Below are 72,089 nucleotides of genomic sequence, written 5' to 3'. Positions count from 1 at the left end.
AATGGTTAAAGGGTTTATGAGGAATAGGGATTAACTTTCTTCTTATTGGCACTAGTGGAGTAATAGATTTAGTTACAGGGACACTGATTTACCATTAACACAGAGACCTACAAAATGGAATGGGCTGCTTTGAGAGATAATGAATTCTTTCTCATGTACAAAAAGTTGGTTGCACACTTGTTAGGCTTGCTGATAAAGGGATTTTTTTGGGGGGGGAATAAGTCAGACTTGATGATCTATGAGGTATCTCTGAGGCTCCTACATGTTAAGTGACTTACCTAAAGTCACACAGATTATGTCTATCAGAGTCAAGATTCTTAACCAGGTCTTCTGACTTCAAATTAATTGTTCATCATAATGCTATTTGTTATTATCCTTGTGTTCCAGTTTCATTAGCTCTATAATCCTAAGTATATATTTCTGACATTATTTTGGAGATTTTACTGATACTGGAAGTTTTCCTACATAATTTCTTATTTATGAAGAAAAACAGGAGAATAGATCTGTATGGATATAATTTAAGTCACTTTCAAAATATTTTGGGTATATAAATGAGAATATAGTTAGCTTACTTCTAGCAATCTGAGATTTTTAATAACCAGAAAGCCTGTTCTTATGAAGTATTTTACTTGAGAAAAACTATCAGAAAGCCAAAAAAAATGAAGCAAAATTAAACAAAAACAGACAACCCCCCCCCAATTTGCTCTTGAAATTTTTACTGGTCTTGATTACAATTACCAGTGGTTTATATTATGTTCCATCTCTCCTTATCAGGCAAGAAAATATTCACCTGTGGTAGAATCTATATATCTTAAACCCTTGGTCAATATGAAATTAGGTCTACATCTACATTTGTAATAATGTGATGAACTAGATGATTTCTTAAGACAATTCATTTGATTGAATCTGTCTTCCTAGAGCAATAGCAGAGTTGTCTCCTGCCTTCTTTCACAGGTCCAGATTACCTTGAAAGTAGGATAGCACATTATGAGGGAATGGGAGATGGGTTTGGAATCAGTAAATTGATTTGGAGTCCTAACTCTTCCAGTTTTTAAAGAGCTAATATGTTTTGGGCCTCAATTTTCCCACCTTTGAAATTAAAAGATTAAACTATATGATTTCTATGGCTTTTTTGCACTCTAAATTCATGATCTAATGAAATAAAAAGGCAGGCTATTGAAATGCCTTTTATCTATGCAGTTTGATTTCTTTCAGTTTTTCTTTGATTTCTTTTGGACCCTGGAGCATTTAGGAATGGCATATTCACAGATGGAAAAACTCATAGGGACATTTACAAAAATGTCTGTGTCCTATTGTTTTTGTTTTTTATTCTTTTCACTTCTTCCAGTCTGTGTTGGGTTCTTTATGTTTAAAAAATCCTGAATGGTCAGAAAGGGGCCTCTTACTGCCAGGACAAGAAGAAGATTTCATGATTCAATATGTTATCTCTAAATCAACACAATTTAGCTTGGGAAGAGAGCAATCTGGAAAGCTTTTCTTTTCAATTCTCTCATATGTTTTGTTTTAGCTTAATGTGTTTGTCTGGCTGCTTAGACACCATGGTGATGGGCGTCATAGAAATAAATAGAAATAAATGGAGAAAAAAGATTAAAAATTAAAATCTTGAGAAAAGAGAAATATTTTCAAAGTCAACTTTTTCTTGTCTTTTTAGATTGGTGAGAGGAAAGGTTAATGAAAAAGGGAGATCTTTTTTAGATGATAGATCAGCAGATATTTCTTCTTCTATTAACATTATCATGTTTACTCTAGTATAGGAGAGAGTTCATTAGCTTGCCCAAGTTATTTGACATGTGTTAACTAGAGAATATTTCTATATGTTATACTTTACTGGATTGTGTTTTCTCTTTCCCATCTCAGAGTGAATCAGTCCCATTGGATATATGTAATATCCATACTGTGGGGAAAATAAAATGATCTCAAATTTCAGTTTATTTCAATTATTCCTATTTATCAGCATGGCATAAGTCTCCTTTCCTTGAAGCAAAGAAGGCCTGGGTTCAAATCTTCCCTTCCTTCCCCCTAAGCACGCATACTGACTGTATGACACTAGATAAATCACTTATCCTTTCAGTTCTTTAGGCAGCTCTCTAAGATTATAAATTGCAGAAAAATAATTCTTCACGCAGGACTTTTTCATACCAATGAAAACAAAGTTCTAATCTCTATCTTTCTTTTTTTGAAGGGGGAGGGGGTACCTACTTATTACTGTCACTACTAGTTGACTCAGTAGATAGAGCAAGAGTCTTGCTTGTAGTCAAGAAGACCTGAATTCAAATATAGACATTTAATAGCTGTGTGTCTCTGGAGAAGTCATTTAATTCTTTTTGTCATTTTCTTTAGGTGCAAAATGAGCTGGAGGAGATGTTAAAATCATTTTAATATCTTTGCCAAGAAAACATCAAATAGTGTTACAAAGGTTGATCATTACTGAAACAATTGAAAATCTGGTCAAAAGGAAAGAAAAATTGAATGAATTAGATTTTCCACTTCATATTGAGCATGACAAAGCACCTTTGGGGCTAAAACATGAATGCTATTGTTCAGATCAGGGAATGAGAGGATGTGAAAGATACCTTAGCCAAGGCAAGAGCACCAGATTTAGAATCAAAAGACCTTGAATAAAAATCCTGTATGACTTCAGGCACAGATTCATTATGTCTGGGGTTCAGTTTTATTTTTTAATTTTTAATTGAGGATGGAAGAATTAATGATCCTTATGAAACCTTCCAGTTCTACATACTATGCATGATTCCATCATTTTTTAATCATCTAACCTAATTTATTTCATCTAGGGAAGAAGGAACCAAAGATTATGTTAAAAATCATTGCAATATGAAATCCACCTTTTCTTGTTGTTATTCATCCTTCCTTTTCAAAGAGGACCAATGACATCATGAGGATGATATCTTGACTTGTACATGCATTGGATTTAAGTGAGGCAGAACTGTGCAAGGTTATTAGCCTTACTGTCTCCTACAGAGCCATCTAAGTTCAGTGGCAAGACAAAAGTGAAGGATAGAGAGGGTGACCTAGGTCTTTCTAAAATAAGATCTTAACCAATAACAAGAACCCTTTCAGTGCTATGAGACCCAGGCTAGGAAATACAAGGGCAGTAGGCATTTATTAAGCCCTTATTATATACTTTGCTATTAAGCAACTTTCTATGTCCTGAGGATATAAAAACAAATAAAAAGAAAGGCAGGGGGTTTACATTTTAATAGGGAAGCAAAACACAAAAATGGAAGCTGAAAAGTATGTGGAAAGTAAGATTCATCTTTTACAGCCCTAATTTCCTCAAAAACCTAGGATCTGATATTATTCTGTGAATATTTAGGTCTTTTCTTAGGAGAAAATAGCAACACAGAACATGGAAATTATGTACAGTCCTTACCTTGAGCTCTCCTTGAAAGTGTGGGGATTTTATTCCAGAGAGGTTACATTCCATTCAAAATCCATCACTCTGTGTAAGCAGCTTGGATTGCACTTTTCTTTGTACATCTTCACGTACCTCTTGAATTTCATGTCACCATATTTCCTAATTGTTTTTTTTTTGTTGTTGTTGAAAAAGCAAACTACTTTGCTTGTTCTGCTTTAGTTTTACACACAAACTTGAATTCCCAAATAGCATTATTGCTAATCAAAATAGAGTCTTGGGCATGGGAGCTGAAAACAACATAATGGAATGTTAGAAAAGGTTATTTTTTAAAGTTTGGGCTGATGCCTTTAGCCCTGGGGTAGAAACAGTTTTTCTTCCCCCTTAGAGTAAGAGAACATTCAGTCATACAGATGCCTGGTACTAATGTCCAAAACATATTAAATGCACAATAGCAATATTTTGTATCTTCTAATGAGCATAAACTGCTTTCTAAACTTAGGAAATCATCTTTAAGATGAGAAGAAAGAAATTCACTTTGACTAGCTCAATAAATCAACCAATCAACAAGGATTTAATGAGTACTTATGATATGTTCATCCTCTTGCTAGCTGACAAGGCCCTCTGGGAAATGCAAAAAATACCAGACAGAATTTCTGTCCCCAAGGATCTTATAGACTAGTCAGGGAGACAAAACTAAAATATATGAAAAAGTAGTGGATTATTAAATACTAACCTATATTGTGACAGGCAGCTGAGCTATGTAGTAAATGGAGCTATATATGACTTTAGAATCCAAAAGACCTGGGTTTAAGTCCCAACTCTGTGGTATAGCTATATATGGGCAATCACTTAACTTTTCCAGGCATTTGGAAACTCTTTAAGAATATAAATCACAGAAAAGTTGCTGATCTGCATCAATGGAGAGAGTTTCCACACGGAGAGTTTTCCATACTGATAAAATCATTAGTCTGGACTGTTCTCACCCCCTCCTCACATATACACATATATGTATATATGTGTGTATGCATATGCATGTATATGATATAAACATGTGTGTATTTACATATATGTATATATGTACATTTATGACATATGACTGAATAAAATTAAAATAGGAATTCAGAGAAAAGGGAAAATCGCTTTTGTAGGAGACAATCCAGGTATGATGTGATGAGGGCTTGCTCTAGAGAACTGGCAATGTCAAAAGAGAAGGGTGTGAGTACAAAGTATGTTGCAAAGGTAAAACTGACAGTTTAGGACAATAGACTGAATATGGGGAAATGAGAGATAGTCAAGGGTAGATTATGAATCCTAGGTCATGACCAGAAAAATGTTGTTGTCCTCAACAGTAAGAAATTAGGAAGTTAGGGAGTAGTTTCTAGGAGGAAAGATAATGACATTCAATTTGGACATGCTTAGTATGAGATGTCCATTGGGCATTCAGTTCAACAAGTCTGAAAGGCAGTTGAAGATATAAAATTGGAGGCAGCAAAGAAGTTTGGGAAGCAGAAGTAGACTGTCTGCTTCAGTTTCCTTAAGCATGAAGTGAGGATTATAGTAGCACCTACCTTCTGGAGTTATTGCAAGCAGCAAAGAAAATAATATTTTTAAAATCTTAAGCACAATGTCAGTCATATGAGAGATGTTATATAAATGTTAGCTATCATCGTTATCATCATTAGTATTATTAGTCTCACTTCTAAGACACAAATAAGTATTTAGATTTTGTCACTATATGATAAGAATAAGAATCACGTTTTTAAAATAAGTTTAAAGTCTTCCAACTTAGATAAATTCCAACTGATATTACTGAATTTATAAATATGAATAAACATTAGCAATTTTGTGATACCCTTATAGAATCATAGATTTGAAGACAGGATAAAGGAAAAAGTATTCATAATTTTTAAGAATATTAATGAGATAGATTTTGGAAATTTGTAAAATCGAGAGATGGATCTTGATCACCCTAAAACCAGAATAGTTTTGGCACAACTGATTTTGCCATTATCCAAATCTCTTTACTTCCCTTTTACTCAACCTATGTAGGAACATGGTTAATTCAGTGGGTCAGTATCCTATTCCCTATCATGTGCATCAATTATTGTGTGTGTCACTCTACACCAATCTCCTTATGTTTTTCTGTGGTTCTCAGAGAAGATGACTGTTAACGACCATTAATCTCTGCTTAAGCATTGTAAAGATGCTTGGTATTCTAGAGAGTTTCCATTCAAGAAAGACCTCAGAGGCAGTTTAATACAATTCTTTTATTTTTCCAGATTATGAAACTGAGATCCATAAAAGTCAAGTTACTTACCCAAGGTCACACAAGTTCTGACACTTGTCAGAGGTGAAATAGGTTCAGTTCCCATCTTACTTTTCTTCCCTTTGTCCCTTGACCCTGCAGTGTTTGGTTTTTTTTTTTTTTGTTGAGATTCTTAAAAGGTTCTTAAAATAATTCTTGAATCAGAATAAGATAAATTTATTACATCTGCATGGAATAAATAAATCAAGTCAAGGTATTTTCTGTGAAGCCAATCTATGCATTCCCACATCCTGAAATCTCCCTTCTGGTTTGCTGGGGCAAGCAACTCATAGGATTGGAAGTTCAGTTATTCCTGTTATTCCCAGCAGGGGACTGACAACTATTGTCCAAGGACTTTCTGTTCATGACAAAAGTAGCAAGGTAAACGAGCCATCAATAAGACTCAGGAATTCCAAAGTCTCTGTTCTTTCCTCTCCCAATTGATTTTTGCTATGGAAATAGGATAGTATTTGACATGGCTTTCAGGCAACTTTGTCTCCACTTCATAATCTCTAGAATTAACTAATGCTTACCTCCTTGTAATACTAGGTAGGTCCAACTGAGTTTCATCATTCCCAACTGCAGGCCTTCCCATAGGTCCTAAACCATTTGGCTATCAGTTCCCACCAAGAAAAAATATTGGTTTCTCCAGATTGGTCCCATTTTATCAATTTTAACTCCCCATACTTTCCAATCCCTTTAAGCCTCCCCATCCTGGGCTTCCTCTGTCAATCTTAGAGCCATAAACACTCTTCAATCCTGCTCCCATTGCTTTGTGTGAGTAAGATGTGACTGCTACACATATCCATTTAATTATCAAACCTTGTTGATTCTACCTCGGAAGCATCTCTTCTCTCTAGCTGTTTCTATCTCTCACTTCCCTCTGTCATCAGCCTAGTACAGGCCCTTCTTATGACTCACTTAGCTTATTACTACTGTCATAATGCGTCTTCCTCCTTTCTGATCCATCATACTGTTCCAGATTAATTTTCATTATGTATAGATCTAGTCAAATCCCTGCTCAAATCGTTTGTACAATAATTCAGTTCACACTTATGAAGTGCATTGCTCATAACAACCCTATGTGATAGAGACTACAAGTATTATATAAGGAACCAGATTAAGTAACAGATAGAGAGTGAAGTACCTGCAGTCAGGAAGATATGAATTCATATCCTGCCTCAGACCCTTTCTAGCTCTATGTCTGGACAAATCTCTTCACTTCTCTTATCCTCAGCTCATTCATCCACAAAATGAAATATAATTATAGCTCCTAACAGACAATAGTGTTGTAAAGATCAAATAATATAACATATGTAAATCAATTTGTGAATCTTTAGGCATTATGTCCACAGTCACATAGTTTATTTTATGTGAAGGCCAAATCTCATGAATTCTTTTTCACAAACCAGAAGCTAATATCCTTTGCCCTATAATGTTATTTCTGTAATGGTAGATAGATTATTACCTAGTAAGTATAATTTGAACCCTTTTACCTAATGTTCAGTGTCCTCCATAATTCAAACATTATCTTGTACTACTCATCTTCATGTCTCCTATGGTTCAGTCAACTTTGGTCACACAGCTGAATGTCACCCTGGCTATGTCACCACACTTTCCTAAAGATATTCATTTGACCATGCCAGTCCCTATGCCTTAAAAGTCCTCCACTTTTCTTTGCTTGCCAAGTCATAAAGAATGAACTCATAATTTCGATCACTTAGGGAACTTCCAGGTGAGGAACTTTCTTCTAACCAATGCAGTTTGTAACTTTTCTGTAATTTATAGCCTTAGAAAGTTCTCTAAGCATTGACAGGTTAAGTGACCTGCTCAGATCCTATTGTGTATCACCAGTGGGAATTAAATTCAGATCTTCCTTGCTTCATTGCAGGCTCTTTAATCACTATTCCAAGCTGCTTCTTTTAAACATTTGTTAAAGGTCAGAACTAAAAATAATATACAATGGAAACAGAAAACATTTCTTAAGCACCTACTGTGTAGCAAATCTTGCATTAAAAATTTAGAAAAACCAAAAAAATAAAAATAAACAAAAAAGCTTTCAGTGACTTCACATTCTAATTAACAGAGATAAAGCATATAGGCTCAGTTAAAAAAGTAGACAGAAATTCCCAGTGGTCCTTAGGGTGGAGCAACAAGGTAGAGGACAAAACCCAAGAGAACTTAGAGTACTTAGGAAGTCAGATGTCAAGGCTCAAGGGTCCCTAAGAATAGCAGCAGGGCAGATGGTAACACATCAAATTGTTTGGTAGGAGTCAAGGGCTATACTTCAAGTACTTTTCCCTAGTTAGAAACTTAGATTGCATTTTGTTGTACCTTTCCAATGCCCTTATCCTATATATTTTTATAATTATGGTTTTTTTTTAATGTTTCATTATCATCTATTAAATTGTAATTGTCCTGGGTAAAGAGGCTTGGCATTTCCTTTAGTGTTTACTATAGTGGTTTTCGCAAAGTAAAGGTCTTTAAAAATGTTTATTGAATTGAAATAGCAAGAGAACTACCCTCAAACATGTGGATAATTGGAGAATTACAATGTGAAGGAGTGGACTGCTTTTATTCTTTGCTCACAGATATTAGTAGTAGATGGAAATTACAGAGATATATATAGCCTTGTTGACAGCAAAAATTCTCACAACTAGGGCTGTCCCTAAATTGAATTACTTCCTTTGAGAAGTGTTGGATCCATCATAGAGATAGAGTCCAATAAGGGGGTCTTTATGACCTCTTAGATCCCTCATGTTTCTGAGATTTTGTAATTCTTATTCAGATGATATTCCCTTATGTATAAAATTGTTATACAATAAAGTCCTTACATAACAGCAACTTTGAAAAATGTTAACCCTTTCCTTTAGCACTAGGATTATTGAAGAAATCTACTTCATTTTATAAAGTAATATACATTGTTATCCTTTGTATTGTTATTGTTGCTTAGTTGTTTTTTAGGCAAGTCTGACTCTTTGTGACCCCATTTAGGGCTTTCTTGGTAAAGCTAACCAGAGTGGTAACTTTCCTTTTACCAACTCATTTTAAAAAATGAGAAACTGAGGCAAATGAAGTCACATAGGTAGTAAATGTTTAAGATCAGATTTGAACTCAGAAAGATGAGTTTCCCTGACATCCGTCCAACACTTTTTCTACTGTGTAAACTAATTGCCCAGCCTTTGTAGATTAATTAATTATAAATTATATTTGTGTGGTATAATAAGGAAAACCCAAGTGACTAATAATTAACATTTATATAATGCATTAATGTTACTAAGTATTTTACAGTCATCTCATTTGATCAGTGTAATTGAAAGAGTTTTTATTGTACCCATTTTACAGAGAGGAGAATAGTAGCCAAATGAGTTTTAGGAACTTGAAAAATGTTAGCCAACTAGTATGTAATTGAGGTGAAATTCTAACCCACATCTTCTAGACTCCAATTCTAACACTATCCATTATATTACATTGCTTCTAAATAGAGTGCACAGTACATTTAATATTCTTAATATAGTTAAACATGGAGCTATTATTTCTAATAATGTGGTTATATCAAGCACATTAGAAGAAAGTACAATGACTGTTAAGGTATATGATCATTCTTATTTCATGGAATCATAGGACTGAGTGGGACCTTAAAGATTATCTTTCCAATCTGTTTTTAAAGTCAGAGGATCAGTGTTGAAATCTATTTATTACAATGTAGCCATCATAAATCACTTCAACTTTCTGTTCCTCAGTTTTCCTATTTTTAAATGGGGTTGGACTATATTGTATCTAAACTTTCTTAAAACTATATATTTAAAATCTTATGATTGCATGGTCACTTCATTTTATGGGTTAGAGAAATATAGATTCAGAGAGGTGATAGGCCTTATGAAGCGTCATCCAAGCTGAGTTTGTCCAAGGATGTAGCCAGGTCACCCTAGGCTTCAATCTTGTGTTTTTCCCCTCTGCAACAGGCTGGTTTTCATTGTTTTAATTCCAATACTCAACATACTTATACTGTTGGTTCTATTTTTAATGCTGGTTCTGAGAGGCAGAACTAATAACTTCATAGACCTACAGTAGTTTTTAATGTATGTAACAGTTATCCATGAGATGGGCAAAATTTTACTGAGGTCTAGTCCCTTTCTTCAGCCCCTTCCCCCACACTCCTACCACTTGAAGGACACAGTGAAAGAAATAAAACCAATATCTCTTATCACTAGACCCACCCAAATCATCTCAGGCTCTAGTTATTAGCTTTAGCAACTTCCTCTCACATGGTATGTTTTAAACTTCTTAGGAAAAGCATGTATTCTTCCTTTCTTCTGAATAAATCATTCTCCATTTAGAAGCGATATAAGTGGTGATAATACTCAGTATGCAGAAGCAATGTTTGGCCTGCCGGTTTTATGAGAGCCCAGAATTCTCTCTGTCTCTCTGAGGAACCCCATGTGTGAGCCCTGGGAACCAAATGGAATGTTTAGATACGCCTGTATAGGCACTGAATTATTATTATTATTTTTTACTGTTTAACATATAAAAGCAATTCCATTAAATTGAAATTAAATGCATTGTTATAGGGAGTTTATGATATCTCATTTAAAGTATTGCTGTGAAGCCTTTAGAGAGCACTGAGTTGCAACCACTAGCTTGTGTCGGGAAAGCCACCTCGAGGATGACACTTGCTTAGCAACTAATTAAACTAAAAAGATAGATGAGCGGTTTTTAAATTTTTCATTGAAAAACTTCTCAATGTAATCGTCACTGCTCTAACAGAATACACCACACATACATTGCCTTTTTCATTTTTTAAAAAGAAAACTTATTGGAGAACGTAATTTTGAAATTACATTGGTCAGTTATAGACAGGGTGGAGGGAATATACTATTTGTTGTTTTTTTTTTTTACAATTGTAGTCCTGGTTGTTATAGTGATTAAATAATATTTGATGTGATTATTATGTTTCATGAATTATTAATTTATTCTTGTCAGTCATTTAACCCTAATATGATTTAGCATTTTTAAAAGGTTTAATTTATGATGCACTTGCCAGATATAATTAAGAGCCCCCCTTTCTCTCTAACTTAACATTTTAAGTTAGATAGAATTAACATTGGAGAGATTCTAAATTTTGGTGAGTTATGTTCTGGTGTTCTGTTTTTCATCAGTGTGGCTTAGGATTTCACTCAAGCCATTGTTTCTTTTCAGAAAGAACGTAATCTAAAGGCTACAGCTTGTCTACTTCCTCATAATGTGACCTTGAACTAGTCTCTTGACCTTTGGGAGATTTGGTTTCATCAGCACTAACATGGGGATAATAATTCTACACTGCCTATCAGAATTGCTAGGGGGTAATAACTAATTTATGATCCCGCATTCAGGATGTCTCAGACTCTATCTGTGCAGCATCAAAACATCTGGATGAAAAGTGGAAAACCTTGTCAATCATTGGGGACTTTTGTTGATTTGATGCCAAGAAATCTAGCAATGCTGAAACACAGAGGTGATTGCCTGAAGTTTTGCTGCTTATGAATATACTACTATACCACTTATGAATATACACATACACACACATAGACAAACACATAGTAAATGCCCCAAACCATTCATCTATTAAAATCATACAAGTTTTATCTCCTGAAATTTAATCTCCTAAAACTAAATTAATTTCTTAATACTCAGATTGTATTCAGTGGAAAAATAAAGTCTCTGGGGCTTCTCACAACCACATATTGAAAATATCTTGCTAGATTGATCCAGAGTTGACGAGTTAACTTGCCCCAGATTCTGGGACAGCCTGAACTTCTCTGAGAGCTGAAAGCTTCATTTCCTCTGTATTTGAAGCACATGAGCCGCTCCGTGCTGTGAGGAAAGAACTTCTTTCAAAGCTGAGAATGTACAACAGCAAGTTAAATATTAAATGATATTTAAATTAGAACATAAATATAGTTATGCATAATTCAGCACCAAGATGAAGGCTGATATTCAGATCAGACAGAAGGTCATTGCCCCTTGGTTATAGTCCTCTCAAGTTCTGGCAATATCAATTCTTTGGAATGAAGACAGCCCTTGTGAAGAGGCAATTTGCATCCTGGATGGGGAAAAGGGAGACAGCCTCAATTTTTGGCTTAAGTACATTGCCATGAGTTTGACTCCTTCCTACAAGCTAGGTGATGATTAACCTTCCTGGATGGCCACATGCATATTCAGAGGCTGATATTTACGGGAATTTCCCTCAGCAAAGAGTTGAGAAAAGTCTATCCCAGTTGGCTACAATAGCATGAACCCCCTTCCCCACTGTGCTGCCAAATGGAAATAGATCAGGAGGTTGACTTGCTCTTATCTGACCTATCAGCATTTCATTATGCCCTCTTCTACTAGGGAGCAGAGCCCTGGAGTTGGGCATGTTGACACTGGGGGAGGGAGCCAACATATGCAGGTTTCTTGCTGCTTTTCCAACATATCCCAAGTGTACAATCATTTTTGCTCTACTCCTGACTATTTATTATGTGCCAGAGACTGTGTTAAGCAATTTATAAATATTATTTCATTTAATTTTCACAACAACCCTGGGAGGTAGGTGCTATTATTATCTCTATTTTACAGTTGAGGAAACTGAGGAAACCAAAGGTTAATTGACTTATTCAGTTGTAACCTGGCTAGAAAGTGTCTGAAGATATATTGGACACAAGTCTTCCTGACCCTAAGTTCAGAATTTAGAGAACTTTCAAGTTTACAAATTGCTTTATCTGGTTACCTCATAGTGGGTCAGAAAAGTCTTGGTCAATTCTTGTCTCTCAGTCACTAACCACTGGCAAGTAAGTCTTAAAATCTCAGGACCTAAAGTAATTCACAGAAGTTCCTACCTGTATTATCCATCAGAAGCTCCTGGTGCCTGGTATGCTAGTGAGTGATGCAATCACAGGTATGTACCAAAGCAACATGACAAAGAAAGCACTACATTGACAAAGAATCTAATTTCATGTCCTAAAAGTGAATCTGTAAAAGTAACAAAGATCTTGGTAATGCCCTTCTCAATTATTCTAGACAACATTGTGTTTAAAAATGTTTTCAGACACTTTCTGTGTCTATCTAGCTTTGTTTGCCTCAGTTTTCTCAACTACAGAATGGAGATAATTTTAGCCCTACCTCCCAGGGTGAGAATTAAATGAAATAATATTTATAAATTTGCTTAGCCCAGTCCCTGGAACATAATAAGCATTTAATAAATGATTGGTTCTTTCCCTTCCCCTTCCCCATACCACAGCCAGTTGAAGTGTGCAATCTAAAACAAAAACAAAAACAAAAACATTTATATGCATATTGTTAAAAAGAAGTTCTTAGTGGACTTATTTTGCTCTTTCTGGCAGTGGTTCAAATTGTCAAGAGGATGAGTATTAAGGGAATAATAAGCATGGTTTTTATTTATTTGATACTTTAAAATCAGTGAAGTTATATATGTATATTATATATATTAAAACTTAAACCCCATAACTATTCTGTCAGATATCATTATTATTCACATTTTATTTTTATTCTCTTATTCCCCTTATTGATTTCCTATTTTGTAGATGGAAACCTGAGACCCAGAGTGGTTGATTCACACATCTAGTAGAATCAGATACAGGTTTTCAACCTAATTCTTTCTGATACTACATTCAACACTCTCTCTGCTATGCGGCTACAAGTATCTGAATTGCTGAAGTCAGAATACCAAAAATGAAGCAATATACCATTATTGATCCTAAAAGAATCCTCACTGTCTTCACCAACATCATCTATCACCAGCAGCACTATCATCACTACTATTTTTTATAGCTATACAAAAAGTCTTAGTATAGTTTTAAGCTTTTTAGTAGCTTAGAACTACACTAAACTAAGACTTTGGGAACACCCTATGTAGGACTTTAAATTTTACTCTCATAACAATTGGTTGAACTAGGTAGTCTCATTATCCTCATTTTATGTATGAGACATCTGGGACTGAGAAAGGTTAAGTAACTTGCCCAGAATCTAAGACAGATTCAAATTCAAGTCTTCCTGTTTTAAAGGTCAGTGTCTAAACCCTAGCTCTATCTCTTGACTTGTCCAACCATCTCTAAGTGTTTAGAATTTCTCTCTCTCTCTCTCTCTCTCTCTCTCTCTCTCTCTCTCTCTCTCTCTCTCTCTGTCTCTCTCCCACTGCAGTAGCCACTGTGAATCAGTTATTCCTGTATGGTAAAGATGGGAGATGAGTCATTCCTTCCCTCCTCCTTTTCCCTTAGAGATGTGAGATATTTGCTAACTGCCAACTACAAAGAGGCTTGAAATTTTGGAGATCCTTTCAAACTGACAGTATATTCTCAAGAGCAAATGTGTGCCCACTGATTTGCTGTCACTCTCCCTAATTGGAGAATTGATTAAAGAGGCAGGGCCAATTAAATCACTTGCTTCCCATCACAGCTTATCCAAACTTTCCAACAGTGAAGTACAGGCCAAATTCCATTACAGTGGATACCATCACAATGGGGAAAAAAGTATCTATAATGAAAAAATATTTTCAAGCCCCAACAAATGGCCTATTTATTTGATTAAATATAACTGTGATTTGAGAAAGACAGACAGAGAGACAGACAGATAGACATAAAGACAAACAGAGACAGAGGCAGAAACAGAAAAATAAGAGAATGCCTGTTTATATTTGTTTGTAATTTGATTTGTAAAGTTATCTCAGAAATCAGAGCTAAAACTCCTATATTTCAGTAAAGAACAATTAAGCACTTGATCCAGTGGGGTAATCTGTCTTTTTCTTTTGGGGAGAGGAAACAGTGGTGACATGGAAAACAACCCTAACCTGCCTAATGACCCAACTTTATGAGAACTGCCAGACTTTTACCTTTTGTTTATTTGCTTAATCAATGCCATTTCTTTATAATATGAATTTTGGTATAGGGATATACCATAATTGTCTTTCAGGTGAATGTTTAATAATATAAAATTTTAAATATGATGATGGTCTATAGAGACAAGTGTAAATTTATAAAAAAAAGGCCTGGCTATCTTCCAGATCATGAATATCAAAAATAATTAGATATAGAAACTCCCTTCCAAAAAAAAATTTACTCATACTGACACCAATACCACATTGTGGATTTCTTTAATATCTCCTAATAGATTTAAGAATTGTTCTTTTTAAAGCTTATCTTAGTCTTGTACTTAAAAAGTTTCAGTGACTCTCACATCTAAACCTTAGGAAAAGCCTTCCATAATCTAGCTTCAAACTATGTGTTTGAGTCTTATTACCAATATTTCCCTCTCATTCACACTCTATTCCATGTAAGCTGTCCTATTTTTTGCTCCCTCTACACAGCATTTCAACTCCAATTTCTGTCATTTTTACCTTAGTACAAACTTTATAATATATACATACATCTCTCTACTCACCTCCACTTCTTGAAATCACTAGCTTTCTCTAAGACTTGCGACATGATTATCTCCAAATAACTTTAAACTGTTTCTAAAAAAATCAAATTGCTATTCACTTATATTTCATGCCGTGCCAGCTACTTTAAAATGCTCTAACCTCCCAAGGTCATGATTTTTGAAGGAACAAGATTCATTTACATACATGTGCTATGATATGTTTAAGAAGATTGGTCCCATTGTTTTATGAATACACCTTGTCTAACAATTTCTTAATAAAGTAATAAAGTAACACACATACACACACACACACATATATATGCATATATATATGTGTGTATGTATATGGTCAGTCAACTGTCTGTTTTGTCCAGATAATGTTAAATGACCAACTTGGCTGGTTGTTTCCCTTTTCCTCCTCCCTACTGTACCACTGAAGGGAACAGTTAATTTTTAAATGACCTAACAAATACCTCACTGAAGCAAAATGGTTGCTCTGGAAAAGTTCAATTTAAATTGTATATCCATCCTACACATGAAATGAAAATTTGGAAAAATGGCCTAGAACCCCAACCTAAAACCATATAAACAATAATGTTCCTATTTTCATAGATATATTTCTATGACAAATCAGTGGACTCACATTTTCCTTCTGAAAAATGTTTGTAAGATGGCTGGTTCATCATTGTTGACATATCACTTTACTTCAGTGACAAAGATGTGGCAAATTCTGACTAAACCAAAATATTAACTCATGTCTTTATGTTGGGCATATCCTAGGAGACCTCCTCAGATGACACATTTGCTTCCACCGTCGATATGATATTGGCATATCTCCTGGTCTCTATAAATGGAGTCTTTGTCATCCTAGGGTCATTACCCACCAACAGTACAAGCCAAGGTTAATTGGGCTACCCTGACATTTAATATTTACCATTGTGGGAAATGCTGACTCCATCTGACCTGTGGTCTTTGCTGAAAACTGCCTGGGAGAAACCCCAACATAACAAGTCTGTCTGGTGCTGAGTATAATGGTAGCAGTGTGTTTAGTATCTAGAGCAAAGAGAAAGGTACCTTTTTTTCTCCTTCTGTTTTTTAAGAGATTGTAATGTTTGTGTTCTCTGGCATTGTATCCCCAGGGACTGAGGGTTACTTGGTTATCAACAAACTAGGTCTTATAGAAGCAAAAGCAGTTCAGTTTTCCTCTATTTGACTGATGAAAGCAACTTATCTCTGACATGGGCAGGCAGCCTCCCAGGGGTAAAAGGATATCTCCATCTGTGTTATAGATTATATTGACTTAGAGACTATGACTTTGCTTTCCTGATGTCATGAACTCATTATGATGCCTAATATCAGAGGCAACTTGGTAAAGCTCATCAGATGGTGGACTAAGTATAGGTAAAACATAGATTTGATACTGATACCTTTTCACTGTATGATCATGGATGCATCGAGCCAGTTTCATCTTTTTTTTATCATCAAATGGGGATAAACACAACAGCAATAGTAATGATAATGATAATAATTTGCATTGCTTATCATAGAACTGGTATGGGGCTTTAATGAGGTAAGTGAATAATTAAGCTAAAGTAATTTTTCTCAGAAGTCCTGAGCCAGCTCTATTACTGTCTGCCTATCTGTCCTTGGACAAGTTACTTCTCTCTGGTCCTCAGTTTTTTCTTGTGAAAAACAAAACGAAATATGAGAATTGTCTAGAGGACCTTTGAGGTTCCCTTCAGAACTAAAAGAATACATGAACTACAATGTACACCAAGTGGTTTGCACACATTCAAGTATTTACGTGGCAACTATTATTGCTATGTCACAATATATGGCAGTGATAATAGTTTTTACTTTTTTCAACCAGATGTTTAGGTACCATCTGGACAGAGCCTATAGTTTCCATCAGTGCATTCAGTTAGAATTTTTGCGTGATAGAGATGGAGGTAGGGGATAGGGGTGGGGAGACTGTTTCTATTTTCTCAATTGAGTGACCAGGACAGAGAGTACTTTTAGAAGAGGGAGGAGGTATGGAATGCAGATTATCAGGGACCAATGCCAGATGAATTTCTAGCTGTCCTCAAAATATTTTGTGGTCCCCCTGTAGCTTAATCCAACAAAATTGCTTTCCCTGACTGTTTATGGAAATGGCTGGCATCTGCCCCCTCCTCAATTTGGCAACAACTTCAATAAGTTTCCCTGTGCTAACTTTATCAACAACTTGATGCTGATTCATGCAAAGATTATAAATAGGCTAGAAGGACAACAGCTTTTTCTTAGACTTCCCAATGCAGGTATGAAGGCATTTATAAATAGATTGCCTCTAAGCATATCCCTAAGATCAAGCTGGTCTCCTAAAAGACCAACATCATGAGATATCTTTGTAATGTCCCATGTTGATCCAAGGCTTTGAATATACAATCCAGTGCTGAAAACACAGAAACATTTCATCACCTTGAGTAGCTGTTTCTTCCCCCCCCCCCATTCTGGGATGCTTCAGGATTGAGAATCTTTTTATAAGTCATATTTGGACACTATGTGAACCCTCAGGCCACAGAATATTGGCAAATGACTGATTCTACTCTTTTCCCTATTGGCAGAGATACCATTCACAGCAGCACCTCACTCCTTTTCTTTTGTTTGAATTGGCTAGTGTTGCTTTTTGCTTAAGGGATTTACCAGAATGCAACCATACCTGGGATTGATCTAAAATCAGGATAAAGAACTAGAAACAGGAAGCCTAGAAACTGACCACTCTTTGGGAAAACATTGTCTTCATCATTCAGAGTTAGGAAAATGAGTTGCACATCTATTATAAAAAGTATAATTAATATTTATAAATGGAAACATTACTTTACCAACAGAAACTCATTTTCACAGTTATCCTCTACTGGCAAAATTCCATGCTCTCATCAATCTATTTAACATTGACACTGCCATGGAGATTAGAAGAGCCTTCACTATAAATGATAAAATGTAAATTATTGCACATCAAGAACTGAGATCAGTCAATCTTTTTCTAAGGGATGTTTTCCCTTTGTTCAAAGACTTTAAATATAGATGTGACCTTAGAGATTATCTAGTCCAGCTCCTTCATTTTATAGAAAAAGAAATTGAGAACCAGTGAAGTTAAATGGCCAAGTCAGGCCTCACTTGTCCCTGACATTCCAGGTCCTCTTACTCCAAATTCATTTGTTTTGACTGTTCCATATTACATTTTAACCATGGTAAATTTACTGCATTGGAGTACCTATTTTGAAGATAAGGATTTGAAAAGTCTAAGATATCCTATAATTATGCTATAGTCTTAATCATTAGGCAAACATTGGTTAAATATTCTCATATGCTCAGTACTGTGCTAAATGTTGGAGATAAAAATTAAAAATCGAAAGTCTTTGCCTTCAATTTACTGCATTAATGCAGTTTTTAAATGTAAATTATCTTAAAATTTCATGAAAAGAATTTGGATTTTCATAGATCTTTATTTTTTTTACATTAGTTAATGCACAACATAAAGAAAAATCTTCCTTAGAATTTGAGCTACATACCAGTGGACTACCAATCAAAAAGAAGCAAAAAAAAAATTGAATCAATTGTTCAATCACAAGATATTCAATTTCAGCCATGACTAAATTCATTAACCACTCTTCCTCCCTAGTAAAAACAGAAGAGTAAGACAAACAGACTAAACTGTGTTCATTAATTTTCCCCTCTGGCTTAGGAACTGAAACTGAGAGATATAGTGATGCTAATCCAAATGCCATCAGGATAGGTCTATGGAGATGAAATTGATTGCTATGCAAATGAAATATTTACACTAGAAGAGGTTAGCCATAGCCTGGTGGGAACCAGATGTACTTAAAGTCATGAACAATATCTCTAGTTCTTATATTACTCAGGCTTTCATCATATCTTCTAACCTCTCTGAACCTCAATTTCTACTTCTATTAAGTGAGAAGAGCAGTATTTGGAATGCCTACCTTACAGGGCTATTGTGAAAAAAAAATGTTTTATAAAATTTAGGTCCATAAATGAATATGATTTTTTAAATTAGAGGTTCAATTAAACTTCAAATTAGCTTTGCCTTAATCATCATATTCTCTTCCTTATCTTTCTTCCTCCTTTCCGTCTTTCTTTCTCCTTCTTTGTAGATATTTGATATTTTATATTTAATTATCAGTGTACATGTTGTATTCCTCATCTCCCACCCTAAACCAATTAAGGATTCTTGATGACAGGAACTATTTTATTCCATTTATTAAATATTTATTAAATTGAATTTTCCATGTAGATGAAATCCTCAAATACTGAAACAGTGTATACCCTAGAGTAGTTAAAAAATTGTTATTTCCTATTAAAAATAAATTTCTACTATGTTTGATAATAGCACTTTGGTGGCCACTTGGGAACACCAAATGTCCCCTTTAACTAAGTTATCAATCACATCTTTTGAATACAGAAGCTTTTCAGACAGAAAAATCAAAGAAAAATATAGATTTTTATCTTTTGTCTATGTGATATTATCCAACTGTAGGAAAATTTTAAACTGCAAGTTTATGATCCCTAAACCAAAATGAAATGATTTTTTTAAAAATCAGGATCTTTTTGGCAGGTGTTTTGGTGAATCATTTTTTTTTTGTCACGGTCAATCTAGGATTTTTATGGATATGTATGTGAGATAAATCTTAAATCATATTTATTTATGTGTTGTAACTGGTTAGTTTTCTTGGCCATCCTGGGTTCTAGCCTAATACAGATCAGTTAGTTTTTTTGTTCTTGATCAGAGGCATGTATCCTTAACCCTGTTTAGTCATCTAGAAAATAAGTGGAATTGGTTACAAGAAAGCCTGGGTGAGAGAAGGAGTAGGAATCAGTGAAAATCCATTACCTCTACTCGGAAATCACTAAAAGCATTTACCAAAATGGTGATAGGTCAATAGCATTATCATTGCTTATAAAGAGCAGAATCATATTTGTTTCACGTCTCAAGCCTGAAGGCACTTTGAGGTTGAAAAAAAAAGTACATCAGAAGCTATATTTAAAACAAACAAAAAAACCCTTACCTAGATTGGATTTAAGTTCACTGAAATATTTGTTTTTCAAATTTAAACCCGGATATTGGCAGATATCTTTATCTGTACCACATACCTGATGGCTCCATTCCCACAGAAGGGAATATACGAAGTGAAACAAAAGTGCTTTGAGTGTTATGTGAAGTCCATGCAAATGGGACATTGGCAACGATTTCTCTAAGGGAGGATTTCTCAAGAAAGCTGCCCAGATTCCCCTTTGCTTCTTCCTTCCTTACTGGTTTAGCTAAATAAAATATTTATGATTTAGTAATAAAATTTCCCAAATACTAAGCCCTTTCATATGTCCACAAGGTGTGGGAAGCTTCAAAGTAACTGGGGAAACCTTGACTTGGCAGTCCCTTGTATGGGACTGAACCACTCTTTAGTCCCTCCTGATATTGTTCCCAGAGTTCAATAAACCAAGACAGTTGGTGGGTGGTTATTAGCGCTGTCAATAGTACATGCAGTCCTTTATTGAATTTCCCTACTGGTTTGGTGCTTGGACTGAATCTGCATGATACTATGTTAAAAAAAAAATCTGCTGATAGAATATTTGAGGGTATCATTAATTAAAATGTATTGATAACCTTGTCAATTTGGTCAATTGTGCAGGGATTAGTCATTAATTTTTTAAAAATTGATTAAGATATATGATGAATGAACTTTGTGAAGATTTGGTTTTTAGTTTCATCTCAAAGTTAACTAGTCAAATCCCCATATTATCAAGGTCCTAAGCAGCATTTCTAGAATTGCTAGACTATTGTCATTCTTTCTTTATTTCTTCTGCTCACTGTACAAATGACTGGTTATCTAATTGGGTAGTTTGATCCTAATCTTGACCCATAGACCTTGAGATTTCAAAATACTGAGAATCAACAATATATTGTAGCAACCAAAAAAAGTGAATATGTTCAGACTCCATTAATTAAGATACAGAGTCCAAAATAAGAATCTTTTGATACTGAACATTTCTGGACATGATATTTTAAAGAAGATATGCTAAACTATAGTGAATTCAGAAGAATTGGATCAATACTGTTAGGAGATACTTTTAATCAGTGCTTGGATGATCCACGGGTAGGAAAGTTTTATCTGGGACCCATATTTTAGGTAAGGGCTGGGACATATGACTTTTGAAATTCCTGAATTAAAATAGCTGTAGCAGAATGTATTTAGTTGAATCATGGAAATGGAAATTCCTTGATCTTCCTCTGAAACTTATGCAGTCTTCTTTACTACATGAAGTTATGAAGACAGACAAATTTGAAATATTTAATTGACCATTGTGGATAATTCATTAGCCAGAAGTGACAACTTTTTTTACAATGTAAGGAAATGAGTATCAAATGAATTTTTTCTTTGGAGGGGGTGATTTAGGATTCAGTGGCAGAATATTTTCAAATTATCTGCCATATTTCTAGTTCAAATGTGATCCTGGCTTGTTGGGTTTTTTTTGACTGAAATATTCCATTTGATACAAAAATGGTGTTTTATGGTCTGTGGAAGACTTGATGATCTCATATGTTTGTGCACCTTCTGTAATTTCCATGGGTATTTTGTTTATTCTAACTTTCCTAAGGATCAAGTTCAATTATGAATATCTACCAAATCAGGAAAACAAATGTACATAATGACTGCTTTACTCAAGAAAATTGTAAACTTTTAGCATAAGCTAAATTGTAAATAAGGAAGGTTTATTTTAATGAGATAGCATGTGGTGTGTCAAACTCAGGGAGGAGCTGGTAGGCCAGTTTTTTTTTTTTTCAGAAAAGCACAGTAAATGAAACAGATTTATACGAAACATTATTGCCCTACTCTGTAGGATTTTGTCAGGGTGGTGATTTTGTATTATATTCTTGAGGTAAGAGAGAGTCACACATCAGGGTGCTAACTTTAACCTTTAATGCTTTAACCTCAGTCCTATAATGATAACAGTAAAAATTGCTCAAAATATATTATGAAATTCTCATGATGTAAGTACTAGCTTTGTGTGTTTGCATAATAGTTCAGTTAAATGAAATGCAGTGGAATTTCAGACCCCCATTTATGCAATTCTTTTGAATAGATGTAAAAAGATTTTGTATTTTCCTTTTCTATTGACAATTATTATCTCTTAAGAAACTTTAAGTAAAGTAAATGCTATAATATTTGATTCATTTGACCTTGAGGTCAGCTGTATGTAGCAATAAACAAATGAATGTGAAGACAGAAAAGAGATTAAGCAGGATTAATCTAGAGGCTTTTAATCCAACAATCGTAAAAAACATTGAAAGGGACAGTAATTCATCTTCTCATCCAATGTCAGACTCCCCTTCCCAAAATGACCAAAGAAAATCCTTCATTTGATTTTGATCAAAATAATGATAGACAGCATAACTGAGCATAGAGGACAAAGGTAGGTCTCTTAGATTAGGTCTCTTAGATTCAGTCTTATCCTTGCTATAAATGACCTTACTTACATTGCCTTATCTTGAATAAGAAGACCTGAGTTCAAATAAGAAGACCTGACTCTCATATTTACTAGCTCTGTGACCACACAATTTAATCTCTGAATCTTTATTTCTTTATCTGTAAGTTGGGGATAAAAAGATCTTTAAGATACATCTCAGTTATTTTGCAGAGAATATTTCATAAAACTTGAAATTTAAATAAATTAGAATTATTATGATGATTATCATTTGACTAATCAATGTCTCTAGTTTATATAACTTATGAAAGAAGTTCTCTTATGACTTAACCTGGGTACATTTGGGGGAATTTTTCAAGTATATGGATCATTGCCTTGACCCAGAAATTCTGGGAAATTCATATTTGACATCATTTACTTATGTGACTTATGTGAGCATACAAGTCATTGAACTTCATTTAAACTTCATTTCCTCATCTATAAAACAGAGATAACAATAGTTGCATCGCCTTCCTTAATTTTTATGAAGTTTGAATGAGATATGTAAAACACTTGCAAAATTTGGTGGTAGTACACACAAATACTGGATATTATAACTATTACTTTTGACTCCTTTTAAAAGTACTTTCTTCACAGAACTCAGAGAAGGATGTTAATGACAATTCATAAAGGATAACATGAAAATCACCATGGAAAAGAGGGGAATTCTTTCCCCAGAAAACTTTGGTCACTTGCATTTCCTTGATAGCCATGTCTTCCCATTGTTCTGTGAACATCAAGGCTATATCCATCACTGCTTGTCATGGTTCCTGTATAATTCTGCATAATGAAATATTATAAAAATAATTAGGCCTCTTGTTAGAAAAATTCTTCTTTCAATGTGAATTCCATTCCATTAAAGGAGAAAAATATGCCAGAAATTCATATTCTTGGCAAGAGGCACAGTTCTCTCTGGGTCAGAGTTCTTAGGCAGAGCCAGATAATCAATCTCTATGCAGAAATTTCTCCATTGCAATATGGTGCACTATCTGCAGGGTGGTACATAGATTTGACTTTGGACAAATCTCTACCTCAGTTTCCTCTTCTGTAAGATGAGAAAGATAATAGTACCTACTTCAAAGGGTTGTGAGGATCAAATATATGCAGAGTCCTTAGTAAATCTTACTAGAAATGGAAGACATCACTAGATTACATCCAAGTGGTTTTCAATCTTCAAATTCAAACATGGGAACCCCAAGGACTGATATTTCCTAAGACATCCAACCTATGCCATTCTCTCCAGAGTAAGTTTTCATCTATCTAGGAGGTTGATCTAACATCTCATTTTCATCCTAATTATCTCTCAAATCTCCCTTGGTTTAGCCATTTAAATTCTGCTTTTTGCATTTACTATCTCTAAGTTAGGGGAAAAGTGTTGGTTGTGGATTCTGTAAGCTTGGCTTTTTTATCTTGGCTCTTCTATCTCTCACATATATAGTGTTAGATTTTACTTAAACTTTTGGAACCTCAGTTTCCTTAGCCCATGAAATGAAGGGTTAGATAAGATGATTCCCTAAGATTTATTTCGAATCTATATCTATAATTCAACAAAGTGATGACTTATATTATTTCTTCCAGTTGTACAATTCTAGGAGTATCACTTGTAGCCACAAAAAACCTAAAACTCTACATTCCCCACCTTTAATTTAATTCAGTTTAATTTGCAAGTATTTTCTGAGTTTGTTTTAGTTCAAAACTATAGTGGATGCCTCTGTGAATAAGCGACCATCAGACATGGCATCCCCCTTTAAGACATTTAAAGTCTTTTGTGAGAGATGACCCACACATGAAAATAGTTAACAGAAGGTTGGACTTAAAGACTTGTGTTTTATTTTTTATTGATATTTTATTTTTGCAAATACATGTTATGAAAGTTTTTTTTAACATTCATCCACATGCATATGTACATTTTTAAGTTACTAAATTTCCTTCCACCCTCCCTTCCCACCTATCCCCACCCCCAGGGGAGAGCAGACAGGTTAACATTGGGCATACATATTTCTGATAAATATGTTTATAGATTAATCATTTTCAGGGTGAGGAATTAGGATTGAGGGGGAAAAGATACATAAGAGATTTTTTATAAAGTGTTCATCAGATTCTGAAAGGGTTTTTAATTTTTCTTTCAATTTTTTAATTTTATTTTGTTTTGTTTCATTTTGTTATTTTTCTTCTGCTTGGGGATAACATTCTCCATAGCCAGACTAATCAGCTTGTCCTAGTTCTCTGAACTGCTGAGAGCAGCTGCATTCATCAAGGTTGATCGTTTCTTCTAAAATTATGTTTTATATTCTAAAGCATCAGTCATCAAAATTATCTGGTATTGGCTAAGAAATAGAGTCATGGATCAGTGGAATAGACTAGATGCAATAGCAGGAAATGATTATAGTAATCTGCTGTTTGATAAACCCAAAGAGTCCAGCTATTGGGATAAAAACTCTCTCTTGGATAAAAAACTGTTGCGAAAATTGAAAGTTAGTGTGGAAGAAACTTAGATTAGATCAACACCTCACACTCTATACTAAGAAAAGATCCAAATGGATACAGGATTTAGACATAAAAAACAATATTATAAGCAAGCTAAAAGATCAAGGAGTAGTTTACCTGTCAGTTCTATGGAAAGCGAAACAGTTTATGACCAAGGAAGAGATAGAAAAACATCATTCAAAACAAACTAGATGATTTTGATTACATTAAATTAAAGGCTTTTGCACAGACAAAAACCACTGTAACCAAGATCAAAAGAAATGTAGTAAATTGGGAAACAATTTTTGCAACTAGTATTTCTGACAAAGGACTCATTTCTAAAATATACAGAGAACTGAGTCAAATTTTCAGAAGAACAAGCTGTTCATACCCCATTTCACAAATGGTCAAAGGATATGCAAAGGCAATTTAAGCTGAGGAAATCAAAGCAATCCATAGTCACATGAAAAATTGTTCCAAATCATTACTACTTAGTAGAGAAATGCAAATTAAAGCATCTCTGAGGTACCACCTCACACCTTGAAGACTGGCCAATATGACCAGAAAGGACAATGATCAATGTTGGAAGAGATTTGGGAAATCTGGGACACTAATACATTGTTGGTGGAGCTGTGAACTCATCCATCCTTTCTGGAGATCAATTTGGGATTATGCCCAAAGGGCTACAAAAATGTGCATACCCTTTGACCCAGCAATACCACTACTGGGTCTATACCCTGAAGAGATTATGAGAAAGGGTGAAAACATCACTTGTACAAAAATATTTATAGCAGCCCTGTTTGTGTTGGCAAAAAATTGAAAATTAAGTGAATGTCCTTCAATTGGGGAATGGCTTAATAAAATGTAGTGTATATATATATATAGCAACATGTGGGTGATGTTCAACCTTGATGGACTTGCTCATTCCATCAGTGCAACAACCAGGGACAATTTTGGGCTGTCTGCAATGGAGAATATCATCTGTACCCAGAGAAAGAATTATGAACTTTGAACAAAGACCAAAGACTATTACTGTCAAATTAGAAAAAAATTTATATTATTATGTAGTTTTACTGATACTTTAGTTTTCTTCCTTAAGGATATGATTTCTCTGTCATCACATTCAACTGAGATCAATGTTTAACATGGAACCAATGTAAAGACTAACAAAATGCCTTCTGTGGGGCGGGGGGGAATTGTAAAACTCTAAATAAAATCGTTCTTAAAACAGTAAAAAAAAGAAAAATAAAAAGGTTGATCATTTCACAATGTACATTTCATAATGTACACATTAACAACAACATGATCAATCTTTTTTATTTATGCTTCCTTATAGAACAATATTATTCCATAGTATTCATGTACCATAACTTGTTTAGCCATTCCCCAACTGATGGGCATTACCTCAATTTCCAATTCTTTGCTACAACAAAAAGAACCTCTCTGAATATTATGGAACATGTGGGACTTTTCCCATTATTTCATGATTTCTTTTGGATATAGGCCTAGGATTGGAATTGCTGGGTTGAAGAGAATGAACAATTTTATTGTTCTTTGAGCATAGTTCCATATTGCTCACCAGAATGGTTTTATAATTTCACAACTCCGCCAGCAATGCATTAATGACCCAATCCTCCAATATGATCATTTTCCCTTTTTCTCATCTTGGCCAATCTGATAGGTGTGAGGTGATACCTCAGAATTGTGTTAAGTTGCATTTCTTTAATCAATAACAATTTGTAGCATTTTTATATGATTGTATGCAACTTTAATTTCTTCATTTGAAAAACTGTCTATTCATTTCATTTCACCATTTCTCAGCTGGAGAATGATGTGCAAGCTTATAAATTTGATGCAATTCTCTCTATATTTTTATCAGAACTCCTAGTTGTGAAGATTGTTTCCCAGTTTTCTGCTTTCCTTCTGATTTTTGGCAGCACTGATTTTATTAGTGCAAACCCTTTTTAATTTAATATAGTAAAAATCATTCATTTTCCAGTTCTATTTCTTGTTTGGTTATAAATTTGTCCCCTTTTCATAGATTGATAGATAATTTCTTGGTCTATTAATTTAACTATGGAATAACCCTTTATGTCTAAAATCTGTAGCCATTTTGACCTTATTTTGGTATAGGGCATGAAATGTGGGTCTATGCCTAGTTTTTGCCAAACTATTTTCCAGTTTTCCCAACAATTCTTGTCAAATAGTGAGTTCTTATCCCAGAAGTTGATGTATTTGTGTTTTTCAAACAGTAGATTACTGTAATCATTTGCTACTGTTTCTTCTGAACCTATCCTAATTCACTAATCCATTACTCTATTCTTAACTAGTACCAGGCAGTTTTGATGATTGCCATTTTATAGCATAGTTTTAGATCTGGTAGAACTAGGCCAGCTTCTTTTACATTTTTTTTTCACCATTTCCTTTGCTATGTTTTTTAAGAATGGTTTTGTTTATTTTGAATTTTACAGTTTTCCCTTATTTTGCCCCCCCACCACAGAAGGCAGTCTTTACATTTTCCATGGTATGCATTGGTCCAAGTTGGATGTGATGAGAGAGAACTCACATCCTTAAGGAAGAAACATAGATTATAAGAGATAGCAAAATTACATAAGATACCTTTTTTGCTCTAGATGAATTTTGTTTCTTTAATTCTGATTCCTTTGATTTCTTTTTCTTCTCTTATTGCTAAAACTAATATTTCCAATACTGTATTGAATAGTAATGGTGAGAATGTACATCCTTGTTTCACCCCTGGTTTTATTGGAAATGTTCCAAGTTTATTCCCATGGCATATCATATTTGTTAAAGATTTTAGATGGATACTATTTATTATTTTAAAGAAAACTTCATCTATACCTACACTTTATAGTGGTTTTAATAAGGATGTATGTTTTATTTTATCAAAGGCTTTTTTTAGTATCTATTTGAGATAATCATATACTATTGATATGTTCAATTATGATGACAGTTTTTCTAATATTGAACCATCCCTGACTACCTGGTATAAATCCTACCTAATCATTATGTATTATCTTAGTAATAACTTGCTGTAGTCTCATTGTTAAAATTTTATTTAAGATTTTTGCATCAATATTCATTAGGGAGATTGGGCTATAATTTTCTTTGTTTTATTTCTTCCTAGTTTAGGTATTACCATCATGTTGTTGTCATAAAAGCACTTTGTTAGAACTCCTTATTTCCTATTTTTTAAAAATAGTTTATGTAGAATAGGAATTAATTGTTCCTTAAATGTTCGGTAGAATTCACTTATAAATCCATCTGGACCTGGAAACTTTTTCTTAGAGCTTATTAATGGTTTCTTCAATTTCTTTTTCTGAAATGGGGTTATTTAAGTATTTTTTTTTTTACTTCAGCTGAAACATAATATATTTTGCTCCTTCTTTTCCCCTTTACCCTGCATGTATCTCTCTGCTTCAACTGTATTTCTTGTAAACAACATATTGTAGAATTCTGGTTTTTAATCTATTCTGCTATTAGCTTCTATTTTATGGGATAGTTCATTCTATTCACATTTACAGTTAAGATTACTAATTTCCCTTAAATGCTATCTTTCCCCTTTAAATTTTTTTTTAAGGTTTTTGCAAGGCAATGGGGTTAAGTGGCTTGCCCAAGGCCACACAGCTAGGTAATTATTAAGTGTCTGAGGCACTCCTGTCGGGTACTCCTGAGTCCAGGGCCGACACTCTATCCACTGTGCCACCTAGCCACCCCACTCCCCTTTTAATTTTTGTCTTTCCTTTCCTCTTATTCCTCCTCACCAAAGTTTAAAACCCTTTCCCCTTTAACTTTTCTTTTTAAATTTAAATTTCAGTTTATTTCCACTTATACCTTAGCCTTCCCTTTCAGTTCCTTCTTCCCTTATCTTTCCCTTCCCCCATTCCCTCTTCCCTGTAGAGTAGGATAAGTTTTTAAACCCATGTGGGAATGTATCTTATTCCCTCTATGAGCCAAATCTATTAAATAGAATTTACTTGGTGTTCACACCCTCCTTTCTTTCCCTCTAAAATTATAAATCTTTGTGCCTCTTCACCCAATGTTATTTATCACTCAAGCACTATTAATCAGTTATCATAAATCAGGGCTTGATTAATTGATCACTTGATAAGCTCCAAGTGTTATCAAAGTACTATCACAGATTGATTGCTTGATTGTTTGATTGTTTGATAAGCAGCATTGTCTCAGAGTCAAGTACTCTCCCCTCTTCTGTCTCATTAGTATACTTTTTATGAGTCTTGAATTACAACAAATTATAATCATTTTTTTTTTTTGCCTTACCCCCTTTTCAGGACATATAATCCTCATGAACCAAAGTACTATCATTTCATGAACTATTTGCTCCCCTCCCCCAACCCTATTTTCTCCCCCTCCCCCATCCAGGGTACTTAACTCTTTGTTAAATAAAGTAAGGATTAAGTCTATTCCTATTTAATTAACTATAAGAATCTCAAAGGTCTGGTAGGCTAGGTGGTACAGTGGATAGAGCACTAGCCCTGGAGTCAGGAATACCTGAGTTCAAATCCAGCCTTAGATACTTAACAATTACCTAGCTGTGTGGCCTTGGGCAAACCACCTAACCCCATTTGCCTTGCAAAACAAAAAAAAAACTAAAAAAATTTAAAATAAAAGAATCTCAAACGTCCCAGTACTGGGAGACTATGAAGACCTCACTTGGGAACTTTTCAAATGATTGTGAGTTGAGAGACAATGACTCAGGACCACCCAATTTATGATGCCCTCATCAGAGAAAGTCTAAGCTTTGTCAGCACAGCAGAATTAAAATGGGTCAAAGGATACTGAGACACTTAAGTTTATCGTTAAAACCCTTGCTTTCTACCAGGGCTTTCTGTCTCAAACATAGTGATGTCATCTTGGGCCACTTCAAAGGAGAGGCAAGACCCAAATATACCCATATCCTCCAAATCCAATCTCTTCAATTGCATTCAACCCTTTAATTATTCTAAGAGAAGTAAAATTCTCAAGAGTTAGAAGTATTATATCTTCCCATTTTGGATTATATACAATTTGATGGTCTTGTCTAACATTTGCTTTGTTTTGTTTTTTTTTTTTCTTCCCATTTTCATGTACCTTTTTATCCATTTCTGGAGTCATGTATTTGATATTTGAATTATCTGTTCAGTTCTGATCTTCATGTCAGAAAATTCTGGAAGTCCTCTATTTTGTTGAATATACATCTTTAGTATATGCTGAATTCTTCAGGGTAGTAAATCCTTGGTTAAAGATTTGAATTTTAAAGGAATCTATTAAAAACTCTCATGTCAAATACCCACAGTAGTGTTTTCAGATCTGGGAACTAATAGGAAGCACACTGTTTAGTTGAAGAGGCAATGTGACAATTAAGGAGCTGATCATTGAAGATTAGAGAGTTCCAATTCCACCTTGGCCATTTTACTACCAGTGAAACCCTTGGTAATTCATTTCATTTCTCTGTGCTTCAGGCAACTTGGTGTAACTGAGAGTTTCTTATCCAAAACAATTGTATTTGTTTCCTTACTAGTTGGTCATGCAAGGCACTGCTTAGCCAAGTATCAGAATATGTAATATGAACAATAAATGAACAATGAGGTCAGATAAGGGGGAGATCAATTTTAGGTTAACCGGTAAAAGATTCATGAAGTTGGATTTTAAGTTGGACTATTCAATTTCTTCATTTGAACTTTGGTAACTGGTGACCTAAGTTTCCACTTAACCATTCATAAAGAGTCTTGGGGGATTACATGAGTATGGACACTTAATTGATTAGCACTAAAAGATATTAAGAGAACAGAATTTTTCCATGAAGGGTTCCTTCCTCTGCAAGGGCATTTAATTTTTAATCCTCAAATCTACATCTAATCCTATTTTTTCTGGTTTGCTTTTCCTTCATGCTATTCTCTAGATTTTATTTGTTAGAGAGGATTGTTGACTTCTGGGTTTTGTTTAAATATTGGATTTGTGTTTGGTACATACTTCCAGAAGGCCCAGGGCAATGGGTGTTTTGAATAAATAAAATTAATTAACTTAGTTTTTACATTTCCTAAAATTTGTGCATTTTTTTAGCCTTAAGGGGGGAAAAAAGGATTTTTAACAGAAAAAAGAGAAAATATGCCAGATATGCAAGGTTTACCAAGTCCAACATTGTCCATGACTAGGACACTAAGTTATATTCTCTGAGAGAACGGAACTTTCCAATGAAATTACAAATCCAGTATCTATATTGATAAACTAATAGTATAAAGAGGAGCATGAACAGTCTGTTGAAATATGTATATATAAATAAACATGTCATATGTATATTGATTTAAAGAAGTAGGAGTGTAAAACTGTGAAGAAGGAAGACAATGGGGAAAATATGATAGCTATCTCTCTGTATCTGAAGGGTTTTAGGTGGCTAGATTTGGTGTTAAACAGACTTGACTTCAAATTTCTTTATTATGTTACTTTGGGCAAGTGACAACCCCCTCCAACCTTGGTTTCTTCACAGAGACAATAATAGTACTTACTTCCTAGGGTTGTAATGAAGTTAAGAAGAGATAATTTATATAAATCCCTTCACAAACCTTAAAGTAGTCTATAAATTCTATGTATTTGTTATTTATATTGTTATTAGTAGTATTACTATTGAGGAAGAATTCAGTTTAATGTGTTTGACCCCAGGGGATAGAACTAATTCCAATAAGGCAGATTTGGACTTAGGGGAAGGGAAAAAAAACTTGAAATCAATATTTAATAGGTCCCACCAAGTAGAAAAGTTTCAAGTCCAATCCTGGAAATTCTGTCATTGGAGAATGAGCTTAGGGAGATTCATTACCAGCATTTTGGCTAAGCGGTGATGCATTTTACCAGCCTTGAGAACCCATTAAGAGCATCACCTAGAGTAGAGAAGTTTCTATCTGCTTTGGTAGAAATAGTCTTAGTTAAAAACTCAGATCACTGAAGCACCAAAAATAAATACAAGCATTGCTTGGATATAAAGCAGGTTTGCTTCATAATCACAACAATAGTGAGTCACATGATTTTTTTGATTTCCTAGTGCACAAAATAATTATGTTTACATTATATTTTAATCTATTAAGGGGGCAATAGTATGATATCTTAAAAAACATGGGTATACCTTAATTTTAAAAAGCACTCTATTGATCAAAATGCTATTTAACATATATCTGAGCCTTTAATTTTGACAATGAGGATCTTGCTTCAGTGTTGTTGACTGCTGACTGATCAGGGTGATGATTACTAAGTTTGGGGTGACTGTGGCAATTTCTTAAATAAGATATGAGTGGAATTTGACATATTGATTGTCTTCCTTTCAGTAGAGGTCATTGTAGGATGGTATTGTAGAAATTGGCCTAATTTCAATTTTATTGTGACCCAAGGAAAAGAGAGCTATGAGTAAGGTAGAGAGAAGGAGGTCAGTGGAGCAATCAGAAGACATACCACATTGACTGATCAAGCTCACCGTCTTTATGGGCATGGCTTGTGGTTTCCTAAAACAATAATATCATCAAAGGTAACAGATAATCATAACTATAACATAATGAAAATTTGAAAAAAATCACATGAATTACCAAAATATAACAGAGTCATGATATAAGCATAAGCTATTGGAAAAAATGGAATCTAAAGACTTGTTCAAACAAAGGATTGCCATAAGCCTTCAATTTATAAAAAAAAATTTTTGCAGTAAAGCATAATAAAGCAAAGCATAATAAACTGAAGTATACCTGTATATAAGAAAAGTAGAAAATAGGCCCAAATAAGGGAAAAATTTCCTCTTAGGAATTGTTTTCTTGTCCAATTCATTATGATTGCATTGGTACCTAATACTTTTTTTCTTTTAGTACAACTTTTACCAGGTAGACAATATGACACAGAAAACAGAATTCTAGGTCTGAAGTCAAGAAGACCTAACTTCAAATCCATTTACTATTTATGTAAACATGAACAAGGTACTTAACATTTCTTTGCCTCAGTTTCCCCAAAAATAAAATAAAGCTTAAAATAGCACCTCTCTCCCAGGATTATGGTGAGGACAAAATGAGATAATAATTATAAAGTGCCTAGTATATTAAAAGTGCTTTATAATTGTTAGACAATGATGAGGATGATGATGACGATGATGATGATGATGATGATGATGATGATGATGACTGCTATATTAGTTGGTAGAGAGGAAGACTCACTGGCTAATAATACCTACAGTTCCTTCTAGAAAACTTATTGTAAAAAAAAGTCATGCTATGTTATGATATTTGGACCCTTTTCTTTGAAATTATATTGTTTATATCTTGTATCTATGGACTTGTTTGCAGCCATTCTTCCTCATTAGAAAATGAGTTTCTTGAGGGGAGGAACTGTGCTTTTTTTTGTCTTTCTTTTTATCCCCAATTTAGGCCAGTGCCTGTCTCCTAGAAATGAATTTTGATTGATTGATTTCTCTGGTAAAGATTATATCAACAATATTAAAATATCAATTTGGGAGGAGTACCTTTTCTATGTATATCTGGAGCAGAGAGTACTCATGAACAAGGAGTTAGACTCAGAATTAAACAGCATGAGCATATGAGGCAAAACTCCTTCAGAGTTCTCAAGCTTCTGAAAACAAAGGTCTGTATCAATATTCAGCTTGTGATTTAGTGTGACTGTGACATATGGAGTGCAATAGGTTCTGGAGAATTGAAAATGTACAGCATGTGGAAGGTGGTTAAAAAGGTACATAGTGGATGTAAGCAGGCTACAATTTATATCAAAAATATTCCATTACATTTATATACTATAATATTTTGATAGCCACTCCATTAGTCTTAGGTACTCCCTCTTCCTTCTCTTCCCCTCCCCTGCTCTCTCTCCTTTCTCCTCCCCTACTTTCTCTTCCCCCTTTCCTTCCCTCCCCTCCCCACCTCTCCCTTCTTTTCCCCTATTCTCTCACCCTTTTTCTCTCCTCTTTTCCCCCCTCTCCTCTCATTTCCTATTCTACTCAAAATGGTTTGAACTGAAATAAATTAAAAGGGGAGCCTTTTAATCTTCCTTTGAAAATAATACATTTGTTTTACTTAATAGTATTTTCTCCACAGTCTTATAGTCCCTTATAAACACCATTCTTCTATCCCTGTTTGTTCCCTACTTGAACTGGATATATTCCTTAATCAAACTCTCTGTGTGTGTGTGTGTGTGTGTGTGTGTGTGTGTGTGTATGAACATGTGTCTTCAACTCTTTTTGTTTCAGATGAGTGAGGTTTATCTGATGAACATTCTCTCCACCCTTCATTTATATGTACTCTTCTTTTTACCTACCCTAATTTTGAGAAATAACCACTTCCATGAATTCTTTCTCTTTTCTACATTAATAATATTCTTTTTTCTATTTCTTTACTTTCCTCCCCACAAAACCAACAGAAAGAGGCAATCTGCCCTCATGTCCTCTGCTTTTCTTATTAATTCTTTCAATATATTTTGAAGGCATTAAAATTCTAAAAGGACACTTTTTATTTCTCCTCAAAAGAAAGTCAAAGTTTATATGCTAACTTTTGGTTAAGCATCAATAACTAATCTATTTCATAGTGTATTCTTGTTAATGGGGATTTATAGGAAATATTCTTTTTCAAAATAGATAATAAATGAGTTAATAAATATTTTTTGAGCAATTGACTCAAATCAATAGACTTTCATATATGGAGACAGTTTCAAAAAAGATATATGTTGGAGCAGTTTCTACATCTGTAAAATGTGCATAATTGTGGATGGCTAGAACATGGCAAGGAGTTGCAAGGATCAAATGAGTTAACTTATGTAAAGCATTTTACAACCTTAATGCTCCTATTATTGTTACAGAAATTCAATTATGGTTGTTGTTTGTCCTTCATTCTAGAAAAAGACATGACATCAGAACAGAATTATGAACAATAAAAGGACAGATTTAGGTGTGATTAAAGGAAAAATGAAAAAAAAGGAAAAACATATAAACAAACATCTCGAAGTGCCATGGTTGTCTTGGGAGATAAGCAAGTTCCTTCTCCGCTGGAAGTCTTTTAGAATAGGCTGAATGACCAATAACTTGGGTGTATGACAAAGAGATTTCTTTTCCAGGTTAGAGATAATGTAAGTAAACAAAAAAAAAAATGATGGATTTTTCTTTTGGTGACTAATAGATTTTCCCTGAGAGCAAGTTATTTTAATAATTGTCATTTTATTATTGTTGTTTCCATCCATTTAAATGCTATGGAATTTAGTTTGAAGAGAAACTCCCACTGCTCTATATTTTAATTTCCCTTTTGTACAGGAAAGCCATGACTTCCATGTTCAAAGGAGAAAGCCTTTAAAAGGCTTGTAAAAGGGCTCATAGGCTTCTTGGACATCAAATAGCTCAGCAAAACAACAGTATAATGATTTAAATGTAAATGAATTAGAAACATATGGATTACATTCCCTTGGAAATACACATGGGTTTAAAAATTAAGGGGAAAACTGCCTGACAAAATGCACTTTGAATTTTGCTAAACAGAAAATGTTTGAATAATGGTTTGAGATATTTGGCTATATCCGAAAGACATCAGGTTTGTCTTAAGGACTTTTCAGCAAAACCCCGTGACTATTAAAACTCTCTCATTGCCAGAACTATGATAGTTGTCAGGCTAATTCCTACTGTAATCTCTTTCCTCATCTCTCTGAGCCAAGAAAATAGGTGTATCATTGACAAGGAGAGGGCTAGAACCTTGGAATGGAGAAAAGGAAGGAATTAGATCCCTTCTCACCTCCCTCTTTCCCCCTCTTTCCTCTTCTTTTCCTTTTCCTTTCTGTTCCCTCTCTCTTTACTTTTCCTCTTCTCTCCCCATCTCTGTTTTCTGTGTTTGTCTTTGTTTTTGACCCTATCACTATCTTTGTTCCTCTGTCTCCATTCTGCCTTTCTCTCCCTTTCTCTTTCCTCTTCTACCTTTCTTACTTCACCTTCACTTTTTCCTTTGTCCTTTGCTAGCAAAGCACACATTTCCTGGTTAGCAAGGCTTCTGAATCCCCTAGTCTGGAGGAGAATTAAGGATGATTTATATTTTGTTCTTCAATTTTTCCTGATTTTCCTAGTGTTTAACTTCCTTTTCCATGAAATCCTTAAAGACCCGGTTCAAATGATTTTATGTCATAAAATATTCTTTGATTCCCAACCTCCTCACCCTCCACCCCTTATCCAGGAACTAATGATACTTTCTTCCTTGCATCTTCAATAGCGGTTTGTGACTTATTTGTGCCTTCCTAATCCTAGCAGGGACATTAGAGGTCATTGAGTACAATTACCTAATTTTGCAAATGCTGTAACTGAGCACCTGAGATATTAATGATCTCATAGCTAGCAACTCAAAATTCCATTTTGAGATGGATTTGTCCATTGATATATATACTATACCACACATCTGTCACACATTATGCTCTGTTTTATATTAGAGTTACTTGTATAAATGTATGTTCTGATGCTAGAAAACTCCATAAAAAGATTTGGGACCACTTCTTATTTATCTTTGTAGTTCCCCTGGTGCCCATCACAATACAAAATAACAACAATAGCTGGTATTATATGAAGTTTGCAAAATATTTCATTTATAAGCACACATGCACATATATATGTACACACATGTGTGTATATTGGCATAAATATACTCATACATAAATATATGTGTATATATATATATATATCGTCAAAACAATCTTTTGATATAGAAGCCATGGTTAATAGAAAGAAGACAAATGACTTGCCTAAGATCATACAGTTAGTAAATATGAACATTTGGATATAAACTCAATTGTCTGCTTTCTTTTTCTCCTCCTAGCTGTATCACAACACTCAACATTTTTTAACTGTTTACTTTTACTGGTAGGGGTTGGAGGATTAAGAGACCAGGTCATTTAAACAGTACCTGCCTATCTATATTATTTTTGTATCATTAATGAGGAAGAATTCTCATCCTAAATAATGATTTAGAGTATCCAAAAGAAACATTAAACATCAGACTAATATTTTTAAAAAGAGGCAAAGAATCGATCATTCTTCAATTTAATTTTACATTTATTTTTAAAAAATCATTTAAATGCTTTGATTTGTGTCATGCTGTCACAGGGCTCTGGCTTAGCTTCAGGGTTGGACTACATGATGGGTCAAGTGTCATAGTGACATGTTTGTCTTTTTCATTTCTCCGCATTAGGAAATGCACAGTCTTTTGATAAGCAGTCACAGAATTGATAGCACAATTTATCCACATGGATTTTCTTCCCATATGGAACGAATTGCCTCTGGAATAGTTAAAGCCCAAAGATCTCTACAATTTCAAACGCTCCTCTTATCTTTCTTTTCATATGGCTGTTGACAGGAATGAAACACATCTCTCCTCATTTATTATATTGGTCTCATCAAGTGAGGATGTGTTGATGGCAGACTGTTGCAGAACCAGATGGTCCGAGTTGGTCTTTCATGCTTTAAAGCTTCCCCCTCCTATGTTTCAAAAGTCCAAACAAAGGCTGTCCTGCTCTTGGGTTTAACCCCCCAGGGCTCCTCGCCTTAAAGAGACTAGCCCACTTCCCTGATTATAGGACCCTCGTTTTGATTATCTGCTCTCTGGGTCCTTCTATCCTTTCCAGTAGGGTTCCCCTTCTCTTGTGAAGAGAATGGAGGTCTTGTACTGAATTAAAGAGCTTTCTGAATGACAGCTTCTGTATCTCATAGCTCTTTGCTCTCCCCTCCTTTCTTTCTCATTATTCAGAAGTACCATCTTTCCTACTTTTCCCACTTTCCTAATATACCTACATGGTGATTTAGTAGCATATGTGGGGCCCAATGAATGTTATCCTGTGACTAATGGAATTGTTACTTCCTCTGTCTGACTGTGGTCTAAAAGAGCAATGCATGACCTACCCACCTTCTATAATTCACAGAAAAGAGTTTAATTTTCCAGTCCTCTTAAAATTTCCCCCTTTCCCCCTCAAAATCCAGATTAATATTGTTTTTTACCCATTTGAATTCAGGAAATATTTTTTTTTTTACCCATTAAGCTCATACTTCAATTATCTCTCATGCTGAATTTTATACTGTGTTTAAGATTTTCTAATTTAATCCTCATAAGCATCCCTGTGGGATGAGTCCTAGAACAGTTGTTATCCCCATTTTACAGTTGAAGAAACCAAGGTTCAAAAGTTTCAGTAATTTTTTTACTATCTAGCTAATGTCCAAGGAGTTTTCTATCTCGAGTCTGCCTCCCTGGGACAAACTTGCTATCTGTTTTCTAATAATGACAAACATTTATATAGAGACTTTGCTATGTGTTAGTCACTGTGCTAAGAGCTTTACAAATATTATCACATTTGATTTTCACAATAACCCTGGGAGGTACATGCTTTTATATGGGAATGGAGGTAGAGAGACATATAAATGACTGACCCTGAGATGTACAGCTAGTAAAGATCTAAGGTAGGATTTGAATTCAAGTCTTTCTGTCTCTAATTGTTGTGAGTTACTTCAGTCTTGCCAGATTCTTTTTTGAACACTTTTGGGCTTTTCTTGGCAAAATACTGGAAGGGTTTGCTGTTTCCCTCTCCGACTCATTTTACAGATGATAAACTGAAGCAAATAAGGTTAAATGATTTGCCTGAGGTCACACAACTAGTAAGAGTCTGAAGTTAGATTTGAACTCAGGAAGATGAATCTTTCCTGACTACAGGTCCATCACTGTCCCCTGGACCTGAGATGATTTTTTAACTTAAGATGATTAGTCTTCCTAATGTCTAGTCTAGTGCTCTGCTCACTGTATCACTAAACTGCTCTCCTGACTCCAGACCTGGCAGTCAGTATCTGTCACCTAGTTGCCTCTCTAAAGAGTTTAAATTTATATAGTGCTAAAGGGGAGTATAAAAGAGAAAGCTGAAGGAAAATCCTACCTAGGACTTCCTTTTGATTACTTTATCAGCTTCAACATTTTTATTTCTGCTTGAAAGGTGTTGCACCATTCTTACTTTAATACCAGTGGCTCAATTTTAGAAGGCGCAGCTTTTGGATCAGCCAAAAAGACTGGACTGTTGTCGCTAGCTTTAGGCCTCCACAACTGGCCCTCATTCAACTCTGACTAGGAAAATTCCAGGGTTGCCAATATGGGTTTCTGCTTCCCAGAAGAAATGAAGCCCCACAGGTACCTGTGGGCTTACCCTCCTGTTTCCTCACACACAGGGGCGACTTTCATGTGGTGTTACACTTGTTTAACTGTAGCCAGTATTTTGTTCATAGATTAAAATGTGGCATAATGAGAGCATCACATTATTTATTTGATACTGTGGTCATTCATTCATTTGGATGGAAAAAAACATAGTAGTCAAATGAAATTGATGTCTGGTAGCTAGGCACACTCACCCAAATAATCTGCCCCTGGATCAAGTTCAATGGCCAATACTCTAGCAGCTTGACTTGGAGCCATATCCTCCTCCTGGGTTTTGTTTTCCCTGGCCCGACTGGGATACTTAAACCAACTTTCCGATTCGGCATTAGCCTCAGACTTGTACTCTTGGACAATAGTAATACTGTGTGACGATAACTGAGGACAGACTAAGAGGGATGTCTGTTTTAATAGTACTTTATGACTCCTCAAGATAGACTGGAAACATCACCACAAGGAGAGCCAGGTATTAGCCAAGTAAAGGGGAGGGTTCTGTAGTCAGAATCTGAGTTAGAATCAAAACCACAGACAGAAATAGGGCTGAGGTCCTGCCGTGTAAATTCCAGGAACTGGGTAGGAAGTTTAAGGACATGACCATAAAGATTTTCAGAAATATGTAAATTGGGCAATACTTATTCCTTTTCAGAAAGAAAATGATAAATATTTTTTTGAAAAAGGAATGACTAAATTCTTAAAACAAATTTTGGGTTGTCACCATAGATTAGAGATGTTCTTTACTTATCAGTTTCATTCCTATCATTTTTGTTCTATTTATCCACATTGTTCCTCTTCCTTCTTCAACTCCAAAAGTTATTCAGTTCCATTATAGAAAAGGTAAATTAAAGTTCTTTTGCAAGCACCATTCCTGCTTTGGGATGTCTCTTTTAAGGGACAGAATGCAAAACTCTAAACACTTTTAACTTGATATCTGGCTGCTAAATTCAGTTCCCAAACTGCCTGATTTGGGGAGCTAGTCTTGGTTTGAATATTAGATAGTGTCTGGTCATAACAACAAACTAATCAGAACCATGGAGCCTTGAAGTTCAAAGAAACATCAGAGATTAACCAGGATCATCTATAGATTACCTAAACAAGAATCCCCTCTAGGTCAGACCTAATAGTCTATATCCATTCATTTTTTCCCATTCATTCAACCATTCATTCACTCTTTCTGAAATCAGACAAGTATTTATTGTTTAGTCCTATATTGTGCTAAACTTTGGTAATTCTGACCATGGATTGGACAGTAACGATCATGGAAGAGTCTTCCTTTCTGATTGTCACTTTGTATGACTCATGAATTCACTGTCAGAAAACTGATGGCACAGCCAGTTAGTCATTATTCAAGAATTAGTGTCCAGTTAATATTTTCTTCTGCTTTCCATTTTTCCTCTTTTGTTCATTTTGTTGTTCAATGATGTCTGCAGAGCAGACCTATGTTAGCCACATGGTCAGTATTATTTAGTGGTTTGGCTCAACCTCAATTCAACTCAACAAATATTTATTTTTAAAATCTATTGGTATCTTGTGTTTTTATATTACCTTCAAATATGCACTTCCCTCTTTGTCTATCCAGAAAACCAATCTGTAGCAAAGAGTATAGAAATATAAAGAGAAACAAAAGAAAGCAGTTTAATTTAGCAAGGTTAACCAATACAGCAACTGAGACTAAAAATAAATTCTGTCTTTCACACTCATTGTCTCCCATCCCTGCAAAAAAAAGGGAAAGGTTAATTTTCTTACTCCTTTCAAGAAAAGCTTGATATTTATAATAAAATAATAATAATACAGAATTTTGTTGTTTCTATTTATATTTAATCATTATTTATGTTGGGTTTTTTGCTTTTGCCTATTTTAATTTTCACTAATTTATATGACTTCTCATACTTTGCAGTAATCTTTATATCAATTATTTTTAGCTGATTAATATTTTATTACATATATGTATTATTACATACAATTTGCTTAGCCATCTCTCAGTTTATGGACATTAATTGTTTTCCCACCAAAATCTTTTCTACTACAAAAAGTGTTGTTATAACTACTCAAGTATATAGGTCATTTCATTTTTTCTTGATCTTACAAGGCATGCCTAATTAGTGGAATTACTGGGTCAAATGATCTGGAGATTTTAGTTACTTTCTTAATAAAAATTACTTTCCAGAATGCTTGGACTAATTTATAATGCCACCAAGATTGTACTAATGTACCTTTTCTTTCCATTGCCCCCTAACATTGACTCTTCCCATTTTTTGGTCATCTTTGCCAATTTGCCAGGTGTAGGATGAAACCTCAGGCTTGTTTTGATTTGCTCAGTAAATACAGACTAAACACCTATTCCAGGTAGCACACTGTGCTAAGTCTCAAGGATACAAATATGAAAAGTCTATGCCCTCAAGATGATTATAATCTAATGGAGAGAGGGAAGAGATACACATCATAATCTTGACAATTTTATTTCCTTTCAAAACCTATGGTGGTTGTTGTAATTATTATTTGTCCTAAGAAGAGCTACTTAAAATGGCTCAAACAATATTTTGGTATTGCTTGAGAGTTCCTTTGATGCATATCTTCTATTCCATTCAATTAAACAATTCAAAAGATGTGCTTTTTATTGACTTTTTTATTTATTTTGATTTATTAATATATTATGCTAAGCACTGGCGAGAAACTAAGATAAATGGGACATTGTCCTTGCCCTTGTGATACTTAAAACTGAGGGTGGAGAGTAGGAATAAGAAATGTGAAAACAATGTATAAATGAATATAATTTAATGCAAAATAGAAAATAAAATGTGAGTAGGAAAATCAGGAGTATTTTGTTGTGTTCAAGGCTCAAAGAAAGAAAAGGGAATGAGCATTTCTTAAGTGTTTACTTTGTCCTAGTCTTTGTGCTAAATATTTTATAAATATTTATTAAAATATTTTTTAAAAAATACATAAAACTACCTATTTTTAGGCAAAATAATGAATCCTAATGCATTTTTGAAATTAGGTCACTAATAAATGGTTTTGGCAGAAAGTCTGTCCTACACATGATCTCAACAAGCAATGAATGTGGCTCAAGAATTTTCTGTAAAAGAGGGACCTGAATTGTCTTTTAGATCCTGATGTCATGATGGAATGTTTTTTGTAAAAAAGCATGTAACTCACAGCAACAGGCGTGGTGCCTCAGCTCCCTACCTTGACAAAGGAAGGTTTTTATATTGTCTGACAGAGAAGGGTGGGCTTCCATGGGTTCTGTAACCATTCCCTACCTTCTTACCCAGACACCAGTGGTTAATAATCTCAAAGAATTGTCTTCAGGCAGGTCTCCCAGAACTGCCAGGCAGTCAGGCTGTCTGCAGACTGAGGGAGAGGAGGCTTGAAGATGAGACATATTTTTCTTCCATCTCTCCATGTGGCTTTCTGTCTGTGTGTTTGTGTGTGTGTGTGTGTGTGTGTGTGTGTGTGTGTGTGTGTGTGTGTGTGTGTTTGTCTCTGTGTGTACTGGCAATCTCCTGGCCAAATGACTCTTGACTGCTTAGTAAAATCTTTTAGAAGCTCATTGTTTTAACTATAACATTGAATCCCAAAGCATGGATGAGATAGGCTGGGGCGGGGGGAAGAAGATCCTGGAACTTCAATACCCATTCAGACCTACTCAAGACTTTGAGAACTGATTTTCCAGATTAGAGGTAACTAGTCAGAGGCTTTCCAACTATCCTTATTTGAAAATCTAGAAAATCTTGAAAAGCCATATCATTCTTTATCAGTGAGCTTCTTAACCAGGAGTTCATCATTTAGAATATATATATATATATATATATATATATATATATATATATATATATATATATATATGTGTGTGTGTGTGTGTGTGTGTGTGTATATATATAATTTGATAATTTAAATATAATTTATTTCCTTTGTGATCTTTTGTATTTTTTTTGGCCATTTAAAACATGATTCTTTCTTTTTTAGGTTTTTGCAAGGCAAATGGGCTTAAGTGGCTTGCCCAAGGCCACACAGCTAGGTAATTATTAAGTGTCTGAGACTGGATTTGAACCCAGGTACTCCTGACTCTAAGGCCAGTGCTTTATCCACTACTCCACCTAGCCACCCTAAAACATGATTCTTAAAAGGGGTCCATAACCTTCATCAGACGTCCCAAGAGATCCATGATACAAAAGGGTTAAGATCTCCAGTTCCATCATTTTGCAAATACAAGTTGCACCAAAACATGCTCTTATAAGAAATACAATTCTAACTTTGAATATAATGTATATTTGTCTGCTTTGATTAGCATTTATTAAAAATATCATTTTTTGTGTAATTAGAAAAATAATAATTCCAATTCAAAAAAGAAAAAATTCTCCTCAGTGATATTGTCATGTTGGAGATTTTATTCTCTCAATATTTTCTTAGTCCCCTTTTAAGAGTCCAACAATGGTTGATTTCTGAGAACTTTCCAAGGAGTTGTTTTGTCTACTATTTGCTATCAAATTTTTAATACTCCTTGGAAACTTGTTGAATAAACATTATGTTATTAGCCCCTTGAAACAATGTCATTTGGAGCATTGCATTTCTCATAGTGCTGACCAAAGAGCAGAAGCAAGAGCATGGAAATTATTCTCACTAACTATTAAAATATGATTTAAATACTGGGGTTAATGCCTTACCACTCAGAGGAGAGGAACTATGACACTTTCAGTGCTTAGATTTTAAACCCAGGCAGCATTTCCCATCTGCCAACAGAATCTTACCTCTAAGCATTTAGAAAAAATGTTAGAATAGATATATTCTTCTTATTTCACCTATCCAGGTTATAATGTTTCACATATTTTATTACAATCTTAATAAAATCTTGAGGGAAAAGGTCATTTCATCTGAGATTTGCTGGAGAAATCTGAAGCAATATATTACGACTCTTTGTTATTTCTTCATATATTATCAATCAAATTAAGAAGATAATTTAATAATATTAGAATAAAATTGTGTTCAGGTAGGACATCTTGTGAAAGAACAGAATGACATATTTTATATGTGATTTTATTTCTTTATTTTTTTAAAATTTTGATTCCTAATAGATAAATAATTTTCTCTTTGCAGAAAAAAGAAAAGTTATACTCCTAACTAAACTTAACCACTGTGACATAGCTATTAGTATTGTTTAGATGATTTAGATGATTTAGATGATTTGTGAAAGTCAGTGGGGGGAGGGAGGGAGAAAGGAAGTAAAAGGATTAATGAAGTGACCAGAATAGTGTCTTCATATCTATTGTAAAAACAGAGTATATCATATACTTCCCCAGTGTTTGTGAAACATTTTCACAAACCTCTGTTTTTATTTATTAAACATTTGTTCATAATATCATAATTAGAAGCATATACGCAGAAGTTGGTCTTTCAAGATACTTTCCTCTCCCCCCCCCCCAACCATAGGGAAAAATTTTCCATCACCTGCTTTCACTCTAAATGGGATAATCTTTTGGACTCCAGCTACTTTTTGATCTATATTGCTTATCTATCAAGAATGTTTTTAGTTTCTTTCCCCCCATCAAAAAATGGAGTTGAAAGAAGAGTTTGTTAAATTCCCTTTTACATGAAACTTTTAGCCTCTTATGTATACTTGTAACCTTTAAAAAGTAATACAAATGCCAGCATATCTGCCCAAAAGGCAGTTTCATTTTTATTTTGCAAACATATGTTCTTCCATAATTTGTCCAGATTATTCTAATTTAAATCAGAACAATAAAACATTTTATAGGTTTGGGGCTGTGTCAAAATGCCCAACCTGAGCTACTGTTTTGAATGGACTGCTCAGAAGCAAAGCATTCACTTTGTTTCTTCTGGATATTTGCAATCAGATTTCCATTTTCTCCCCCCATTCTTCAACACTTTTAATGGATCTTTTGTCTTATAGTGGAGATTCTGCACAGACTGAAGTCAATTAAAGTATGGATATCCTTTCCAATTCTTCTCTATACCTTCCCATAAATTCCATACAGACTCAACACACTGAGGGATATGATGTGGATATAGAGCAAACCCACTATCAGTCTGCTACCCCTCACTGTCATTACATGACTGATTCATGTCCATTCTCAGCCCCATGTCCTTTTAATGATATAATTTTCACTGCTATTTGCATGTGTGGCTAAAATTGTACTTCTCATTTCCTTCCTTATTTCTGTTGTTAGTTATATATTCTTATTACCTACAGACATCTTCCTATTTTCAGGTATCTTTGAATCCTCTCCATTTCCCATTCAAATCACTTGTTTAATTCTGTCCATCTTCTCATCAGAATGTTTCTTCCATCTGCTCCTTTTTTATTTTCATTACCACTGTACTAGCATAGGCCTTTATCACCTCAAGCCTGGATTGATGTAATAATAACTTTCTAATTACTTTCCTTACCTCCAGTTTCCTCCTTCTCCTCTCCATCCTGCTCACAGCTATCAGATTAAGCTTCTTAAAAATGCTTTATCCTATTCAGATTGAATTGTTTTCCTATTGTTCCATGCATAAAAACCCCCTCACTAATATTCTAAGACAGCTCAAGTTTCAAGTGTTCTCTTCATCTTTTCTTGACCACCAAAGCCTTAAAAGAAGGACTCTTCAAGGGGTGACTAGGTGGCGTAGTGGATAAAGCACCAGCCTTGGAGTCAGGAGTACCTGGGTTCAAATCTGGTCTCAGACACTTAATAATTACCTAGCCTTGGGCAAGCCACTTAACCCTATTTGCCTTGCAAAAACCTAAAAAAAGAAGGACCCTTCATAAATTATCATCTTGGGTTTAATTTTGAATGTGTTCTGTGTTTAGTATTCTGGTATTATTTTGAAACATTGTCATCAATAATTAGTATCTTCATGAATTTGTGCTTTGTTAACATGGGTTGAAGCATTTTGAAAACAGGGATACCTATACTTCTCTATAGTTCCTTAAACAAATCTATTGATTTCATCTGATTTTTAAAATCAAATGAAGAGGTTGGTTCATGTCTTGATTGTTTCAGTCAAATGTGGTGTGGAAATTACTGGTGTGTAATGACTACTATTAATTACTCCCTACTTTACAACAAGAATACAAAAATATTTATTACTATTGGATTTTAGGCCTAAAATTTTATTCTGTGCCTCACTTTGACTCTTTTATTATTCCAAAACTGAACTGGGAATAGGACAATGCTCATCCAGGCTCCTAATTGGGATGAGGAGGGATGTCAAATTACATTTAGGAGAGCTATCAATTCAAAAGCATTTTTGAATACCTACTTATCTAGTAGGCACTGTGAGGACCTACAGATATAAAGATAATTTAAAGAATAATCCCTGTCCTCAGGGAGATTAAATTTCATTGGTGGAGACAATATCTTTACCTATATGTATACATAAAATAAATACAATTCAATTAGGAGATGAAAATTTTAAATAATCAAATGTGAATAATCCTTATAGTTCTATATAATTCTAAGATCACTTGGATCAATGCCAAAGGGTATAATTGGAATCACTTTACAGACCTAGGATAAGACAGTCTTGCCTTAGATTTTAATTCCAGCTTTCCATAATTTAGGTGCTACTTAACAACAAGCAAATCATTTAACCTTTTTTTTCCAGTGATTTTCTCATCTATAGAGTAGGGATAGTAATATTTATTCTTTCTTAATCAAAGGGTCTCTGTAAAAAATCCATAGCATTTGACTGTAGAACTTTCACATTCTTAACAGCTTTGAATACATGATCTCATTTAAACTTCACAAGAACATTGTTAGATAGTCATTACTTGTATTTTTTTTTTTTTAGGTTTTTGCAAGGCAATGGGGTTAAAGTGGCTTGCCCAAGGTCACACGGCTAGGTAATTATTAAGTGTCTGAGACCAGATTTGAACTCAGGTACTCCTGACTCCAGGGCCGGTGCTCTATCCACTGTGCCACCTAGCCGCCCCTGATTACTTGTATTTTTATCCTCAAATTACAGATGAGGAAACAGGTATCTAAAATGATTTTGCACAGGATCAAGCTATTTTTAAGCACTGGAAGTTGATTTTTCCAGTTCCAAAGCTAGCATTCTATTCCATCTTGCAATACTGTTTAATAAATGAGATACTATCTGTGAATTCTTTGTAAAACCATAAAGCTTACTCATAAATGAGGTGTGATTATTTTCTCACCCATAATTAGAAGAGTAAGAGGTAATATGGACCAAAGACTTTATATTCAACAAGATCTGGTTCAAGTCCTTTTTTTTAATCTACACATTCTAGCTATGTGACTATGAGCAAGGTCAGTAACCAAGTAACTCTTTAAGACTGCAAGATGGATGTATTGCTGAGTTGCAGAGAGTTTGTTTTTGTCCTCAGGATTATTGTACTGATTCCAGGTTACATCCACTGGTGTTAGTAAACATAGATCTCTTTTCCTTGCCCCACTCTTAGGTATATGGCTGCTTTGAATAGAGTCCTGGACCTAAAATCAGGAAGATCTGACTTCAAATTCAAATTCAGAAATTAACCTCCAAGCTATGGCTACTTACTTGGGTAAGTGATTTAACTTCTATCTATCTCATTTTTCTCAATTTAAAATGGAATTAATAATAGCACCTCCTGATGCTATATTTTTATAGCATTAAAAACAGTGACCTTCATAGTTCATAATGATGATGATGATGATGATGTTTGTATGTCATTCTCAAAGAAGATCATGACATCAGGAAGGTGATACCATGCCAGTCAAGCGAATTGGATTTGAGTAAGGGGGATTCTGTGCTAAGAAACCAGTCTCACTTTCTCCTCTTCATCCAGGTCCAGTGGCCAGACGTGGATGACGATAAGCGGAGAAGACCCTAGATATAAGACAGAGTTAAATGACTTGCTCAAGGTCACACAGCTAGTAAGTGGCAAGTGTCTGAGGTCAAATTTGAACTCAGGTTCTCCTGACTCCAGGACTGGTGCTCTGTTTATTGTTCATGGTAGGCACTTAATGAATGCTTTTGTTCCTTACTTCTTTCCCCTCCCCCATTCCATAACCTTAGAATATTCCCAGAATAATGGAATCACAAATAAAAAAATTTAAGTAAAATTAAAGTACTTTTAGCCATTATCTAGTCCAATCTCTTAAATCTAAAGCAGAAATTCCATCTTATACCAATACTGATTTGTCACCTAGTCTGAGCTTGAATATTTATAGTGATCAGAAATTTATTACCTAACAAAGCAGTTCATTCCATTTTGGAGCATTTCCATTGTAAGAATGCTCTTGTTAATTGTGGGGTGAGATTTCCTTCCTATGACTTCCAAGTACTAGTCTAAATTCAACCATACATCACTCTTTTAAATGCCTTTTTGTTTGTCAATGGGCTTAAATAATGACAAGAATTGAAATATTCCTAAAGTGATTGGGATAGTCTACTGTACAAGTAATATTATTATTGCTACTGGTCTGTGAAATATCTGGATTTTAATTCAAACTATGATTAGGTAATTGTATGCATATTTAGTTCATATTGGCCTAATCATCATCATCATCATCATCATCATCATCACAACATTTATATAGCCTTTTAAGGTTTGCAAAGCACTTTATAAATATAATCTCCCTTTGGTCTCAAGACAACCTTGGAGGGCAAAAGGAAAAATAAGTGCTATTGATTTCCCTGTTTTACAGATAAGGAAAATGAGACTTAAAAAAGGTAAAGTCCCTTACTTTCACTAGGTCATATAGCTAACTGCTTTTCCTGACTCCAATTCTAGTACTCTATACCATCTGTCTCAAGGTCTTCTTCATATAAACTCTTGTCAGAAAAGGTCTTCCTGACTTTATACTTGGGTCATTAAAATACCTTTTGTATTAAAATCACCATTTATTGAAATGTAGAACTCTGTGATGAAAGGAATGTGGGTATCCCTGAGATAATTTTATAATTGCTGATTAATAAAATAATTTTCATAACTCAGATAAATACCAATTAGCCTTCTTCTTTTACTGAACAAACTAGAGATTCACTTTTTTAAATGTACAAACTGCTACTAAACTATGGCACCTGAGTATTTCTTCACATATAAATTCACCATAAATTCTACACTACATCCAAGTCCCTATCAATGAGTTCAGAGTCACCGCATTCAATGAAACAGCATAGAAAGTAGGTCAAGAACATTATTATTATGCCACTTAGACTACCATCACACACAAACCATAAATCTAGCATATACTCTATCACAAATATAGACAAAATCAAGGGAAAATGACATTTAAATAATTAAACATCATGTAAATACTTCAAATCTTTTGTCTGAATTTTTGCCTTTTATAATTATAATGACAATAAACTTTCCAAGTTTTGAGCCATCCTACATAAGTAAAGCTTGGGGTTTTCCTGTTCTAAGATGTAGAACTGTTCATCATTTTCTGTGATGACAGCAGAAAATAAGAATGCTAGGTAAGAGTCCATAATCCATGGCATTGCAACTCACCCAATAATTGGTAGGTCAAAGAGCTATACAATGACTTCTCCATGATCTCTTACCTACCTACTACTCTTCCCTCTTCCATAGTAGGTAGAGATCAACTGAGACTTGTATTTGAAAGAGCTACCCTTTTGCTTATATTTCTAGTCTTCCCAATCCTAACCAAATAGCCACAAACACAGGAGGTTTTACCCCTGTTCTCTCCCAGGAAGCCCACAAATAGCTTTTTTATTTTTTTATTTTTTGTGGTGTTAACTAGTCCATATAATTGTGCTTGTGCTTGCTAAAACCTCCCATGAAATGCTCCCCACAGCTGGAGAAAAGAAGCAAATCCAGATCATCTCTATTGTCCAAAAAGGAAACCCAGATATTGTAACCATCTTCTTTAGACCCATTCTTAGGCATTTTACTTTCTTTTCTAATTCTTCCTCCTATCACCCTATCTTTTTTAGCCCTTGGTTTGCTTTGTTGCTTTTGATTATACTTGTTCTTTTCTTTGGAGATATTGTAATTATATTTTTTTACTGCCAATCAGTTCCTGCTTCTTAGAAGAAAAGGCACATATAGTTAGATACAAATTTCTCTAAGTTCTTGTCATAATTTTTAAGCAAGACTGATGAATTTGGGTGGAAAATTCGCTTCAATTTACAAATTACAAGTAATGACAGAAACGTGGAAGCATTCTGAAATATGGATATTTTTATCCTTTTTTTGATATAGCATGCCTTCCTCATCCTTGTTCTCCCTTCTAAAACTGATAAATGGAATACATTGATAGGGATTAGAATTAGATTTATGACTTCAATGAAATAGGAACTGCTAAGGTAAATAAACTTCCCCTTATGCTGGTCTATGCCATCTTTATAAATTAAATTTTAGTCTTAGAATATGGCCTAGAACTCTGAAAAATTAAGTAACTCCCCAGGATCAAGCATCCCAAATATGTTAGAGATAGCTTGAATCTAGGTCATTTTGACTGTGTGTAAGTTCTCTACTATTTACTACTCTATGATTGTCCATCATGTATGGAATATGTTGCTTTCTTTTTAAAAAAAAATTGGCTCAAAAGGCATTCTCCTAATCAATATTGGGGATTAAAAAAGTAGAAGCAAGCAGATAAGCAAAACATCTCAATAAGGGGGAGAGGTCACAGGAATAAGCATTGCCTATTGTCACTGCTCTTTCAAGTGCAATATAGAATTAACTAAGTTGATTTTCAAAAATACATCAAAAACCAGGATGTACTCTTTCAGACTAGTTGCATCACTTTCTTAAGGGAAGTATTACTTGGGCCTCCCCTTCTATGGTAACTATCTTGTGACTATTAGATACTTGAATTAGAATTAGCATGTTATAGGAAATTAGAAAGGAGGGGAAAAAAACCCAAACAAGCCATACTGCCTGCCATCAGTACCTCTAAAGGATGTTTCTGCTTCTTCCATATTTGGAAATGACTCACTCTGCACCTCAGATGGTTGTCAGATTGTCAATGACCGTGATAAGACTTTCAGTTATCCCAGCTGGGAAGGCTTAGAAGAATTGCAGTGGGGAAGCAGCAACTCATATTTCTGTGATGAGCAGGCCCACAGGAAGATTTTTTATTCATTTTCTGTGCCTTGCATTATTTAGCCAACCACCTGATGTTCCTGTCATGCAGTAAATCCAGAAAATTACTATTTGCTGAGATTTTTCACTGTTTCAATTTATGCAGAGGCATAAGACAGTTTCCCGAGTCTGGAGTGTTTCTGATTACATGAGAGGGAATCTGTCTTTGTTTGTGATCCTATGGTTTTTATTTCATTTCATGATACATTATTGTTTATCCCTTAGTGAATATAAATTCATTCTTATATCTTTATAATTCATATAAAAGAAATGCATCAGTTATAGTCCATTTCTCAGGCAGAAAAATTGAGGCAAAGAGTTTTATTGGCTTATTTTCTATGGAGGTTGCATAGAAGATACAAAAGACTTGATTCCTAGACTTTTATTTTAACTATTGTTTTTAGCTGTATTTGGTTTCATTATTAACTATTAATCTTGCACAATGCATATGAGAATAGAAAGGGTAAGATGGTGGCAATACTAGTGTGCTCAAGATAATACTGGAATTAGACATAATGAAATAGAGTTCAATCACCAGCTCTATCATTTATTACTCATGTAATAGGCAAATCATTTAATCTCTCTGAGGCTCATTTTCCTCACTAGTAAAATGGGAATAATAATTCTTGTATATCCTGGCTGATAGGTTGCGGGAATGTACTTTGTAAATGAAATGTTTCTTTTCTACTTTACAGTCTTGTCATCTCATTTAGTAGTTATCATGAACCAGATTTTGGACCAAGCACTTATGTGGGCACTTGTTCCACTAAAGTGGAACTGCAACCTCACAATCCTTCAGTAACTTAGTGGATGGTTTAGAGAGATGTTGCAACCAAACCCCCCTTATCACCCTGATGCCAACTTTCTTCTGAGTCCCTTCCAACTTAGCCAGACCAGGTTCAAGTCCCATCTCTGATCCATGCTAGCTATGGACAGAAACTATGGAGACTTTCTTAACTTCTTATCTAATACTAAATTATAAATGAGTTCTAATGTGGTCGACAGAAGGAAGTTCCTCTGGGTATGTCACATCCATTAAGACTTATTTCTAGGAGTGGCTAGGTGGTGCAGTGGATAGAGCACCAGCCCTGGAGTAAGGAGTACCTGAGTGCAAATATGGCCTCAGACAATTAATTACTTAGCTTTGTGGCCTAGGGCAAGCCACTTAACCCCATTGCCTTGCAAAAACTTAAAAAACAAAAAAGAAACCCTTATTTCCAGGAGTCATATAAATTATACACACACACACGTACATAAACAATACTTATAAATGTATATGTATAAATGTATACACGTATACAATTTAATAAATATTTTTAAGTGCTACTATGACCCAGGCACTTTGCTAAGTTAGTTCTTTTGTTCCTCAAAACAATCCTTATTGCTATCATTTTTATTCTCACTTTACAGAGAAAGAAACTAAGGCAAATAGAGGTTAACTGACTTGCCCAGGGTCACAGAGCCAATAAGTGTTTGGGAATGGGCTTGAACTCATTTCTTCCTGACTCCAAGTCCACTCTATGCAATGTGCACTTAGTTGTCATATCTGTATTCACATCTAGGTATATACAAATATATACTTATATGCACTCATGTACATACAATGGACTTATATATATATATATATATATATGTATAAGAATATTAACATACATATGCAGTTTGATTAATTGATTCTATTTTTCTAGGCTGGTCCTCTAATGGTACAATCCATTCCTAGTTAATCTTGAAAATGGTTCCAACTATGTAGGATCTACCACAGTTAGTGTTTGGCTAAAATGACCTTTTGAGAACCAAAGGGTGTCAAAGGGCCTACATTCTACAATAAGGCATCAAAGTGGGGTTTTAGAGGCATAAATGGACTATCATAACTGACCTTCCACATTACTTTATTGTGTATTATCTCATTTAATCTTTATATCAGTCCTATGTGCCTGAATTGTAAGCAATGCAGCACTATTTTGCATATTAAGAAACTGAAGCTCCAAGAGATTGTGATTTGCACAGGAGTACACAGATATCAATGGCAGAAAAGTCATTCCATATAGCTTTTCCACTAGTCTCCTGCTTTTGTCTACCTATCAAGGAAGGAGAGAAATCTTACTGCAATGTTTCCTTCCATTGAACTGTATAATGTTTAGGAAAAACCCAATCCTTTAGGCATGTGGAAAATTTATCAGTGACTATTGAATTCCCATTTTCATTATCCTCCCCACTCCAATCATTCTGAATCTCTTTGTCATTATTCAAATTCTGTTCTCCCATCCCTCACCACCCATTCCCTTATTCCCATTCCCCCTTTACTCAACCCATCAATAATCCCACTCTTAAGATACATCCTTTTTCAATCTACTTTCTGGAATGCCTGTTTCATGAGTAATGAACATTTTCATTTTAAATCTTTTCCTTTTCTATTCTTTTCATCTTCTGACTTTCACATAGATCTACTTCCCTTCTGATTGACACAGTCTCCCTAGTAACCCTTCCTAAGTACTGGTTTTCATTCATTTACTCTAAATCCCTAATAAAGATGGGCAGGTTACAACACTCATCGCTCTCCTTTTCTACTTCCAAGCTCTCCTATCACTATAATTCAATAACTTATTCTCATTTGAGGTTCACTCAATCATATGTATCACCCAATCAACACTGTGATGGCTATTCTGAATCAACTCCCAGAATACTCCCTTTCTTTCCTCATTGAATTCATTTCCTGGTTTACAGCACTTTTTTCCTTCTTAATTCTTGCCTTCATACTAAAGCATTTCAATATAGATATTGATATCCTCTTCAACATCCTAACCTTGCAATTACTCAATTTACTCAATTCCCATGATTTCCCTACATATTCTTGATTTTGTTATCAGCCCAAAATGAACCACATATATGAATATAGAAATATATATATATATATATATATAGTTCCTTATGCATGAACCCTGAAAATTCTCTTATCTATTCATGGCCTCTTTCCCTTCTCCTTTTGCTTTATAATTCCAAACCCTGTTGCCGTTTTTTGTCCTCCCAATGACACCCACTATCAGTTCTTTTCCACACTATATTCTTGGTCCTGGCTGTCCTTTCTACCCATCCTTCCTCCTCTTTATCCCTTGATGAACCAATACATCTCTATACTCTCCTCTACTCTTGAGTCATTTGCCCTCTCAACCTATCATTGATCTTTCTCTGATAAAACTCAGTTATTCAATTTCTTCCACTATATATTGCATTCACTCCTACTCAAGTGATGCTGAACAAAGCTGAAGAATATATTGAAATTGTGCTGACTGGATCCATTATAAATTTATGTCATTTAATATCCACTGAACCCTCACTTTGACAAATAAATTCTTTTACCAGTCCCCCCCTCCAGTAATGATTTAGTATCCCACTTACTTCAGTGGCTTTTTCCCCTTTATTCAAGTGCCGACAGCTCCACTTTCTCTTCACTCTTTTGACTGAGAACTTTGTCCTACTGAAATAGTTATTATTTCTTCAGAGTTTCCTCTTTTCCCTTCTCATTTCACATACACATCACTGAGATGTTTCTTCTTCTATCTCTTCTTTTATCCATATTTCCCTTCTCCTTGCCAAAGCTACCTGCTCAAACCAGCAGATTGCCCTTTCTTATGATCCTCAGTCCCTCATCTATTTAAAATCTCTTCCTGTCTACTGGCAAGTTCCCTAATGATTACAAACATGCAATGTTTGTAATGGTTACAAATTTATGAACCATATATGATTCTCACTTTATCTATCTACCTTCTTTTGCTTTCATTCCATATCTCTTCTCCTTTTTTTGTGACTTAACTCCTTGAAAGAGCTTTTACTTTTTTCCCCCTAACATTCTCTTTGTTACTCTAATGCCTTTCTATGATCTCATCCTTAAACTGAAACTACTCTCTCCAGAGTTATCATTGATCTTTTAATTGCCAAATTTAATGGCCTTTCTGAATCTTCATCCTTCTTAACTTCTGAGCAACCTTTGACTTTCTACATATTATTCTCTTCTTCATAATTTATTCTGTCTTAATTTTGGTGATGCTACTATCTCCTGGTTCTCTTCCCTTCTGTCAGAACATTCCTCGGTCTATTTTATTGGCTAGCCACCCACTAATGATGGTTGTTCACCAAACTGGATCATCTTTTCTGCTTCCTCTATATTATTTTATTCAGTGATAAACTCCCACAGTTTTAATTATCTTTATGATGATGATTCTCAGATCAAGTTATTCAAATCTAAACTCCTAACTTCCAGATTCACATATTCAACTGCCTGTTGTATATCATAAATTTACATGAAATGTAGTTATCTTTTACTCAATATGTCTAAAATTGAATTCATTATTTTCCCCAAACCCTCCCACTTCGAAATTTCCCTATCATTGTAAAGGGGACTGCCATTCTTCCAGCCCAATATTTTTAAAACCTAGATATCATCCTCAACTCTTTACTTTCTCTCACTCCAAATTCATTATGTTATAGTTAGTCAAATTAACTTTCATAATAACTCTTATTCACATTCCCACTGCCACCAGCTGACATAAGTCCTTATTACTTCACTTTGGGCCGATAGCTTTTGCTCTCCCTTTTTATCCCTTTTTAAATATATATGTATATATATATATATATATATATATACACACACACACACACACACACACATATGTATATATATATATAAACATGATTTTTTTTGCCTCTCCAACTATATACAATGGTTGTTTTTACCAATCATTTTTTTGCAAGGTTTTCTACCTCCTCCCTGCCCCTGACAGAAAGCAATCTGATAGAGGCTTTACATTTGTTATCATGATAAACATAAATCAAAATTGAACTTGTTGTGAGGGAAAAATCAGATCCAATGGAAGAAAGAAAACTTTACTGATAACAAAATGACATTATACATAAGACAGCTTTTAAAAATGAAAGATAATAAGCTTTGGTCTTCATTTTTTCCTCTGAATATCAATAATATTTTCTATCATCTTTTAAAATTGTCTTTGATTATTGTACTGCTGAAATGAACAGATCCATCATAGTTGATCATCACCCCATGTTGTTGTTAGTGTGTATAAGGTTATTCTAGAACTGTCCATTTCACTCAGTATCAATTCAGACAAGTCTTTCTAGGCTTTTCTCAAATCCCACCCCTCATGATTTCTTGTATAGTATTCCATCATACATAACCACAATTCACTTAGCCACTCTCTAATTGAAGGGTATCCCCTCCATTTCCAATTCTTTTCCCACCATAAAAAAAATTTTGTACATGTGGGATTTTTATCCTTTTTCATGATCTCTTCAGGATACAGACCCAGTAGTAGTATTGCTGAATCATAGGCTTTGTAGTTTTTTTTTCCTCTTAGAGCATAATAACAAATTACTCAGCAGAAAGGTTGTATCACAACTCTACAAACAATGCATTAGTGTCCTAGTCCACATCCCCTCCAACATTGATCATTATCCTTTCTAGTCATATTGGCCAATCTGAAAGATATGAGATATGACCTCAGAGATGCTTTAATTTATATTTCTCTAATCAATAATTATTTAGATCAATTTTTCATATGGCTATAGATAGCTTTGATTTCATTGTCTGAGAATTGCCTTTTTTCTTTTCAACTCTTGCCCATCCTTCAGTTATCATATTAATCTTCCTAAAAGTGAGGTCTGAGCATGTCATCCACTTATTCATTTAACTCCAATGTCTCCTTAGCACCTCTGGGATCAAATCTAAAACCCTCTGGCATTCCACGACCTTCATAACCTCACCCCTACCTACCTTTCCAATCTTATTGTCTCTTCTCCAAACATAAGCTTTGATCAGTGATACTTGAATACTTTCTGTTCCTCCAACAAGACACTCAATTTTCCAACTCTCTACATTTTAATTGACTGCCCTTTTGAAATTATTTCAAATTTGTTCTAAAGAGATACCTTTCCCCATACTTTCAAAATGTTTATGTGTGAGATTTTTTATATTTGAAATATTGCATTGTGTCATTTTTAATGTATTGATCAGTTTTGCTGATTTTTTTTGCATTAACTCCCCCTTTCTCCTATAAAAAAATCTTTATGATTCCCAAAGGTAGGAGGTAAATAGGAGAGAGGAAGGATATAGAGAAAAATTTAGATAATATTAAAACCAAAAAAAGAAATAAAATTTTATTTTATAAACTGCAAGTGTATTTTCTGCTCTCCCAATTAGACTGCAATAATATAATATTAAAATTTTATAATACCATAATTATATAAAAATAAAGAAAAAAGAGAAGTAAAGCACATTAAAAACATTTGTCCCTGAAGGTCAGATCACATAACAACATCTTTTTTCATCTTCACATTCCCCATGGCATCCAATATGTAGCCTAGTGCAAAGCAGATGCTGAACAAAGAACTGCTCAATGAACTTGTATCTGTAATCCATCACCTCAAAAATGGTGACTGGGCCGAATTGCATTTCTGAACGTTTATATCACTTAGCTTTACACTCTTTTACAGTCACTAAGGCAATTAATTAATGGAAAGTTATTTGTCAAAGAGCCTATTTCACTACCAGACCAAGAATTGCAACTCAAAACTCCTCAGTTGTCTCCCTAGGTACCTTGTTTTCATGCAGTGGTGTTAGCAATCAGTAGTCTAAAAAAGGAAAAGCCAGGAATCTTTTCTACCTGTTTAGCCATCTGATGAGCTATGATTATATATTATTATATAAAAATCATCACTAATAGTCAATCATTATCAATAGTCAGAAATGTTTCTTTAACTCCCTCCCCCAAATGTACAAATAATTGATTTTTTTTATGGGTAGGGACTAAGCATTCCAATGAGAAAGAGTAGACAACTGGCATCAATCAGAGCTTGATCATTTAGCAATTATAATAACAAGACTACCTAGGACTTGTCCTATGGCTATGAGCTTAAAGAATTTTAGATTTAGAAGGAACATTAAAGATGATGAGTATCTGAGAGCAAAGTGATGAGGTGACTTGTCCAAGGTTAATTAAGGAAAGAATCTGAATTAAAACCCAAATCTTCAACATTCTGGTGTAGGATTTTTTTTTCTACTCTTAAATACAATAAGATTTTTATATTCATCATATAATTCTTCAAATTTGGAAAGATCATGAAAAGCCTTCTGAATTACTGAAAAAGAATGTTTTTTATATTTTTATTATTATCTATATTTAATAAATTATTTTGTTTTTATATTTATATTATATTTTATCATATTGAAATTTTCACAAAAATCAGTGATCCTACTTGTCATTCAAATTTGGTATATTAGTTAAAGAGAATATTCAAGTATTTGAAACATTCTATTCCAGACATTTGAGGAAATAGATATAAAAAAAGAATGACACATTTTAATAATGTTTTATGGCAAGAAAACACTATATACATAAAGTAGGGTGTTATAGTTTATAGAGTAATGGACTTTAAGTCAAGAAGATCTGAGTTCAAATTCAACAACAGACAGCAGCTTTGTGAACTTTCAACTCTCATGACCTTGAATTCCTCATCTATAAAATAGGCTGATAATAGGTATCTTATGGGTTGGTGTAAAACTCAAAAGGGATAATGAAGATAGAGATTTCTATAAAACTTAAAATGTATAAATAGTTGCTGTTTAATCATTTAGTTGTGTCTGGCTCTTTGTGACCTCATATTGTTCATTGGGTTTTCTTGGCAAAGATACTGGCATGGTTTTTCATTTCCTTCTCCAGTGGATTAAGGAAAGCAAGAGTTAAGTGACTTGCCTAAGGTCTCACAACTATTAAGTGTCTGAAGTGGATTTAAATTCAGGTCTTCTTGACCTCAGATCCAAAATCATCTAGGTCCCTATATAAATAGTAGACATTATTATTATTTGATCAATAGCCCTGTGAGATTAAAAATGTTACTATTCTTATGATTCTAACTCCCAATCCAGTGTTCTTTCCATAATATTGGGGACTTGGGGCTTAAATTTTAAAAAATTAAAAAAAAAGTTATTAGTCTTTTATATTTCTTCATCTGTCAATTTTAATTATATTTTACTAGAATCATCCTTATTGATGCCAAATTTCAAAGAATTGTGAAAATAAGCCTCATCTCCCTATCTACAGATAATCTTGTTTTCAAACAAACAAAAGATGCATACATTTGTCAATTCTACACTTCTTGTCCCTTTGTTAGAGTTTTCTTTACAAGCATGGTCTGGAAAATTAGCCTCAGTGATAGGTGTACCCTTAGTGTTCAGCCTCAAGTGTCTATTATTTAATTGACATTGGTGGGATTGGAAAAGAGTAACTCTGGAATGCTTACTGAAGCCTAGGGAAATTATTTGCATACGTCTAAAAAGAATACTTGTAGAGTTGGAAGTTCCTTATTCCTGATGAACTAGTTCCTCCCCATACTCCTAATCCTTATCCCTGTCTGGTTAGTGTCAGAATGAGATGTGTTGAAAAGCTGAGCAATTGCAGGTGTACTTTGTCAAATGTGAATCAGACCAGGATTCCCTCCTACCAACACATTACATAGATTATGTACAAATTGCCTGTTTTCGGCTGCATTTGAGAAGACTAAACTGCTGGCAAGCAACTAATGTCCAATGAAGAGCAGTCCATTCAGATATTCTTCCTTGATCTGCTAATCTAATAGCTGATTTATTGAACAAATCAACATTGGGAGCTTGCTAGTATGTCAAAGAGATGATTCTTTTTTATTTACTCATTTGTTCTTGGGTTAATTTAAAAAAAATTATTTTGATGTGTCATCACCGGTTAACAACACCTGTTGTTTATTTGTTCAATAAACAAGCCATTAAGTTCCCAGAATTGCCATCTTCATATAAGACCCAGTCTTCAGAGCTTAGTAACTAATACCTTCTTTGTAAAGCAGCAAAGTATTATAAATTGATCAGTAGATTTGGAGTCACAACAAGGTTTGAATTCCAGATTGTGGGACCTTGAAGAAGACATTTTTTTTCTCTAGGACTAAGTTTACTCATCTTTAAGCAAGGGGGATAGGCTTAACATAAGGTAGAAAGGAAATTAACTTTAGAAGCAGAAATCTTAGTCATCTCCCTTGAAAAAAAAATAAAAAACAATTTTACTTTCTTTGACCTTCATTCTCTCCAATGTAGGATTAGGAAGAGCACTTCTAGTTCTGTTCTTATGGTATCTAAGATCCAATCCAATTATAAATCTTATGGCTATTTGAAATCATTCCATTTGTCAATTTCATTTTATATTGAAAAGACCATGACTTATATACATTTACATTTACTGAAAGACAGCATAATATAGTGAGTGCATAGTGCAATATTCAAAAAGACCTGTTAATTACCAGCCATGGGACCCTGAGCATCCCCTTAACTTCTAAGTTTTTTATAACTATAAGTTACAAAAAAAGTTGTCCCGCCTATGAAATCCAAGGTCCAAATTCTAGTATAAATTTGTTGCAGGAAAAATAGGATCATTTGTTTAAAAAAAATTCCTCTAATTGTCAGGAAGAATAGCCTGAGAAGACATCCTAGAACATGAAAAATTGGATTATTATAGGATTCTTTAGTCAATAGTAATCTTTTTTTGTCCTTTCAGTTTTTCTTCTATTTTGTGAGGTTTGCTGTATAACTATTGGTCTCCATCTAGGCACGTGGAATATGGAGTGTTGAGTTGTGCCTATGTTTCTTCCTTGAATAATGAAAAGTCCTCCAGGGCTCCTTTATGTGGGTGATCACATGGAGAGCAAGATCCACTCATTTGCAGAGAGGTACTACTGTAAATCTGTTTAAATGTGTTATTGTCATTCATTCAAATAAAACGAAATATCAAATGAAGAAATCGATTGGTTAAAATTTTGGCATTATTCCTTGACTCCTATAGAATGATAGATTTGAACAATTATCTAGTTCTATCCCCCTCCATTTATGACTGAAGAATAAAGACTCAGAGTGTGAATGTGATTTAAGACAATGTATAGGTAGAAAACCCAAAAGAATTAAAGCCATTAGAAAGATCTTGTGAAACATTTAAGATTTGAAAACTTTTCTTTAAGAAGTAAGAAATTTAAAAAGCATGTATTAAACACCTTGTATGCCTGGAGACACTCTGCTGAGCACTGGAGTTATAACAAAATAACAAAATGAAATTTAAGAGATAGTATATCATGTACATAAGAAAATATGAGAAATCTGAGGAGAGAGAGAGAGAGAGAGAGAGAGAGAGAGAGAGAGAGAGAGAGACAGAGAGTAACTATACAGATAAAAAACATGACTTACTGGAAGAGGTGGCATAAATTTATTTCTCACTTTGGCCCAGATTCCAAAAATATTTTCCAAGATATATTTTAAAATTTATTTTAGTACTTTATCATATGCATAATAATTTATAATGGAAGCATTACATTTGGAATTCAAGGACCTGAGTTCAAATTCTAGCTCTTACGTTGTCTGTTAGAAGCCTGAGCCTCATTTTCCTTATCCATAAATTAAATAACTTCTAAGGTTCCTTTTAACTTAAACTATTTAATCCTGAAATCTATTGGTTTTGACAGGCCCGAATTAGTTCTCTGTGTATTTAGCATTTAGACAATCTCTTTCAGGACTTTTGAATATTGATCATAAATCTGCCAACACTGTCCTAAGAGCACCATTTCTCCTATTACATCTGCATTTAGGCATTGATGAAATAGTGATAGATTCACAATAGGTACTCAATCAATATTAATTTAATTGAATAGATAACGATGTTTTTTGAGTCTCTGTGGTTATCTGGTATAGAATTGCAAAAGGTTTTGGCCATAGAATTAACGTAAATATATGAATTGAAACCCCAATCTAAAACATGGTAAAATTCCATTTGGCATGTTTGGGATGATTTTATTAGGAATCATAGTGTTGTGAAATCAAAAGAATGAATGAATGGATGGATGGATGGATGGATGGATGGATGGATGGATGGACTGGTGCTTTGATGAACTAAAGGAAAAAAATTTAACTCTTCCCATCATAGAGATAAGAAACTAAATCCCAGAGAGATTAAATGACTTGCCCAGAGTCTCACAGCTAATAAGTGTGTATGAGGCAAAATTTAAATCCAAGTCTTCCTTACTCTAAATCTTGTGCCTTATCTACTATACCAGATTATCTAGTCCAGTCTCTCAGTTTTACACATGGAAAAAAAACCCTGAAACCTAGAGATGGGGAATTAACTTACTCAGGGACACAGGATAAATTTCAGATTTAGGCCTATGTTTTCTTACTCCAAATCCAGTTTTCCCCAAATGAGATAATAATTACAGAGTTCTTAGAGCTGGTATAATAGATGCATATTTTTTCTCCTTCCTCCTAAGTGCTGGTATGATTTTGGACTTGCTGAGAGATTTGCAAAAATGACATCCATGATCATTTTATTCTTTGTAAATTAGAAGAACTTGACTTTATTTTTTAAATATAGCTCATAGAATAAGCCTATGTCTTCATAATAAAGTTTATTTTGCATTTCTCACTTTTGTGCATTTATCTAGAATATATTCATTCTCATCTCTACCCATTTGATTCCATCTCTTTTGTGTTCATCTCCCATTGCACCTTCTTCCTTCATCACCAGTAGAATGTGAATTCTTTCAGGGTTAAGGACTGTTTTACTATTGCTTTGGTATTCCTAGTGCTTAAATTAGTGCATAATACATAGTAGGGACTCAGTCATTACTTATTGATTGATTAAACCTTTTTTAATCTGATCCTAGGTAAGTCACTTAATCTGTTTACTCTCATGCACTGGTGAGGAAATGGCAAACTTCTCCATTATCTTTGCTCAGAAAGCCAATACAGGGTCAGGAAGAGTCAGAGATGAATGAATTACTGAATAGCAACAAGGGTCAATTTTAGAATCATTGAATGTTTTACTGTGTGAATGACTTTCTTCAACTATTAATATAATCAGGTGCTTTTCAGTAATTTTGTTCTACCATGATTTATTATGTTGTTTCCCTAATGTTTATACATTCTTCTGACCCTTGTATAAATCCAACTTGATCATCATGAATGGTTTTTTTAATAAAATGCTGCAATTTCCTTGCCAAAAGTTGACACAAAACTTTGACTTTTTATTCAATGATAATATTGGCTTAGAATTCTCTTTCCTTTCCTTATCCTCATCTATAGGCATAGGTCTACTTTTATCTCATCAAATTATTTTTTAGCATAGTTTTTTCTCAAGTTTGAGATTAATTTGAATATTTAATGAATGAAAAATTCTCTTATAAACCAAACTAGACTAAGATAATTTGACCCACCTCATGTCTTCCTTTGGTAGTTGAGTTTCTTTTTTTGACACTGAATTAGTTAAATTTTCTATTTGATGTTCTTCTAATTCATATTGTTCAAGAAAATATATTTTTTGAATTTTTAGTTTTTCTGGAACAAAATTATATACTGTAGATTATGATCTTTTTCCCTTCTATGTTTTGATTTTACTTTGTTTGGCAAATTTAATTAAATTCCTCTATTTTATAATCAGATTGGATTCAATTTTATTGGTTTTGTTAGACTTTTCAAAGCACTTGGTTTTAGTTTTATCCATCAATTTTATAATCTTTTTTGTTTTTAATTCATCCATTTCTCCTCTAATTTTCAAGATTTCCTCTTTTTAACCCTGAATATTATATTTTAGGAAGGACAATTTGAAGAATATTTAGAGGAATTTTATCTGTCATCTAGAGGAAAATAGAAGTCATGTATGTTCTTTGTTTCTGTCTATAACTCTTTGTCTCTCTGTCTCTGTCTTTGTCTCTCTCTCTCTCTCTCTCTCTCTCTCTCTATATATATATATATATATATATATATATATATATTTCTGTGTGTGTGTGCATATGAATATATGTGTAAGTGATCATTTGAAGGAATTAGTATTTTTTAAACTGGAGAAGAGATTTGGAGGTATAAGGTAGTTGAAAGCTCATCATTTTGCTACAAAGTTGCAAAGAAGCACCCCTAGAAACTAGAACTTCTCAAAGTGGGATGGATAACCTGGGATGATAGTGATTTACTCATCATTGGTTAGCACTTCTATAGAGGTTGGAGGACCATTTCTTGGACCTGTTATATTGATAGTCAGGTAGGGTAAATTAGATGTCTTCTGAGATCCTGAGATCCCTAGTTCTCAACAACCTTACAATTTGAGATTGGGGTATAAAGGATCACAAAAGGATCTGAGTTTGAATCCTAGGTCTGATACTTACAAGTTGTATGATCATGGATATATGCCCCTACTAAACTTTTCTGGATCTTAAAATGAAGGGCTTGAACTAGTTGAACTCTAAAGGTCACTTCTCACTCTAAAATTCTGTAATAAAGTAAAAAAGTCACTGTGCTGAGTGCTGGGAATACAAATACAAGAAAAAAAATCTTTTCTCTCAAGGAGCTTATAAGCTAATGAGAAATAACACATAAAAATTAGTGAAAAAGGCAGAGTTTGAAGAGAACATAATGACTAGTAAAGTGCTTATTGAAATGGAAATCTTCAGGGAGCAACTCTTCCATTAAAGATGAAACAAGGGTCCTTGGGAGCCCTGGCTCTTGGCAGCAGAAGCAGTTTACTAACCTGCCACCCCAGGAAACATTAAGCAAAACTTGAAAGATCAGCAGGGGAACTCTGCCAGAGCAAGCACTGAAGAGCAAGCCAGCATGATCCTCCTCAGCGTGGTACAGCCCAGATCTCAAGACACGGAATCAGGCCTTTAGAACTGCCCAGCAGGGAGCTGACCAGCAGCTGCTCCCTGAGTGCTCAGACCATGAAAGGTAAGGGACTGGAGGGAGACTGTCAAGGTCTGTCCTCTGTCCCTGGGACAGGACTCTGGGGATTTGACGATATTCAGACCCTGGTCACAGTCTGGGGCCCCCATAGAGCAGGGACCCTCCTCAGAGCCCTGGGGCAGAGAAGTGTGCTTGTGGTCATTCACAGACCAGGAGAGTAGTCAAAGCCTCTCATAAGACCTTGAAGGAACTGAGGTCCTTGCAGGGGTGTTCCAATAATACTCACAAGCTCAGGAAGAAGCCCGAACCAGACATAGGCTGGGAAAATGAGTAAACAGAAAAAAAGGAACTTGATCATAGACAATTACTTCGGTCCCATGGAGGATCAAAGTACAAAATATGAAGGTGAGAAAGTCCAAGCTTCTGCATCTAAAGACTCCAACAAATATAGAAGCTGGGTTCAGGCTATGACAGAGCTCAAAAAAGATTTCGAAAATCAAGTAAGAGAGGTAGAAGAAAAATTGGAAAAAGAAATGAGAGAGAATCAGGAAAACCAGGAAAATGAAGTTAGCAGCTTAGTCAAGGAGATCCAAAAAAAATGCTGAAGAAAATAACATGCTAAAAACCAGTTTAGGTCAAATGGATAAATCAGTTCAAAAAGTTAATGAGGAGAAGAATGCTTTAAAAAGCAGTATTGGCCAGATGGAAAAAGGAGATAAGAAAACTCTCTGAGAAAAATAAATCCTTCAAATGTATAATGGAGCTAAAGTAAGCTGATGATTTCATGATAAATCAAGACACAATAATTCAACACCAGAAGAATGAAAAAATAGAAGAGAATGTGAAATATCTCATTGAAAATACAACTGATCTGGAAAATAGATCTAGAAGAGATAATTTAAAAATTATTGGGCTACCCAAAAGTCATGATCAGGAAAAGAGCCTTGACTTCATTTTTAAATAATTTCTACAGGAAAATTGCCCGGATATCCTAGAAGCAGAGGGTAAAATAGAAAGTGAGAGAATCCACCAATCTCCTTTGGAAAGAGATCAAAAAAAAAAAAAAACCAACCCCCAGAAATATTATAGCCAAGTTCCAGAACTCCCAAGTCAAAGACAAAATGTTACAAGCAGACAGAAGAATACAAATCAAATATCATGAAGCCAGTCAGGATTATCCAGGATTTAGCAGCATCCATATTAAGGGCTCATAGGGCTTGGAATATAATATACCTGAAGGCAAAAGAGCTTGGAATGCAACCGAGAATCAACTATCCAGAAAAACTGAACATGCTCTTCCAAGGGAAAAGATGAACTTTCAGAGAAACAGGGGAATTTCAAATGTTCCTGATGAAATGACAAGGCTGAAAAGAAAATTTGATCTCCAAGTACAGGACTCAGGTGAAGCATAAGGAGGATGGATGAGAAGGGTAAATTATGAGGAACTTAAGGGACTTTCCTACATGGAAAGATGATACTAATAATACTCATATAAACCTTCTCATAATAGAGTAGGTGGAAGGAGCTTTTATAAATGAAATGGGAGAGAGCCGAATTTGAAGGTAAGATATATTGTAAAAATGGAGTCAATGGGTCAAAGGGAAATGTACTGGGAGAAAGGGAAAGGAGAGGTAGAATAGGCTATGATATTTCATGTAACAGAATCAAGAAATAGCTTTTGCAATGGTATGGAGGGAGGAAAGTGAGGGGGGGGATGAGGGAGCCTTCATTCTCATGGGAAATAGCTCAGAGAGGAAAGGGCATACATATTCAATAGGGTATAGAAATCTGAAGAAAAAGGAGAGAAAGAGGAGAGGGGAGTGGAGAGGGGATATGGATGATAGAGGAGGGAATAGATCATAGTAGAAGACAAATCAGATATAACACATTTTCTTTTCACTTTTTGCAAGTTGGTAGGATTGGGTGACCTGTCTGGGACCATGGGACTAGGTGGTTGCTGGGTCTCTGGGATGGGATGTAGGCTTGAGGCCTCTTGGCCCCAGGGCTGGTACTCTGTCTGCTGCACCACCTGGTTACCCCACAGCACATTTTTGAAAAGGGACAGAGTGAAAGGAGAGAGAAAATATAATAGATGTTAGTAGGAAGGATTGGATAGAGGGAATTATGATCAGCAACAGCAACTTTGGGAAAATGTGTAATTAACCTCTGTGATAGACTTATGATAAAGAATGTGATTTACCCGAGACAGAGATGAAGGTATCAGAACACAGACTGAATCACTTTGTTTTCCTCTTCCTTTCACCTTATTTCTCATGAGGTTTAATATTTTTGTGGGGGGAGGGGGTATTGGGTTTACTCTTACAACAAGAATATTTTAGTAATGTGTAAATAAATTAAAGAAAAAATGAATGCTAAAAAAAGTAAAGCAATCTCTGGGGTGAAATTGAAGACATGATGTTTCTGTGAAGCTTCTATCAAATGGCAGTGTAAGTCTTACTTAGAATAATTTTAAATATTTAAAAAACTCAAATCAGAGACAATTTATCTATGAGGATAAGACTAATTATTGGTACAGGCTAAACTTCAGATGAAAGAGTGACAGTGACTATTTTGGTGTCCATTACTTGAAAGTCAGGTATAACCAAACAAGAAATAGAATACATTATAAACTGCAAAATGAATGATTTTGACTATATTAAACTAAAAAGGGTTTGCACTAATAAAATTAGTGTTGTCAAAGTTAGAAGAAAAGCAGAAAACTGGGGAAACAATCTTCACAAATAGGACTTCTGATAAAGGTCTCATTTCTAAATAGAGAAGTACATCAGATTTAGAAGGTTGCAAGTTGCAATTCCCCAATTGATAAATGGTCAAAGGATATGATTAGAGAGTTTTCAGATGAAGAAATTAAAGCTATATACAATTATATGAAAAAATCCTCCAATTCATTATTGATTAGAGAAATACAAATTAAAACAGTTCTGAGGTATCATTTCACACTTTTCAGATTGGCTAAGATGAGAAAAAGGAAAAATGATCAATGTTGGAGAGGTGTGGGAGTATTGGGACATTGATGTATTGATGGTGGAGTTGTGAATGGATCCAACCATTCTGGAGAGCAATATGAAACTATGCCCAAAGAGCAATAAAACTGTTCAAACCCTTTGACCCAGCAATTCCAATTCTAGGTTTATATCCAGAAGAAATTATTAAAAATGGGAAAAGTCCTACATATTCCAAAATATTCATAGTACCTCTTTTTGTAGTGGTTAAGAATTAGATATTGAGGGGATGCCCATCAACTGGGGTATGGTTAAAGAAGTTATAGTACACGATTATTATGGAATACTATTGTTCTATAAGAAACCATAAATGATTGAACTCTAGAGAAGCATGAAATGAGTTACAGGATTCGATGCTGAGCAAAGGGAGCAGAACCAAGAAAACAATGTACACATTAACAACATTGTGAGATGATCAACCCTGATGGAAGCAGCTTCTCTCAGTAGTTCAGAGAGCTAGGACAACCTTATTGGACTGGCTATGGGCAATCCTACCCCCGTCCAGAGGAAGAAAAAAAACAAAACTAAGTAAAATATGAGGAACACTCTGCTCATTTTTTTATCTTATCTCTTATGTATCTCTTTCCCTTAATCCTAATTCCTCCTACTGAAAACAGCTAACCTGTAAACATGTTTAACACAACTGTGTATGTACAATATTGACCTGACTGTTCACCACTCAGGGAGAGGAGGTAGAAAGGGAGAGTTGAAGGAAATTTTGTAGTTTAAAGATATACATAGATTTAAGGATGAATGTTGGAAAACTTTCATAACAAGTATTTGGAAAAATAACATATTAATTAAAAATTGCCAAAAAAGTTAGGTATATTACATTTTAAAGCCAATTTCCCTATTCTCTAATAATCTTTGGAATTTGATGCTGTTTACTTTTTTCCTGGTGGATGTCTCTCAGGAGTGCCACTGACTTAGACTCTCATCAATTGTGTTTTCTCAATTTTAGAGCTTAAAGTATATCTCATTGCAATTTAACTCTTAGGAGTGCCACTGACTCAGACTCTCACCAATTGTGTTTTCTCAATTTTAGGGCTTAAAGTATATCTCATTGCAATTTAACAGTCAAATTCACTTTTACAAAGGAATATTTACTTCAAAATTATAGTAAAGAACAATGAATAAGCATTCCCTCACAACACTTCAGGGACATAATGTCCCATACATTCCCTTGGTCACTGGTTTGGTAAGGAGGACATTAGTTGGAGTGCAAAGCTTGGCTTGTTCACTATAAAACATTAGTTCTATCAAGGTCTAAGTCCATGTCTTCTAAGTTTGTTTCCTAGAGCCCTGACTTCTTGGGAATTCCCTGAAGAGTCTGGTTGCATTATTGAACCTGGAATCTTGAGTCTAAGGTCCCAATGATTTAATGCCACTTCCTGTACCTTGAATTAAAAAAAAAAAGAAAAAGAACAAACTAAACAAGACAAAATGCCTAAGCCTGTATTTTGGGTGCATGGGGTGAAGAAGGGAAGTTGCCCTTAGGTCTTTCCTGAATTACTGTATTTTGCCACTCAGACACTAAACAACTCCTTCATCTCTGATTTTTTGGGGGGAAGATTAAGACTGTCCTGGTCTTAAAGGTTTCAAGATTCAGACGGTTCTCCACACAGCCAATGTAAAGAGCTATCCCCACTAACATAATAGGCCAATACAGAATTACTTGAAGATGCCAGTCTTCTTATAAGCAGCTCTGTAACATCTACCACAAGAATGCCTCCACATTAGGTAATTAGGATTTGTGCAAAACTCCTGTTCTACTTAGCTATTTTTTTTTACATTTAATGTTGCTCATCTCTTTGCTCAATTTGCTTTTGATCTAATAGAGAAATTGAGCCAAACATATAGTTACAAGCCAATATGACAAACAGAAGAAAAAAGAAAATATTCTGTGTAGAGAAGGGAGTTATTTCCAGTTAGGAGGGATTAGGAAAGTTTTCAAGATAACTTTTTTTAAAAATAGGAATTGACAAATAAGTTGAACCTCAACAGGAATATAAAAGACACAAAATATTCTAGGCAGAGGCAATGGCCTTAACATGAGTTTAGAGGGATGAAAGAAAACGGTATTTTCAGAGAAAAACAAGGGCTCTATCTTGAATCAAAATTGTACAACATGAGGTTTTATTTAGCCAAAGAATAAAGGAAGAATTAAAGAAGGAGAGAAAAATTCAGGAGATCAGTTAGGAGGCTTTTGCTGCTTAATTTAATAGGCAATAGTGAGCCACTGAAAGCTTGTTTTTTGGTGTTTTGTTTTAAGAAATGAATAATTTGAACACAATTTTGCTTTAAAAAGATGAATTGGCAGCAGACTTCTCAAGATTTTATTTTATTACTATGATTTTACAGAAAAGATGGATTTCTTTTTTCTAGAAATATGTTTTCATTTTCATTAAGCATGGAGACAAGATTGCATCATTATCTTAGAGAAGAATGAAACATTTCACAACAGGTTTGAAAGACAGCTATTAGAAAACACTAATGATGAATAATTCCCTAGAAAGAAATTTCTTTTTTGAATGATGTGGCCTTCAGAGAGTCTTCTGTCAGATTTAACTGGTTCCTTTGATATTCTTTAACATGAATGAGAGCACAAAAGGTGTAACTGAGTACTCCTGATGTTTTCATTTGCTTATTCTCTTATTTTGAGAGTTCACTTATCTTGGTTAGTTTCCCAAATTTCCTGGGAACAGAAATCTATTTAAATTCTACTCCTTATTAAAAAGTCTTCAGTTTTTATATATAAAACATGATTATTAACATATTAATAATATTCAATGATTTATTATATCAGTTAATTATAATAGTTAAGATATAATTAAATAAGCAACAATCAACAATGCATAATAACTAATAGTATATTAATAAAAACCCTAATAATAATTTTAATCTCTGAATATTATCTGCTCCTTAGTGGCAAATTTAGCAACTTCGAAACTATTTTAACTTTTTTTTAGAGCATTAAATTTCTAGCTAGTGTTTCCAGAGAGTCATTTAGGGGCTTAGAAAGTATAAGTCATTGACTTCAGAAAAAGATATGCTGAGTTGGGTTCTGCCACTGTAACAGACCTAACAGGACTATAATGAATAAGAATTAACAATTATAGGAATTTTTTAAGATTATAGATCAAAATATTGTGCCTGATCATCATTCATTCTCCCAATTGCCATTTACATTGGTAATTACGGTTACCTTTGGGCTACTGGGGTAACCAAGAGGGGTAGGAATTTCTAATATTTTTATCAGGAGAATCCATTCTTATGTACTAATAACATCTAATCAACTAGAACTTTTTTGATTTCTAGGATACCTTTTGAGTACAGTTTAGAAAGAATTGTAATTATAAAACAAACCCCTCAAAATGGAAAGCACTCTTTCCTCTTACACACATCAGTTCCTTGATGAAAAGGGGTTAAAATATAATGGGCAAAAGGAATTAAGCACATTTGTAGAGAACATGTGGTACTTAGGGAATCCTTTAAATTGATGACCTGGGGAGTTCTTGCTCTTTTTGTGGAGTGGCTAAGAAAATATTATAATACAAATCTAACACAGGATAAAAGACCTGTATATCAATGACCATTGGTTTTCAAGGGAAGATTTGAGGAAAGTGATTATTGTAATCTAACAGGAAGCAAACTGTTAGAGTCTAAATTTAATCAATAGATTTAGGGTTTTTTTCAGTTTTAAATTAGTTGATTTAGACTTAATGCTGTTTTATGGATAAGATATGTATATATATACATATATATAATTTAATAATAGATAAGCAAATAAAAACTCATAGTAGAGAGTTACTGGATAAAGTAGCAAATCCCATTGACTTTGTTATTAAATACTTCACTCAGTATAACAGAAATTACCTTATAACCATTTGACTAGGTTCTCTTTAATGGCCCAAGAATAATTAAAAGAAAACTCCCAGGAGATCTGACAGTTTAAAATTGGAAGAATATTATCTGGAT

The 72,089-nt window shown here is 34.4% G+C and overlaps 1 long non-coding RNA gene across 2 annotated transcripts; it reads left to right on the top strand.

The window, feature by feature from the left end:
* Positions 1-16,086: 16,086 nt before the first annotated feature.
* Positions 16,087-61,105, top strand: LOC141497519 (uncharacterized). 2 transcript variants are annotated; one of them, XR_012471344.1, is made up of 3 exons: positions 16,087-16,165; positions 47,709-47,810; positions 60,932-61,105. It is a non-coding gene; the product is annotated as an uncharacterized LOC141497519 (long non-coding RNA). The 2 variants fall into 2 exon arrangements; XR_012471345.1 differs by lacking the exon at positions 16,087-16,165 and adding an exon at positions 16,528-16,665.
* Positions 61,106-72,089: the final 10,984 nt, after the last annotated feature.

The sequence above is a fragment of the Macrotis lagotis genome, chromosome X, assembly GCF_037893015.1.
Source record: "Macrotis lagotis isolate mMagLag1 chromosome X, bilby.v1.9.chrom.fasta, whole genome shotgun sequence".
In the NCBI taxonomy this organism is placed as follows: Eukaryota; Metazoa; Chordata; class Mammalia; order Peramelemorphia; family Peramelidae; genus Macrotis; species Macrotis lagotis.
Note: the sequence above shows the minus strand (reverse complement) of the source record. Positions and strands in the feature narration are given on the sequence as shown.